Genomic DNA, 70,223 nt, shown 5'->3' on the forward strand with positions numbered 1-70,223 from the left:
TTGTCTCCTAACCACTAGCAATCCCTGCGAAGGCCACACCAATTGTCCACATGGGGGCGCTACAGCGACAGGATTTGCATTTCTGCTTATTTCTATTGAACTGTTAATGATAAAATTGAGATTTGTTACTTATCTAATGCACTGGCCCATGCCAAATTCAAATCCATGTAGAACTTCATCCTATCTCTTTCCGCTTTTGCGTATTTTATAGGAGTCTAAAAACATGACATTTCGTTAACCTCCTTGGATTTTCAACCAACCTATGTAAATCTGATATCATTCAAATCAGGAGACAGTCCTGGTATACAATTATTCAAAAAATCCTAAACTTTCTATAAGGTACGGCGACCAGCCACATCCAGACCATACAGGTGCCACGCCCACTTCAATCAGACAGCTGTATCTCAGGCCTGCCTCAGCCAATCACTACCAAACTTGAATATGTCATCAAGGACGGTAGTGGGTAAGGGCCCTCCAAATTTCTTGCCGATCGGTCAAACGGGGGCGCTACAGCAATGCAATATGTGTCTCTAAACCTGCAAAACCAGTGAAAGTGACATTTATCTCATTTCTGTTCAAGTCTCATATTACTGGTAAAAATCCTTTGTACTGCAAGTTCTGTGAGTCATGCCAAATCAAGATATATGTATTGCATAATAACAGTCATCTGCATTCCCTTGTGATATTTAAAAACTGAGTAAATGAAATATTCCTATAACTTTAACAATCTACACCCCATGTAAGTGATTCTGGTGTCAAGTCAATCAAGACACTGCCGTCAGGGATGATTATTAAAAAATACCTGACCTTTCTGTATAATATGGCCACCAGCCACACCCAACCTGCATCATTTATAAGCCGATTTCAATCAAACAGCTAAATCTCAGGCATGCTTCATCCAATCCTCACGAAATTTGAAGCACAAATGTACCACTTGCCCACAGACAGACCCTCCAACTTTGATGTCGATCGGTCAAACGGGGGCGCTACGGCGACTGTTCATATGTGTCTAAGAGCAAACTTGGCTGAGAAGGCCTAAAAGTATTGAATAAAATTTATGCATGGAGCGCAGGCTCCACCTGCTAGCCAAACCATTTCAATTCCTATTTTAATCAAACAGCTAAATCTCAGGCATTCTTCATCCGATTCTCACCAAATTTTACCCACTAATGTAGCACGGCCTCCCACAGAGACCCACCAACTTTGGTGCCGATCAGTCAAACAGGGGCGCTACAGCCACTGTTCATATGCCATCATCCCAAACCATATATTCAGTCAAGCTCAGGCACTTCACCAGACAGATCTACATTGGTGATATTTCTCCTAAGCAGATGCAATTACATTTTCCTCCTGTTTCTCATCCACCATTTTTCTTATCCTAACTAAACATTTCTACTGTAACATCAACATGTCAGATCTCATGCTATTGTAGTACTGTTTCCTACTTTCTGACTATTTAAATGCATTGGCCAGCAATTACAGTCTCTATTTCATGTCCTATTATTATTGAACTTTTCATTTTATGCCATTGAACTTTTCATTTTATGCTGTGTACTCCATGTCTACCCACTTATTCTGTCCATTAGCTTCTCATGCTATCGTAGTAGTATTTCCTACTTTCTGACTATTTAAATGCATTGCCCAGCAGTTACGGTCTCTATTTTATGTCCTATTATTATTGAACTTTTCATTTTATTCCATGTACTCCATTTCTACCCACTTATTCTTTCCATTAGCTTTGGAACCGCTTATCACTGCTTGCAGTTATATTTATTATTATTATTATTATTTTTCTGCCCTAAAACTGAATGTACAGCCTAAACCGTAAGTGCTAGAATTATGAAACTTGGTAGGATGATGTCAATTCCTCCCCGCTACTCAGATAATCCGACCCAACCATGTCGGCCAGATGGGGGCGCCGTGGCGCCCTCTAACGCGTTTTGATTGATATCTCCTGTCCTGTTAGTCCTATAATTGAAATTCATATTTCTACTGATAGAGACATCCTTGCCCTACCAACTTGCCATTTGGACTATGAAGCTCCGCCTACTTAGATTTTTTGCTAATTTGCATAATTTGCAAAACCTACTTTTGCTTGTAATTCCTACACCGTCTGACGGAATCAGACAAATGAGGTATAAAACCGATCAGGTCTCTGAGCTGATGAATAATAATTCAAATAACCCTGATATTGGTCTATCATTCGGCCACTAGCCACGCCCAAAGTCTACGTAAATTTAGCCAGTATTGGTCTGACTGTTATAACTTGGCCATACCTTAGCCTACCTTCAGCAAATTTGAAATCCTATCTCTGTACCAAATTCTGGGGACACTGTTGAAGGCGGGCCGCATTTCGTCATTAGGGGGCGCTACAACTAAAAACTGCCAATATCTCCTGACTTCCTTTACCGATCCAAATGAAATTTGGCATACATGTACTACTCTGAAGCCTGAGGTCAGGAATCTATCAGGGCAGTCATTAGTCATAAAACCCTAGCCACCATCAGCCAATCAAAATCAAGCAGCATTCTGACAGGCCTTTGACAGGCTTAACAACAGCTGATCTGAACAAAAATAGGCTTGTACATTTGTCTCCTAACCCCTAGCAATCCCTGCGAAGGCCACCCCAATTGTCCACATGGGGGCGCTACAGCGACAGGATTTGCATTTCTGCTTATTTCTATTGAACTGTTAATGATAAAATTGAGATTTGTTACTTATCTAATGCACTGGCCCATGCCAAATTCAAATCCATGTAGAACTTCATCCTATCTCTTTCCGCTTTTGCGTATTTTATAGGAGTCTAAAAACATGACATTTCGTTAACCTCCTTGGATTTTCATCCAACCTATGTATATCTAGTATTATTCAAATCAGGAGACAGTCCTGGTATACAATTATTAAAAAAATCCTAAACTTTCTATAAGGTACGGTGACCAGCCACATCCAGACCATACAGGTGCCACGCCCACTTCAATCAGACAGCTGTATCTCAGGCCTTCCTCAGCCAATCACTACCAAACTTGAATATGTCATCAAGGACGGTAGTGGGTAAGGGCCCTCCAAATTTCTTGCCGATCGGTCAAACGGGGGCGCTACAGCAATGCAATATGTGTCTCTAAACCTGCAAAACCAGTGAAAGTGACATTTATCTCATTTCTGTTCAAGTCTCATATTACTGGTAAAAATCCTTTGTACTGCAAGTTCTGTGAGTCATGCCAAATCAAGATATATGTATTGCATAATAACAGTCATCTGCATTCCCTTGTGATATTTAAAAACGGATTAAATGAAATATTCCTATAACTTTAACAATCTACACCCCATGTAAGTGATTCTGGTGTCAAGTCAATCAAGACACTGCCGTCAGGGATGATTATTAAAAAATACCTGACCTTTCTGTATAATATGGCCACCAGCCACACCCAACCTGCATCATTTATAAGCCGATTTCAATCAAACAGCTAAATCTCAGGCATGCTTCATCCAATCCTCACGAAATTTGATGCACAAATGTACCACTTGCTCACAGACAGACCCTCCAACTTTGATGCCGTATCGGTCAAATGGGGGTGCTACGGCGACTGTTCATATGTGTCTAAGAGCAAACTTGGCTGAGAAGGCCTAAAAGTATTGAATAGAAATTATCCATTGAGCGCAGGCTCCACCTGCTGGCCAAACCATTTCAATTCCTATTTCAATCAAACAGCTAAATCTCAGGCATTCTTCATCCGATTCTCACCAAATTTTACCCACTAATGTAGCACGGCCTCCCACAGAGACTCACCAACTTTGGTGCCGATCAGTCAAACAGGGGCGCTACAGCCACTGTTCATATGCCATCATCCCAAACCATATATTCAGTCAAGCTCAGGCACTTCACCAGACAGATCTACATTGGTGATATTTCTCCTAAGCAGATGCAATTACATTTTCCTCCTGTTTCTCATCCACCCTTTTTCTTATCCTAACTAAACGTTTCTACTGTAACATCAACATGTCAGATCTCATGCTATTGTAGTACTGTTTCCTACTTTCTGACTATTTAAATGCATTGGCCAGCAATTACAGTCTCTATTTCATGTCCTATTATTATTGAACTTTTCATTTTATGCCATTGAACTTTTCATTTTATGCTGTGTACTCCATGTCTACCCACTTATTCTGTCCATTAGCTTCTCATGCTATCGTAGTAGTATTTCCTACTTTCTGACTATTTAAATGCATTGCCCAGCAGTTACGGTCTCTATTTTATGTCCTATTATTATTGAACTTTTCATTTTATTCCATGTACTCCATTTCTACCCACTTATTCTTTCCATTAGCTTTGGAACCGCTTATCACTGCTTGCAGTTATATTTATTATTATTTTTCTGCCCTAAAACTGAATGTACAGCCTAAACCGTAAGTGCTAGAATTATGAAACTTGGTAGGATGATGTCAATTCCTCCCCGCTACTCCGATCATCCGACCCAACCATGTCGGCCAGATGGGGGCGCCGTGGCGCCGTGGCGCCCCCTAACGTGTTTTGATTGATATCTCCTGTCCTGTTAGTCCTATAATTGAAATTCATATTTCTACTGATAGAGACATCCTTGCCCTACCAACTTGCCATTTGGACTATTAAGCTCCGCCTATTTAGATTTTTTGCTAATTTGCATAATTTGCAAAACCTACTTTTGCTTGTAATTCCTACACCGTCTGACGGAATCAGACAAATGAGGTATAAAACTGATCAGGTCTCTGAGCTGATGAATACTAATTCAAATAACCCTGATATTGGTCTATCATACGGCCACTAGCCACGCCCAAAGTCTACGTAAATTTAGCCAGTATTGGTCTGACTGTTATAACTTGGCCATACCTTAGCCTACCTTCACCAAATTTGAAATCCTATCCCCGTACCCCATTCTGGGGACACTGTTGAAGGCGGGCCGCATTTCGTCAATAGGGGGCGCTACAACTAAAAACTGCCAATATCTCCTGACTGCCTTTACCGATCCAAATGAAATTTGGCATACATGTACTACTCTGAAGCCTGAGGTCAGGTATCTATCAGGGCAGTCATTAATCATAAAACCCTAGCCACCATCAGCCAATCAAAATCAAGCAACATTCTGACAGGCCTTTGACAGGCTTAACAACAGCTGATCTGAACAAAAATAGGCTTGTACATTTGTCTCCTAACCCCTAGCAACCCCTGCGAAGGCCACCCCAATTGTCCACATGGGGGCGCTACAGCGACAGGATTTGCATTTCTGCTTATTTCTATTGAACTGTTAATGATAAAATTGAGATTTGTTACTTATCTAATGCACTGGCCCATGCCAAATTCAAATCCATGTAGAACTTCATCCTATCTCTTTCCGCTTTTGCGTATTTTATAGGAGTCTAAAAACATGACATTTCGTTAACCTCCTTGGATTTTCAACCAACCTATGTATATCTAGTATTATTCAAATCACGAGACCGGCTTTCCGCCGAAAGACCGGAAAAATTGCTAAAGCAAAAACGGAGCGATGACAGCTCATTTCACTCAACTGTTAAGATCAACGGAGTATTTATAAATTGAAGTGCTTGAAGCACAAGAACTCTGGGACCTTCTAGTGGAAGTGCTGCTTCGGGATGCTTGACAACTCCGTCGACTTTTCCAATAAATGCCTCCAAAAAAGCTCGTTCCATCAGAAACTTGTAAACAACACCAGAAGGCAGCATGGTTTTACAGTGCGGGTTGGATTTTTCTTCAAGAACTACTACGCTCTTTGAGCAAATTGTGTATGTAGACGTACACTTTGCCAGTCCACTTGCTGCAGAATTGTCAGCTAAGAGAAATGCGTGTATCCTCCATTTCTTTTTCTCACCACGATGCAGGTGAATCTGGCACGACTGTGTTCTTATAATCACGTCGGACACTTTCATTTTCCTTACCTCTGATCTCCAAGCACTCCGACCACCGGGAGAAAGAGAAAGCGTGGCCCGTATGGGGATCGAACCCATGACCTTGGCGTTATTAACACCACGCTCTAACCAGCTGAGCTAACCGGCCAAGCGGCAGAAAAGGTCGGCTACACCACATGCAAAAAGTGCAAAAGAAACGTTTTTGGGCAAGAGTGCGCCTTGGGGCGCAAAACAGAGCCCATGACAGGTCCCACCGAGATTTGAACTCGGATCGCTGGATTCAGAGCCCAGAGAGCTAACCATTACACCATGGAACCAGCGGGTACATCGCAGCCCAAGGCGGAGACGAGCTCCAAGACTCACGTCACGTGCTGCCAGAACCCGGGATTGAACCAGGGACCTTTAGACCTTCAGTGTAACGCTCTCCTAACTGAGCTATTCCGGCACAACCGTGAGCTCCACTCTTGCCGTTTTTTGCCTCTTTCTTTGGAGCCCATCTCCCCACCTGAGCCACATGCAGTGAATGTCAACCTGGAGCAGCAGCAAGCTATGAGAAGTGTCCGATTTTAAGCCATAGTACGGTACACGAGTCAGGTGAGAGGCTCTTCTCAGGCTAACACGAGACTGTTGCTCAACAAAGACAATATGTCAGACAGTGGAATGTGTGAGAAAGTGCACAGATGCAAGGATGGGCAAGAAGGCGGTCAGAAGTGTGAAGCTGAGATGCCTCTGTGTAGTTTTTAGCTAGGGGAACTGTAATGAGCCAGCCTCAGGGCTCCGCTTGCCAGGGGTTGAGCGGAAATGTGGAGTACCTGTCTTGAGATAAGACTGAATTAGCTGGAGTTCAGCGCTGAGTGTACAGTTATTAAAAGAGCCGCTTTGCATTGGCCGGGAATCGAACCCGGGCCTCCCGCGTGGCAGGTGAGAATTCTATCACTGAACCACCCATGCAAACACACGAGACCGGCTTTCCGCCGAACGACCGGAAAAATTGCTAAAGCAAAAACGGAGCGATGACAGCTCATTTCACACAACTGTTAAGATCAACGGAGTATTTATAAATTGAAGTGCTTGAAGCACAAGAACTCTGGGACCTTCTAGTGGAAGTGCTGCTTCGGGATGCTTGACAACTCCGTCGACTTTTCCAATAAATGCCTCCAAAAAAGCTCGTTCCATCAGAAACTTGTAAACAACACCAGAAGGCAGCATGGTTTTACAGTGCGGGTTGGATTTTTCTTCAAGAACTACTACGCTCTTTGAGCAAATTGTGTATGTAGACGTACACTTTGCCAGTCCACTTGCTGCAGAATTGTCAGCTAAGAGAAATGCGTGTATCCTCCATTTCTTTTTCTCACCACGACGCAGGTGAATCTGGCACGACTGTGTTCTTATAATCACGTCAGACACTTTCATTTTCCTTACCTCTGATCTCCAAGCACTCCGACCACCGGGAGAAAGAGAAAGCGTGGCCCGTATGGGGATCGAACCCATGACCTTGGCGTTATTAGCACCACGCTCTAACCAGCTGAGCTAACCGGCCAAGCGGCAGAAAAGGTCGGCTACACCACATGCAAAAAGTGTAAAAGAAACGTTTTTGGGCAAGAGTGCGCCTTGGGGCGCAAAACAGAGCCCATGACAGGTCCCACCGAGATTTGAACTCGGATCGCTGGATTCAGAGCCCAGAGAGCTAACCATTACACCATGGAACCAGCGGGTACATCGCAGCCCAAGGCGGAGACGAGCTCCAAGACTCACGTCACGTGCTGCCAGAACCCGGGATTGAACCAGGAACCTTTAGATCTTCAATCTAACGCTCTCCCAACTGAGCTATTCCGGCACAACCGTGAGCTCCACTCTTGCCGTTTTCTGCCTCTTTCTTTGGAGCCCATCTCCCCACCTGAGCCACATGCAGTGAATGTCAACCTGGAGCAGCAGCAAGCTATGAGAAGTGTCCGATTTTAAGCCATTGTACGGTACACGAGTCAGGTGAGAGGCTCTTCTCAAGCTAACACGAGACTGTTGCTCAACAAAGACAATATGTCAGACAGTGGAATGTGTGAGAAAGTGCACAGATGCAAGGATGGGCAAGAAGGCGGTCAGAAGTGTGAAGCTGAGATGCCTCTGTGTAGTTTTTAGCTAGGGGAACTGTAATGAGCCAGCCTCAGGGCTCCGCTTGCCAGGGGTTGAGCGGAAATGTGGAGTACCTGTCTTGAGATAAGACTGAATTAGCTGGAGTTCAGCGCTGAGTGTACAGTTATTAAAAGAGCCGCTTTGCATTGGCCGGGAATCGAACCCGGGCCTCCCGCGTGGCAGGCGAGAATTCTACCACTGAACCACCCATGCAAACACACGAGACCGGCTTTCCGCCGAAAGACCGGAAAAATTGCTAAAGCAAAAACGGAGCGATGACAGCTCATTTCACACAACTGTTAAGATCAACGGAGTATTTATAAATTGAAGTGCTTGAAGCACAAGAACTCTGGGACCTTCTAGTGGAAGTGCTGCTTCGGGATGCTTGACAACTCCGTCGACTTTTCCAATAAATGCCTCCAAAAAAGCTCGTTCCATCAGAAACTTGTAAACAACACCAGAAGGCAGCATGGTTTTACAGTGCGGGTTGGATTTTTCTTCAAGAACTACTACGCTCTTTGAGCAAATTGTGTATGTAGACGTACACTTTGCCAGTCCACTTGCTGCAGAATTGTCAGCTAAGAGAAATGCGTGTATCCTCCATTTCTTTTTCTCACCACGACGCAGGTGAATCTGGCACGACTGTGTTCTTATAATCACGTCGGACACTTTCATTTTCCTTACCTCTGATCTCCAAGCACTCCGACCACTGGGAGAAAGAGAAAGCGTGGCCCGTATGGGGATCGAACCCATGACCTTGGCGTTATTAGCACCACGCTCTAACCAGCTGAGCTAACCGGCCAAGCGGCAGAAAAGGTCGGCTACACCACATGCAAAAAGTGCAAAAGAAACGTTTTTGGGAAAGAGTGCGCCTTGGGGCGCAAAACTGAGCCCATGACAGGTCCCACCGAGATTTGAACTCGGATCGCTGGATTCAGAGCCCAGAGTGCTAACCATTACACCATGGAACCAGCGGGTACATCGCAGCCCAAGGCGGAGACGAGCTCCAAGACTCACGTCACGTGCTGCCAGAACCCGGGATTGAACCAGGGACCTTTAGATCTTCAGTCTAACGCTCTCCCAACTGAGCTATTCCGGCACAACCGTGAGCTCCACTCTTGGCGTTTTCTGCCTCTTTCTTTGGAGCCCATCTCCCCACCTGAGCCACATGCAGTGAATGTCAACCTGGAGCAGCAGCAAGCTATGAGAAGTGTCCGATTTTAAGCCATAGTACGGTACACGAGTCAGGTGAGAGGCTCTTCTCAAGCTAACACGAGACTGTTGCTCAACAAAGACAATATGTCAGACAGTGGAATGTGTGAGAAAGTGCACAGATGCAAGGATGGGCAAGAAGGCGGTCAGAAGTGTGAAGCTGAGATGCCTCTGTGTAGTTTTTAGCTAGGGGAACTGTAATGAGCCAGCCTCAGGGCTCCGCTTGCCAGGGGTTGAGCGGAAATGTGGAGTACCTGTCTTGAGATAAGACTGAATTAGCTGGAGTTCAGCGCTGAGTGTACAGTTATTAAAAGAGCCGCTTTGCATTGGCCGGGAATCGAACCCGGGCCTCCCGCGTGGCAGGCGAGAATTCTACCACTGAACCACCCATGCAAACACAAGAAAACGGCTTTCGGCCGAAAGACCGGAAAAATTGCTAAAGCAAAAACGGAGTGATGACAGCTCATTTCACACAACTGTTAAGATCGACGGAGTATTTATAAATTGAAGTGCTTGAAGCACAAGAACTCTGGGACCTTCTAGTGGAAGTGCTGCTTCGGGATGCTTGACAACTCCGTCGACTTTTCCAATAAATGCCTCCAAAAAAGTTCGTTCCATCAGATACTTGTAAACAACACCAGAAGACAGCATGGTTTTACAGTGCGGGTTGGATTTTTCTTCAAGAACTACTACGCTCTTTGAGCAAATTGTGTATGTAGACGTACACTTTGCCAGTCCACTTGCTGCAGAATTGTCAGCTAAGAGAAATGCGTGTATCCTCCATTTCTTTTTCTCACCACGACGCAGGTGAATCTGGCACGACTGTGTTCTTATAATCACGTCGGACACTTTCATTTTCCTTACCTCTGATCTCCAAGCACTCCGACCACCGGGAGAAAGAGAAAGCATAGCCCGTATGGGGATCGAACCCATGACCTTGGCGTTATTAGCACCACGCTCTAACCAGCTGAGCTAACCGGCCAAGCGGCAGAAAAGGTCGGCTACACCACATGCAAAAAGTGCAAAAGAAACGTTTTTGGGCAAGAGTGCGCCTTGGGGCGCAAAACTGAGCCCATGACAGGTCCCACCGAGATTTGAACTCGGATCGCTGGATTCAGAGCCCAGAGTGCTAACCATTACACCATGGAACCAGCGGGTACATCGCAGCCCAAGGCGGAGACGAGCTCCAAGACTCACGTCACGTGCTGCCAGAACCCGTGATTGAACCAGGGACCTTTAGATCTTCAGTCTAACGCTCTCCCAACTGAGCTATTCCGGCACAACTGTGAGCTATGCTCTTGCCGTTTTCTGCCTCTTTCTTTGGAGCCCATCTCCCCACCTGAGCCACATGCAGTGAATGTCAACCTGGAGCAGCAGCAAGCTATGAGAAGTGTCCGATTTTAAGCCATAGTACGGTACACGAGTCAGGTGAGAGGCTCTTCTCAAGCTAACACGAGACTGTTGCTCAACAAAGACAATATGTCAGACAGTGGAATGTGTGAGAAAGTGCACAGATGCAAGGATGGGCAAGAAGGCGGTCAGAAGTGTGAAGCTGAGATGCCTCTGTGTAGTTTTTAGCTAGGGGAACTGTAATGAGCCAGCCTCAGGGCTCCGCTTGCCAGGGGTTGAGCGAAAATGTGGAGTACCTGTCTTGAGATAAGACTGAATTAGCTGGAGTTCAGCGCTGAGTGTACAGTTATTAAAAGAGCCGCTTTGCATTGGCCGGGAATCGAACCCGGGCCTCCCGCGTGGCAGGCGAGAATTCTACCACTGAACCACCCATGCAAACACAAGAGACCGGCTTTCCGCCGAAAGACCGGAAAAATTGCTAAAGCAAAAACGGAGTGATGACAGCTCATTTCACACAACTGTTAAGATCAACGGAGTATTTATAAATTGAAGTGCTTGAAGCACAAGAACTCTGGGACCTTCTAGTGGAAGTGCTGCTTCGGGATGCTTGACAACTCCGTCGACTTTTCCAATAAATGCCTCCAAAAAAGTTCGTTCCATCAGATACTTGTAAACAACACCAGAAGGCAGCATGGTTTTACAGTGCGGGTTGGATTTTTCTTCAAGTACTACTACGCTCTTTGAGCAAATTGTGTATGTAGACGTACACTTTGCCAGTCCACTTGCTGCAGAATTGTCAGCTAAGAGAAATGCGTGTATCCTCCATTTCTTTTTCTCACAACGACGCAGGTGAATCTGGCACGACTGTGTTCTTATAATCACGTCAGACACTTTCATTTTCCTTACCTCTGATCTCCAAGCACTCCGACCACCGGGAGAAAGACAAAGCGTGGCCCGTATGGGGATCGAACCCATGACCTTGGCGTTATTAGCACCACGCTCTAACCAGCTGAGCTAACCGGCCAAGCGGCAGAAAAGGTCGGCTACACCACATGCAAAAAGTGCAAAAGAAACGTTTTTGGGCAAGAGTGCGCCTTGGGGCGCAAAACTGAGCCCATGACAGGTCCCACCGAGATTTGAACTCGGATCGCTGGATTCAGAGCCCAGAGTGCTAACCATTACACCATGGAACCAGCGGGTACATCGCAGCCCAAGGCGGAGACGAGCTCCAAGACTCACGTCACGTGCTGCCAGAACCCGGGACTGAACCAGGGACCTTTAGATCTTCAGTCTAACGCTCTCCCAACTGAGCTATTCCGGCACAACCGTGAGCTCCACTCTTGCCGTTTTCTGCCTCTTTCTTTGGAGCCAATCTCCCCACCTGAGCCACATGCAGTGAATGTCAACCTGGAGCAGCAGCAAGCTATGAGAATTGTCCGATTTTAAGCCATAGTACGGTACACGAGTCAGGTGAGAGGCTCTTCTCAAGCTAACACGAGACTGTTGCTCAACAAAGACAATATGTCAGACAGTGGAATGTGTGAGAAAGTGCACAGATGCAAGGATGGGCAAGAAGGCGGTCAGAAGTGTGAAGCTGAGATGCCTCTGTGTAGTTTTTAGCTAGGGGAACTGTAATGAGCCAGCCTCAGGGCTCCGCTTGCCAGGGGTTGAGCGGAAATGTGGAGTACCTGTCTTGAGATAAGACTGAATTAGCTGGAGTTCAGCGCTGAGTGTACAGTTATTAAAAGAGCTGCTTTGCATTGGCCGGGAATGGAACCCGGGCCTCCCGCGTGGCAGGCGAGAATTCTACCACTGAACCACCCATGCAAACACAAGAGACCGGCTTTCCGCCGAAAGACCGGAAAAATTGCTAAAGCAAAAACGGAGTGATGACAGCTCATTTCACACAACTGTTAAGATCAACGGAGTATTTATAAATTGAAGTGCTTGAAGCACAAGAACTCTGGGACCTTCTAGTGGAAGTGCTGCTTCGGGATGCTTGACAACTCCGTCGACTTTTCCAATAAATGCCTCCAAAAAAGTTCGTTCCATCAGATACTTGTAAACAACACCAGAAGGCAGCATGGTTTTACAGTGCGGGTTGGATTTTTCTTCAAGTACTACTACGCTCTTTGAGCAAATTGTGTATGTAGACGTACATTTTGCCAGTCCACTTGCTGCAGAATTGTCAGCTAAGAGAAATGCGTGTATCCTCCATTTCTTTTTCTCACCACGACGCAGGTGAATCTGGCACGACTGTGTTCTTATAATCACGTCGGACACTTTCATTTTCCTTACCTCTGATCTCCAAGCACTCCGACCACCGGGAGAAAGACAAAGCGTGGCCCGTATGGGGATCGAACCCATGACCTTGGCGTTATTAGCACCACGCTCTAACCAGCTGAGCTAACCGGCCAAGCGGCAGAAAAGGTCGGCTACACCACATGCAAAAAGTGCAAAAGAAACGTTTTTGGGCAAGAGTGCGCCTTGGGGCGCAAAACTGAGCCCATGACAGGTCCCACCGAGATTTGAACTTGGATCGCTGGATTCAGAGCCCAGAGTGCTAACCATTACACCATTGAACCAGCGGGTACATCGCAGCCCAAGGCGGAGACGAGCTCCAAGACTCACGTCACGTGCTGCCAGAACCCGGGACTGAACCAGGGACCTTTAGATCTTCAGTCTAACGCTCTCCCAACTGAGCTATTCCGGCACAACCGTGAGCTCCACTCTTGCCGTTTTCTGCCTCTTTCTTTGGAGCCAATCTCCCCACCTGAGCCACATGCAGTGAATGTCAACCTGGAGCAGCAGCAAGCTATGAGAATTGTCCGATTTTAAGCCATAGTACGGTACACGAGTCAGGTGAGAGGCTCTTCTCAAGCTAACACGAGACTGTTGCTCAACAAAGACAATATGTCAGACAGTGGAATGTGTGAGAAAGTGCACAGATGCAAGGATGGGCAAGAAGGCGGTCAGAAGTGTGAAGCTGAGATGCCTCTGTGTAGTTTTTAGCTAGGGGAACTGTAATGAGCCAGCCTCAGGGCTCCGCTTGCCAGGGGTTGAGCGGAAATGTGGAGTACCTGTCTTGAGATAAGACTGAATTAGCTGGAGTTCAGCGCTGAGTGTACAGTTATTAAAAGAGCTGCTTTGCATTGGCCGGGAATGGAACCCGGGCCTCCCGCGTGGCAGGCGAGAATTCTACCACTGAACCACCCATGCAAACACAAGAGACCGGCTTTCCGCCGAAAGACCGGAAAAATTGCTAAAGCAAAAACGGAGTGATGACAGCTCATTTCACACAACTGTTAAGATCAACGGAGTATTTATAAATTGAAGTGCTTGAAGCACAAGAACTCTGGGACCTTCTAGTGGAAGTGCTGCTTCGGGATGCTTGACAACTCCGTCGACTTTTCCAATAAATGCCTCCAAAAAAGTTCGTTCCATCAGATACTTGTAAACAACACCAGAAGGCAGCATGGTTTTACAGTGCGGGTTGGATTTTTCTTCAAGTACTACTACGCTCTTTGAGCAAATTGTGTATGTAGACGTACACTTTGCCAGTCCACTTGCTGCAGAATTGTCAGCTAAGAGAAATGCGTGTATCCTCCATTTCTTTTTCTCACAACGACGCAGGTGAATCTGGCACGACTGTGTTCTTATAATCACGTCAGACACTTTCATTTTCCTTACCTCTGATCTCCAAGCACTCCGACCACCGGGAGAAAGACAAAGCGTGGCCCGTATGGGGATCGAACCCATGACCTTGGCGTTATTAGCACCACGCTCTAACCAGCTGAGCTAACCGGCCAAGCGGCAGAAAAGGTCGGCTACACCACATGCAAAAAGTGCAAAAGAAACGTTTTTGGGCAAGAGTGCGCCTTGGGGCGCAAAACTGAGCCCATGACAGGTCCCACCGAGATTTGAACTCGGATCGCTGGATTCAGAGCCCAGAGTGCTAACCATTACACCATGGAACCAGCGGGTACATCGCAGCCCAAGGCGGAGACGAGCTCCAAGACTCACGTCACGTGCTGCCAGAACCCGGGACTGAACCAGGGACCTTTAGATCTTCAGTCTAACGCTCTCCCAACTGAGCTATTCCGGCACAACCGTGAGCTCCACTCTTGCCGTTTTCTGCCTCTTTCTTTGGAGCCAATCTCCCCACCTGAGCCACATGCAGTGAATGTCAACCTGGAGCAGCAGCAAGCTATGAGAATTGTCCGATTTTAAGCCATAGTACGGTACACGAGTCAGGTGAGAGGCTCTTCTCAAGCTAACACGAGACTGTTGCTCAACAAAGACAATATGTCAGACAGTGGAATGTGTGAGAAAGTGCACAGATGCAAGGATGGGCAAGAAGGCGGTCAGAAGTGTGAAGCTGAGATGCCTCTGTGTAGTTTTTAGCTAGGGGAACTGTAATGAGCCAGCCTCAGGGCTCCGCTTGCCAGGGGTTGAGCGGAAATGTGGAGTACCTGTCTTGAGATAAGACTGAATTAGCTGGAGTTCAGCGCTGAGTGTACAGTTATTAAAAGAGCTGCTTTGCATTGGCCGGGAATGGAACCCGGGCCTCCCGCGTGGCAGGCGAGAATTCTACCACTGAACCACCCATGCAAACACAAGAGACCGGCTTTCCGCCGAAAGACCGGAAAAATTGCTAAAGCAAAAACGGAGTGATGACAGCTCATTTCACACAACTGTTAAGATCAACGGAGTATTTATAAATTGAAGTGCTTGAAGCACAAGAACTCTGGGACCTTCTAGTGGAAGTGCTGCTTCGGGATGCTTGACAACTCCGTCGACTTTTCCAATAAATGCCTCCAAAAAAGTTCGTTCCATCAGATACTTGTAAACAACACCAGAAGGCAGCATGGTTTTACAGTGCGGGTTGGATTTTTCTTCAAGTACTACTACGCTCTTTGAGCAAATTGTGTATGTAGACGTACATTTTGCCAGTCCACTTGCTGCAGAATTGTCAGCTAAGAGAAATGCGTGTATCCTCCATTTCTTTTTCTCACCACGACGCAGGTGAATCTGGCACGACTGTGTTCTTATAATCACGTCGGACACTTTCATTTTCCTTACCTCTGATCTCCAAGCACTCCGACCACCGGGAGAAAGACAAAGCGTGGCCCGTATGGGGATCGAACCCATGACCTTGGCGTTATTAGCACCACGCTCTAACCAGCTGAGCTAACCGGCCAAGCGGCAGAAAAGGTCGGCTACACCACATGCAAAAAGTGCAAAAGAAACGTTTTTGGGCAAGAGTGCGCCTTGGGGCGCAAAACTGAGCCCATGACAGGTCCCACCGAGATTTGAACTTGGATCGCTGGATTCAGAGCCCAGAGTGCTAACCATTACACCATTGAACCAGCGGGTACATCGCAGCCCAAGGCGGAGACGAGCTCCAAGACTCACGTCACGTGCTGCCAGAACCCGGGACTGAACCAGGGACCTTTAGATCTTCAGTCTAACGCTCTCCCAACTGAGCTATTCCGGCACAACCGTGAGCTCCACTCTTGCCGTTTTCTGCCTCTTTCTTTGGAGCCAATCTCCCCACCTGAGCCACATGCAGTGAATGTCAACCTGGAGCAGCAGCAAGCTATGAGAATTGTCCGATTTTAAGCCATAGTACGGTACACGAGTCAGGTGAGAGGCTCTTCTCAAGCTAACACGAGACTGTTGCTCAACAAAGACAATATGTCAGACAGTGGAATGTGTGAGAAAGTGCACAGATGCAAGGATGGGCAAGAAGGCGGTCAGAAGTGTGAAGCTGAGATGCCTCTGTGTAGTTTTTAGCTAGGGGAACTGTAATGAGCCAGCCTCAGGGCTCCGCTTGCCAGGGGTTGAGCGGAAATGTGGAGTACCTGTCTTGAGATAAGACTGAATTAGCTGGAGTTCAGCGCTGAGTGTACAGTTATTAAAAGAGCTGCTTTGCATTGGCCGGGAATGGAACCCGGGCCTCCCGCGTGGCAGGCGAGAATTCTACCACTGAACCACCCATGCAAACACAAGAGACCGGCTTTCCGCCGAAAGACCGGAAAAATTGCTAAAGCAAAAACGGAGTGATGACAGCTCATTTCACACAACTGTTAAGATCAACGGAGTATTTATAAATTGAAGTGCTTGAAGCACAAGAACTCTGGGACCTTCTAGTGGAAGTGCTGCTTCGGGATGCTTGACAACTCCGTCGACTTTTCCAATAAATGCCTCCAAAAAAGTTCGTTCCATCAGATACTTGTAAACAACACCAGAAGGCAGCATGGTTTTACAGTGCGGGTTGGATTTTTCTTCAAGTACTACTACGCTCTTTGAGCAAATTGTGTATGTAGACGTACATTTTGCCAGTCCACTTGCTGCAGAATTGTCAGCTAAGAGAAATGCGTGTATCCTCCATCTCTTTTTCTCACCACGACGCAGGTGAATCTGGCACGACTGTGTTCTTATAATCACGTCGGACACTTTCATTTTCCTTACCTCTGATCTCCAAGCACTCCGACCACCGGGAGAAAGACAAAGCGTGGCCCGTATGGGGATCGAACCCATGACCTTGGCGTTATTAGCACCACGCTCTAACCAGCTGAGCTAACCGGCCAAGCGGCAGAAAAGGTCGGCTACACCACATGCAAAAAGTGCAAAAGAAACGTTTTTGGGCAAGAGTGCGCCTTGGGGCGCAAAACTGAGCCCATGACAGGTCCCACTGAGATTTGAACTTGGATCGCTGGATTCAGAGCCCAGAGTGCTAACCATTACACCATGGAACCAGCGGGTACATCGCAGCCCAAGGCGGAGACGACCTTCAAGACTCACGTCATGTGCTGCCAGAACCCGGGATTGAACCAGGGACCTTTAGATCTTCAGTCTAACGCTCTCCCAACTGAGCTATTCCGGCACAACCGTGAGCTCCACTCTTGCCGTTTTCTGCCTCTTTCTTTGGAGCCCATCTCCCCACCTGAGCCACATGCAGTGAATGTCAACCTGGAGCAGCAGCAAGCTATGAGAAGTGTCCGATTTTAAGCCATAGTACGGTACACGAGTCAGGTGAGAGGCTCTTCTCAAGCTAACACGAGACTGTTGCTCAACAAAGACAATATGTCAGACAGTGGAATGTGTGAGAAAGTGCACAGATGCAAGGATGGGCAAGAAGGCGGTCAGAAGTGTGAAGCTGAGATGCCTCTGTGTAGTTTTTAGCTAGGGGAACTGTAATGAGCCAGCCTCAGGGCTCCGCTTGCCAGGGGTTGAGCGGAAATGTGGAGTACCTGTCTTGAGATAAGACTGAATTAGCTGGAGTTCAGCGCTGAGTGTACAGTTATTAAAAGAGCCGCTTTGCATTGGCCGGGAATCGAACCCGGGCCTCCCGCGTGGCAGGCGAGAATTCTACCACTGAACCACCCATGCAAACACAAGAGACCGGCTTTCTGCCGAAAGACCGGAAAAATTGCTAAAGCAAAAACGGAGTGATGACAGCTCATTTCACACAACTGTTAAGATCAACGGAGTATTTATAAATTGAAGTGCTTGAAGCACAAGAACTCTGGGACCTTCTAGTGGAAGTGCTGCTTCGGGATGCTTGACAACTCCGTCGACTTTTCCAATAAATGCCTCCAAAAGAGTTCGTTCCATCAGATACTTGTAAACAACACCAGAAGGCAGCATGGTTTTACAGTGCGGGTTGGATTTTTCTTCAAGTACTACTACGCTCTTTGAGCAAATTGTGTATGTAGACGTACACTTTGCCAGTCCACTTGCTGCAGAATTGTCAGCTAAGAGAAATGCGTCTATCCTCCATTTCTTTTTCTCACCACGACGCAGGTGAATCTAGCACGACTGTGTTCTTATAATCACGTCGGACACTTTCATTTTCCTTACCTCTGATCTCCGAGCACTCCGACCACCGGGAGAAAGAGAAAACGTGGCCCGTATGTGGATCGAACCCATGACCTTGGCGTTATTAGCACCACGCGCTAACCAGCTGAGCTAACCGGCCAAGCGGCAGAAAAGGTCGGCTACACCACATGCAAAAAGTGCAAAAGAAACGTTTTTGGGCAAGAGTGCGCCTTGGGGCGCAAAACTGAGCCCATGACAGGTCCCACCGAGATTTGAACTCGGATCGCTGGATTCAGAGCCCAGAGTGCTAACCATTACACCATGGAACCAGCGGGTACATCGCAGCCCAAGGCGGAGACGAGCTCCAAGACTCACGTCACGTGCTGCCAGAACCCGGGATTGAACCAGGGACCTTTAGATCTTCAGTCTAACGCTCTCCCAACTGAGCTATTCCGGCACAACCGTGAGCTCCACTCTTGCCGTTTTCTGCCTCTTTCTTTGGAGCCCATCTCCCCACCTGAGCCACATGCAGTGAATGTCAACCTGGAGCAGCAGCAAGCTATGAGAAGTGTCCGATTTTAAGCCATAGTACGGTACACGAGTCAGGTGAGAGGCTCTTCTCAAGCTAACACGAGACTGTTGCTCAACAAAGACAATATGTCAGACAGTGGAATGTGTGAGAAAGTGCACAGATGCAAGGATGGGCAAGAAGGCGGTCAGAAGTGTGAAGCTGAGATGCCTCTGTGTAGTTTTTAGCTAGGGGAACTGTAATGAGCCAGCCTCAGGGCTCCGCTTGCCAGGGGTTGAGCGGAAATGTGGAGTACCTGTCTTGAGATAAGACTGAATTAGCTGGAGTTCAGCGCTGAGTGTACAGTTATTAAAAGAGCCGCTTTGCATTGGCCGGGAATCGAACCCGGGCCTCCCGCGTGGCAGGCGAGAATTCTACCACTGAACCACCCATGCAAACACAAGAGACCGGCTTTCCGCCGAAAGACCGGAAAAATTGCTAAAGCAAAAACGGAGTGATGACAGCTCATTTCACACAACTGTTAAGATCAACGGAGTATTTATAAATTGAAGTGCTTGAAGCACAAGAACTCTGGGACCTTCTAGTGGAAGTGCTGCTTCGGGATGCTTGACAACTCCGTCGACTTTTCCAATAAATGCCTCCAAAAGAGTTCGTTCCATCAGATACTTGTAAACAACACCAGAAGGCAGCATGGTTTTACAGTGCGGGTTGGATTTTTCTTCAAGTACTACTACGCTCTTTGAGCAAATTGTGTATGTAGACGTACACTTTGCCAGTCCACTTGCTGCAGAATTGTCAGCTAAGAGAAATGCGTCTATCCTCCATTTCTTTTTCTCACCACGACGCAGGTGAATCTGGCACGACTGTGTTCTTATAATCACGTCGGACACTTTCATTTTCCTTACCTCTGATCTCCAAGCACTCCGACCACCGGGAGAAAGAGAAAGTGTGGCCCGTATGGGGATCGAACCCATGACCTTGGCGTTATTAGCACCACGCTCAAACCAGCTGAGCTAACCGGCCAAGCGGCAGAAAAGGTCGGCTACACCACATGCAAAAAGTGCAAAAGAAACGTTTTTGGGCAAGAGTGCGCCTTGGGGCGCAAAACTGAGCCCATGACAGGTCCCACCGAGATTTGAACTTGGATCGCTGGATTCAGAGCCCAGAGTGCTAACCATTACACCATGGAACCAGCGGGTACATCGCAGCCCAAGGCGGAGACGAGCTTCAAGACTCACGTCATGTGCTGCCAGAACCCGGGATTGAACCAGGGACCTTTAGATCTTCAGTCTAACGCTCTCCCAACTGAGCTATTCCGGCACAACCGTGAGCTCCACTCTTGCCGTTTTCTGCCTCTTTCTTTGGAGCCCATCTCCCCACCTGAGCCACATGCAGTGAATGTCAACCTGGAGCAGCAGCAAGCTATGAGAAGTGTCCGATTTTAAGCCATAGTACGGTACACGAGTCAGGTGAGAGGCTCTTCTCAAGCTAACACGAGACTGTTGCTCAACAAAGACAATATGTCAGACAGTGGAATGTGTGAGAAAGTGCACAGATGCAAGCATGGGCAAGAAGGCGGTCAGAAGTGTGAAGCTGAGATGCCTCTGTGTAGTTTTTAGCTAGGGGAACTGTAATGAGCCAGCCTCAGGGCTCCGCTTGCCAGGGGTTGAGCGGAAATGTGGAGTACCTGTCTTGAGATAAGACTGAATTAGCTGGAGTTCAGCGCTGAGTGTACAGTTATTAAAAGAGCTGCTTTGCATTGGCCGGGAATGGAACCCGGGCCTCCCGCGTGGCAGGCGAGAATTCTACCACTGAACCACCCATGCAAACACAAGAGACCGGCTTTCCGCCGAAAGACCGGAAAAATTGCTAAAGCAAAAACGGAGTGATGACAGCTCATTTCACACAACTGTTAAGATCAACGGAGTATTTATAAATTGAAGTGCTTGAAGCACAAGAACTCTGGGACCTTCTAGTGGAAGTGCTGCTTCGGGATGCTTGACAACTCCGTCGACTTTTCCAATAAATGCCTCCAAAAAAGTTCGTTCCATCAGATACTTGTAAACAACACCAGAAGGCAGCATGGTTTTACAGTGCGGGTTGGATTTTTCTTCAAGTACTACTACGCTCTTTGAGCAAATTGTGTATGTAGACGTACATTTTGCCAGTCCACTTGCTGCAGAATTGTCAGCTAAGAGAAATGCGTGTATCCTCCATTTCTTTTTCTCACCACGACGCAGGTGAATCTGGCACGACTGTGTTCTTATAATCACGTCGGACACTTTCATTTTCCTTACCTCTGATCTCCAAGCACTCCGACCACCGGGAGAAAGACAAAGCGTGGCCCGTATGGGGATCGAACCCATGACCTTGGCGTTATTAGCACCACGCTCTAACCAGCTGAGCTAACCGGCCAAGCGGCAGAAAAGGTCGGCTACACCACATGCAAAAAGTGCAAAAGAAACGTTTTTGGGCAAGAGTGCGCCTTGGGGCGCAAAACTGAGCCCATGACAGGTCCCACCGAGATTTGAACTTGGATCGCTGGATTCAGAGCCCAGAGAGCTAACCATTACACCATGGAACCAGCGGGTACATCGCAGCCCAAGGCGGAGACGAGCTCCAAGACTCACGTCACGTGCTGCCAGAACCCGGGACTGAACCAGGGACCTTTAGATCTTCAGTCTAACGCTCTCCCAACTGAGCTATTCCGGCACAACCGTGAGCTCCACTCTTGCCGTTTTCTGCCTCTTTCTTTGGAGCCAATCTCCCCACCTGAGCCACATGCAGTGAATGTCAACCTGGAGCAGCAGCAAGCTATGAGAATTGTCCGATTTTAAGCCATAGTACGGTACACGAGTCAGGTGAGAGGCTCTTCTCAAGCTAACACGAGACTGTTGCTCAACAAAGACAATATGTCAGACAGTGGAATGTGTGAGAAAGTGCACAGATGCAAGGATGGGCAAGAAGGCGGTCAGAAGTGTGAAGCTGAGATGCCTCTGTGTAGTTTTTAGCTAGGGGAACTGTAATGAGCCAGCCTCAGGGCTCCGCTTGCCAGGGGTTGAGCGGAAATGTGGAGTACCTGTCTTGAGATAAGACTGAATTAGCTGGAGTTCAGCGCTGAGTGTACAGTTATTAAAAGAGCTGCTTTGCATTGGCCGGGAATGGAACCCGGGCCTCCCGCGTGGCAGGCGAGAATTCTACCACTGAACCACCCATGCAAACACAAGAGACCGGCTTTCCGCCGAAAGACCGGAAAAATTGCTAAAGCAAAAACGGAGTGATGACAGCTCATTTCACACAACTGTTAAGATCAACGGAGTATTTATAAATTGAAGTGCTTGAAGCACAAGAACTCTGGGACCTTCTAGTGGAAGTGCTGCTTCGGGATGCTTGACAACTCCGTCGACTTTTCCAATAAATGCCTCCAAAAAAGTTCGTTCCATCAGATACTTGTAAACAACACCAGAAGGCAGCATGGTTTTACAGTGCGGGTTGGATTTTTCTTCAAGTACTACTACGCTCTTTGAGCAAATTGTGTATGTAGACGTACATTTTGCCAGTCCACTTGCTGCAGAATTGTCAGCTAAGAGAAATGCGTGTATCCTCCATCTCTTTTTCTCACCACGACGCAGGTGAATCTGGCACGACTGTGTTCTTATAATCACGTCGGACACTTTCATTTTCCTTACCTCTGATCTCCAAGCACTCCGACCACCGGGAGAAAGACAAAGCGTGGCCCGTATGGGGATCGAACCCATGACCTTGGCGTTATTAGCACCACGCTCTAACCAGCTGAGCTAACCGGCCAAGCGGCAGAAAAGGTCGGCTACACCACATGCAAAAAGTGCAAAAGAAACGTTTTTGGGCAAGAGTGCGCCTTGGGGCGCAAAACTGAGCCCATGACAGGTCCCACCGAGATTTGAACTTGGATCGCTGGATTCAGAGCCCAGAGTGCTAACCATTACACCATGGAACCAGCGGGTACATCGCAGCCCAAGGCGGAGACGACCTTCAAGACTCACGTCATGTGCTGCCAGAACCCGGGATTGAACCAGGGACCTTTAGATCTTCAGTCTAACGCTCTCCCAACTGAGCTATTCCGGCACAACCGTGAGCTCCACTCTTGCCGTTTTCTGCCTCTTTCTTTGGAGCCCATCTCCCCACCTGAGCCACATGCAGTGAATGTCAACCTGGAGCAGCAGCAAGCTATGAGAAGTGTCCGATTTTAAGCCATAGTACGGTACACGAGTCAGGTGAGAGGCTCTTCTCAAGCTAACACGAGACTGTTGCTCAACAAAGACAATATGTCAGACAGTGGAATGTGTGAGAAAGTGCACAGATGCAAGGATGGGCAAGAAGGCGGTCAGAAGTGTGAAGCTGAGATGCCTCTGTGTAGTTTTTAGCTAGGGGAACTGTAATGAGCCAGCCTCAGGGCTCCGCTTGCCAGGGGTTGAGCGGAAATGTGGAGTACCTGTCTTGAGATAAGACTGAATTAGCTGGAGTTCAGCGCTGAGTGTACAGTTATTAAAAGAGCCGCTTTGCATTGGCCGGGAATCGAACCCGGGCCTCCCGCGTGGCAGGCGAGAATTCTACCACTGAACCACCCATGCAAACACAAGAGACCGGCTTTCTGCCGAAAGACCGGAAAAATTGCTAAAGCAAAAACGGAGTGATGACAGCTCATTTCACACAACTGTTAAGATCAACGGAGTATTTATAAATTGAAGTGCTTGAAGCACAAGAACTCTGGGACCTTCTAGTGGAAGTGCTGCTTCGGGATGCTTGACAACTCCGTTGACTTTTCCAATAAATGCCTCCAAAAGAGTTCGTTCCATCAGATACTTGTAAACAACACCAGAAGGCAGCATGGTTTTACAGTGCGGGTTGGATTTTTCTTCAAGTACTACTACGCTCTTTGAGCAAATTGTGTATGTAGACGTACACTTTGCCAGTCCACTTGCTGCAGAATTGTCAGCTAAGAGAAATGCGTCTATCCTCCATTTCTTTTTCTCACCACGACGCAGGTGAATCTAGCACGACTGTGTTCTTATAATCACGTCGGACACTTTCATTTTCCTTACCTCTGATCTCCAAGCACTCCGACCACCGGGAGAAAGAGAAAGCGTGGCCCGTATGTGGATCGAACCCATGACCTTGGCGTTATTAGCACCACGCGCTAACCAGCTGAGCTAACCGGCCAAGCGGCAGAAAAGGTCGGCTACACCACATGCAAAAAGTGCAAAAGAAACGTTTTTGGGCAAGAGTGCGCCTTGGGGCGCAAAACTGAGCCCATGACAGGTCCCACCGAGATTTGAACTCGGATCGCTGGATTCAGAGCCCAGAGTGCTAACCATTACACCATGGAACCAGCGGGTACATCGCAGCCCAAGGCGGAGACGAGCTCCAAGACTCACGTCACGTGCTGCCAGAACCCGGGATTGAACCAGGGACCTTTAGATCTTCAGTCTAACGCTCTCCCAACTGAGCTATTCCGGCACAACCGTGAGCTCCACTCTTGCCGTTTTCTGCCTCTTTCTTTGGAGCCCATCTCCCCACCTGAGCCACATGCAGTGAATGTCAACCTGGAGCAGCAGCAAGCTATGAGAAGTGTCCGATTTTAAGCCATAGTACGGTACACGAGTCAGGTGAGAGGCTCTTCTCAAGCTAACACGAGACTGTTGCTCAACAAAGACAATATGTCAGACAGTGGAATGTGTGAGAAAGTGCACAGATGCAAGGATGGGCAAGAAGGCGGTCAGAAGTGTGAAGCTGAGATGCCTCTGTGTAGTTTTTAGCTAGGGGAACTGTAATGAGCCAGCCTCAGGGCTCCGCTTGCCAGGGGTTGAGCGGAAATGTGGAGTACCTGTCTTGAGATAAGACTGAATTAGCTGGAGTTCAGCGCTGAGTGTACAGTTATTAAAAGAGCCGCTTTGCATTGGCCGGGAATCGAACCCGGGCCTCCCGCGTGGCAGGCGAGAATTCTACCACTGAACCACCCATGCAAACACAAGAGACCGGCTTTCCGCCGAAAGACCGGAAAAATTGCTAAAGCAAAAACGGAGTGATGACAGCTCATTTCACACAACTGTTAAGATCAACGGAGTATTTATAAATTGAAGTGCTTGAAGCACAAGAACTCTGGGACCTTCTAGTGGAAGTGCTGCTTCGGGATGCTTGACAACTCCGTCGACTTTTCCAATAAATGCCTCCAAAAGAGTTCGTTCCATCAGATACTTGTAAACAACACCAGAAGGCAGCATGGTTTTACAGTGCGGGTTGGATTTTTCTTCAAGTACTACTACGCTCTTTGAGCAAATTGTGTATGTAGACGTACACTTTGCCAGTCCACTTGCTGCAGAATTGTCAGCTAAGAGAAATGCGTGTATCCTCCATTTCTTTTTCTCACCACGACGCAGGTGAATCTGGCACGACTGTGTTCTTATAATCACGTCGGACACTTTCATTTTCCTTACCTCTGATCTCCAAGCACTCCGACCACCGGGAGAAAGACAAAGCGTGGCCCGTATGTGGATCGAACCCATGACCTTGGCGTTATTAGCACCACGCGCTAACCAGCTGAGCTAACCGGCCAAGCGGCAGAAAAGGTCGGCTACACCACATGCAAAAAGTGCAAAAGAAACGTTTTTGGGCAAGAGTGCGCCTTGGGGCGCAAAACTGAGCCCATGACAGGTCCCACCGAGATTTGAACTCGGATCGCTGGATTCAGAGCCCAGAGTGCTAACCATTACACCATGGAACCAGCGGGTACATCGCAGCCCAAGGCGGAGACGAGCTCCAAGACTCATGTCACGTGCTGCCAGAACCCGGGATTGAACCAGGGACCTTTAGATCTTCAGTCTAACGCTCTCCCAACTGAGCTATTCCGGCACAACCGTGAGCTCCACTCTTGCCGTTTTCTGCCTCTTTCTTTGGAGCCCATCTCCCCACCTGAGCCACATGCAGTGAATGTCAACCTGGAGCAGCAGCAAGCTATGAGAAGTGTCCGATTTTAAGCCATAGTACGGTACACGAGTCAGGTGAGAGGCTCTTCTCAAGCTAACACGAGACTGTTGCTCAACAAAGACAATATGTCAGACAGTGGAATGTGTGAGAAAGTGCACAGATGCAAGGATGGGCAAGAAGGCGGTCAGAAGTGTGAAGCTGAGATGCCTCTGTGTAGTTTTTAGCTAGGGGAACTGTAATGAGCCAGCCTCAGGGCTCCGCTTGCCAGGGGTTGAGCGGAAATGTGGAGTACCTGTCTTGAGATAAGACTGAATTAGCTGGAGTTCAGCGCTGAGTGTACAGTTATTAAAAGAGCCGCTTTGCATTGGCCGGGAATCGAACCCGGGCCTCCCGCGTGGCAGGCGAGAATTCTACCACTGAACCACCCATGCAAACACAAGAGACCGGCTTTCTGCCGAAAGACCGGAAAAATTGCTAAAGCAAAAACGGAGTGATGACAGCTCATTTCACACAACTGTTAAGATCAACGGAGTATTTATAAATTGAAGTGCTTGAAGCACAAGAACTCTGGGACCTTCTAGTGGAAGTGCTGCTTCGGGATGCTTGACAACTCCGTTGACTTTTCCAATAAATGCCTCCAAAAGAGTTCGTTCCATCAGATACTTGTAAACAACACCAGAAGGCAGCATGGTTTTACAGTGCGGGTTGGATTTTTCTTCAAGTACTACTACGCTCTTTGAGCAAATTGTGTATGTAGACGTACACTTTGCCAGTCCACTTGCTGCAGAATTGTCAGCTAAGAGAAATGCGTCTATCCTCCATTTCTTTTTCTCACCACGACGCAGGTGAATCTAGCACGACTGTGTTCTTATAATCACGTCGGACACTTTCATTTTCCTTACCTCTGATCTCCAAGCACTCCGACCACCGGGAGAAAGAGAAAGCGTGGCCCGTATGTGGATCGAACCCATGACCTTGGCGTTATTAGCACCACGCGCTAACCAGCTGAGCTAACCGGCCAAGCGGCAGAAAAGGTCGGCTACACCACATGCAAAAAGTGCAAAAGAAACGTTTTTGGGCAAGAGTGCGCCTTGGGGCGCAAAACTGAGCCCATGACAGGTCCCACCGAGATTTGAACTCGGATCGCTGGATTCAGAGCCCAGAGTGCTAACCATTACACCATGGAACCAGCGGGTACATCGCAGCCCAAGGCGGAGACGAGCTCCAAGACTCACGTCACGTGCTGCCAGAACCCGGGATTGAACCAGGGACCTTTAGATCTTCAGTCTAACGCTCTCCCAACTGAGCTATTCCGGCACAACCGTGAGCTCCACTCTTGCCGTTTTCTGCCTCTTTCTTTGGAGCCCATCTCCCCACCTGAGCCACATGCAGTGAATGTCAACCTGGAGCAGCAGCAAGCTATGAGAAGTGTCCGATTTTAAGCCATAGTACGGTACACGAGTCAGGTGAGAGGCTCTTCTCAAGCTAACACGAGACTGTTGCTCAACAAAGACAATATGTCAGACAGTGGAATGTGTGAGAAAGTGCACAGATGCAAGGATGGGCAAGAAGGCGGTCAGAAGTGTGAAGCTGAGATGCCTCTGTGTAGTTTTTAGCTAGGGGAACTGTAATGAGCCAGCCTCAGGGCTCCGCTTGCCAGGGGTTGAGCGGAAATGTGGAGTACCTGTCTTGAGATAAGACTGAATTAGCTGGAGTTCAGCGCTGAGTGTACAGTTATTAAAAGAGCCGCTTTGCATTGGCCGGGAATCGAACCCGGGCCTCCCGCGTGGCAGGCGAGAATTCTACCACTGAACCACCCATGCAAACACAAGAGACCGGCTTTCCGCCGAAAGACCGGAAAAATTGCTAAAGCAAAAACGGAGTGATGACAGCTCATTTCACACAACTGTTAAGATCAACGGAGTATTTATAAATTGAAGTGCTTGAAGCACAAGAACTCTGGGACCTTCTAGTGGAAGTGCTGCTTCGGGATGCTTGACAACTCCGTCGACTTTTCCAATAAATGCCTCCAAAAGAGTTCGTTCCATCAGATACTTGTAAACAACACCAGAAGGCAGCATGGTTTTACAGTGCGGGTTGGATTTTTCTTCAAGTACTACTACGCTCTTTGAGCAAATTGTGTATGTAGACGTACACTTTGCCAGTCCACTTGCTGCAGAATTGTCAGCTAAGAGAAATGCGTCTATCCTCCATTTCTTTTTCTCACCACGACGCAGGTGAATCTGGCACGACTGTGTTCTTATAATCACGTCGGACACTTTCATTTTCCTTACCTCTGATCTCCAAGCACTCCGACCACCGGGAGAAAGAGAAAGTGTGGCCCGTATGGGGATCGAACCCATGACCTTGGCGTTATTAGCACCACGCTCAAACCAGCTGAGCTAACCGGCCAAGCGGCAGAAAAGGTCGGCTACACCACATGCAAAAAGTGCAAAAGAAACGTTTTTGGGCAAGAGTGCGCCTTGGGGCGCAAAACTGAGCCCATGACAGGTCCCACCGAGATTTGAACTTGGATCGCTGGATTCAGAGCCCAGAGTGCTAACCATTACACCATGGAACCAGCGGGTACATCGCAGCCCAAGGCGGAGACGAGCTTCAAGACTCACGTCATGTGCTGCCAGAACCCGGGATTGAACCAGGGACCTTTAGATCTTCAGTCTAACGCTCTCCCAACTGAGCTATTCCGGCACAACCGTGAGCTCCACTCTTGCCGTTTTCTGCCTCTTTCTTTGGAGCCCATCTCCCCACCTGAGCCACATGCAGTGAATGTCAACCTGGAGCAGCAGCAAGCTATGAGAAGTGTCCGATTTTAAGCCATAGTACGGTACACGAGTCAGGTGAGAGGCTCTTCTCAAGCTAACACGAGACTGTTGCTCAACAAAGACAATATGTCAGACAGTGGAATGTGTGAGAAAGTGCACAGATGCAAGGATGGGCAAGAAGGCGGTCAGAAGTGTGAAGCTGAGATGCCTCTGTGTAGTTTTTAGCTAGGGGAACTGTAATGAGCCAGCCTCAGGGCTCCGCTTGCCAGGGGTTGAGCGGAAATGTGGAGTACCTGTCTTGAGATAAGACTGAATTAGCTGGAGTTCAGCGCTGAGTGTACTGTTATTAAAAGAGCCGCTTTGCATTGGCCGGGAATCGAACCCGGGCCTCCCGCGTGGCAGGCGAGAATTCTACCACTGAACCACCCATGCAAACACAAGAGACCGGCTTTCCGCCGAAAGACCGGAAAAATTGCTAAAGCAAAAACGGAGTGATGACAGCTCATTTCACACAACTGTTAAGATCAACGGAGTATTTATAAATTGAAGTGCTTGAAGCACAAGAACTCTGGGACCTTCTAGTGGAAGTGCTGCTTCGGGATGCTTGACAACTCCGTCGACTTTTCCAATAAATGCCTCCAAAAGAGTTCGTTCCATCAGATACTTGTAAACAACACCAGAAGGCAGCATGGTTTTACAGTGCGGGTTGGATTTTTCTTCAAGTACTACTACGCTCTTTGAGCAAATTGTGTATGTAGACGTACACTTTGCCAGTCCACTTGCTGCAGAATTGTCAGCTAAGAGAAATGCGTGTATCCTCCATTTCTTTTTCTCACCACGACGCAGGTGAATCTGGCACGACTGTGTTCTTATAATCACGTCGGACACTTTCATTTTCCTTACCTCTGATCTCCAAGCACTCCGACCACCGGGAGAAAGAGAAAGCGTGGCCCGTATGTGGATCGAACCCATGACCTTGGCGTTATTAGCACCACGCGCTAACCAGCTGAGCTAACCGGCCAAGCGGCAGAAAAGGTCGGCTACACCACATGCAAAAAGTGCAAAAGAAACGTTTTTGGGCAAGAGTGCGCCTTGGGGCGCAAAACTGAGCCCATGACAGGTCCCACCGAGATTTGAACTCGGATCGCTGGATTCAGAGCCCAGAGTGCTAACCATTACACCATGGAACCAGCAGGTACATCGCAGCCCAAGGCGGAGACGAGCTCCAAGACTCACGTCACGTGCTGCCAGAACCCGGGATTGAACCAGGGACCTTTAGATCTTCAGTCTAACGCTCTCCCAACTGAGCTATTCCGGCACAACCGTGAGCTCCACTCTTGCCGTTTTCTGCCTCTTTCTTTGGAGCCCATCTCCCCACCTGAGCCACATGCAGTGAATGTCAACCTGGAGCAGCAGCAAGCTATGAGAAGTGTCCGATTTTAAGCCATAGTACGGTACACGAGTCAGGTGAGAGGCTCTTCTCAAGCTAACACGAGACTGTTGCTCAACAAAGACAATATGTCAGACAGTGGAATGTGTGAGAAAGTGCACAGATGCAAGGATGGGCAAGAAGGCGGTCAGAAGTGTGAAGCTGAGATGCCTCTGTGTAGTTTTTAGCTAGGGGAACTGTAATGAGCCAGCCTCAGGGCTCCGCTTGCCAGGGGTTGAGCGGAAATGTGGAGTACCTGTCTTGAGATAAGACTGAATTAGCTGGAGTTCAGCGCTGAGTGTACAGTTATTAAAAGAGCCGCTTTGCATTGGCCGGGAATCGAACCCGGGCCTCCCGCGTGGCAGGCGAGAATTCTACCACTGAACCACCCATGCAAACACAAGAGACCGGCTTTCCGCCGAAAGACCGGAAAAATTGCTAAAGCAAAAACGGAGTGATGACAGCTCATTTCACACAACTGTTAAGATCAACGGAGTATTTATAAATTGAAGTGCTTGAAGCACAAGAACTCTGGGACCTTCTAGTGGAAGTGCTGCTTCGGGATGCTTGACAACTCCGTCGACTTTTCCAATAAATGCCTCCAAAAGAGTTCGTTCCATCAGATACTTGTAAACAACACCAGAAGGCAGCATGGTTTTACAGTGCGGGTTGGATTTTTCTTCAAGTACTACTACGCTCTTTGAGCAAATTGTGTATGTAGACGTACACTTTGCCAGTCCACTTGCTGCAGAATTGTCAGCTAAGAGAAATGCGTGTATCCTCCATTTCTTTTTCTCACCACGACGCAGGTGAATCTGGCACGACTGTGTTCTTATAATCACGTCGGACACTTTCATTTTCCTTACCTCTGATCTCCAAGCACTCCGACCACCGGGAGAAAGACAAAGCGTGGCCCGTATGTGGATCGAACCCATGACCTTGGCGTTATTAGCACCACGCGCTAACCAGCTGAGCTAACCGGCCAAGCGGCAGAAAAGGTCGGCTACACCACATGCAAAAAGTGCAAAAGAAACGTTTTTGGGCAAGAGTGCGCCTTGGGGCGCAAAACTGAGCCCATGACAGGTCCCACCGAGATTTGAACTCGGATCGCTGGATTCAGAGCCCAGAGTGCTAACCATTACACCATGGAACCAGCGGGTACATCGCAGCCCAAGGCGGAGACGAGCTCCAAGACTCATGTCACGTGCTGCCAGAACCCGGGATTGAACCAGGGACCTTTAGATCTTCAGTCTAACGCTCTCCCAACTGAGCTATTCCGGCACAACCGTGAGCTCCACTCTTGCCGTTTTCTGCCTCTTTCTTTGGAGCCCATCTCCCCACCTGAGCCACATGCAGTGAATGTCAACCTGGAGCAGCAGCAAGCTATGAGAAGTGTCCGATTTTAAGCCATAGTACGGTACACGAGTCAGGTGAGAGGCTCTTCTCAAGCTAACACGAGACTGTTGCTCAACAAAGACAATATGTCAGACAGTGGAATGTGTGAGAAAGTGCACAGATGCAAGGATGGGCAAGAAGGCGGTCAGAAGTGTGAAGCTGAGATGCCTCTGTGTAGTTTTTAGCTAGGGGAACTGTAATGAGCCAGCCTCAGGGCTCCGCTTGCCAGGGGTTGAGCGGAAATGTGGAGTACCTGTCTTGAGATAAGACTGAATTAGCTGGAGTTCAGCGCTGAGTGTACAGTTATTAAAAGAGCCGCTTTGCATTGGCCGGGAATGGAACCCGGGCCTCCCGCGTGGCAGGCGAGAATTCTACCACTGAACCACCCATGCAAACACAAGAGACCGGCTTTCCGCCGAAAGACCGGAAAAATTGCTAAAGCAAAAACGGAGTGATGACAGCTCATTTCACACAACTGTTAAGATCAACGGAGTATTTATAAATTGAAGTGCTTGAAGCACAAGAACTCTGGGACCTTCTAGTGGAAGTGCTGCTTCGGGATGCTTGACAACTCCGTCGACTTTTCCAATAAATGCCTCCAAAAGAGTTCGTTCCATCAGATACTTGTAAACAACACCAGAAGGCAGCATGGTTTTACAGTGCGGGTTGGATTTTTCTTCAAGTACTACTACGCTCTTTGAGCAAATTGTGTATGTAGACGTGCACTTTGCCAGTCCACTTGCTGCAGAATTGTCAGCTAAGAGAAATGCGTCTATCCTCCATTTCTTTTTCTCACCACGACGCAGGTGAATCTGGCACGACTGTGTTCTTATAATCACGTCGGACACTTTCATTTTCCTTACCTCTGATCTCCAAGCACTCCGACCACCGGGAGAAAGAGAAAGTGTGGCCCGTATGGGGATCGAACCCATGACCTTGGCGTTATTAGCACCACGCTCAAACCAGCTGAGCTAACCGGCCAAGCGGCAGAAAAGGTCGGCTACACCACATGCAAAAAGTGCAAAAGAAACGTTTTTGGGCAAGAGTGCGCCTTGGGGCGCAAAACTGAGCCCATGACAGGTCCCACCGAGATTTGAACTTGGATCGCTGGATTCAGAGCCCAGAGTGCTAACCATTACACCATGGAACCAGCGGGTACATCGCAGCCCAAGGCGGAGACGAGCTTCAAGACTCACGTCATGTGCTGCCAGAACCCGGGATTGAACCAGGGACCTTTAGATCTTCAGTCTAACGCTCTCCCAACTGAGCTATTCCGGCACAACCGTGAGCTCCACTCTTGCCGTTTTCTGCCTCTTTCTTTGGAGCCCATCTCCCCACCTGAGCCACATGCAGTGAATGTCAACCTGGAGCAGCAGCAAGCTATGAGAAGTGTCCGATTTTAAGCCATAGTACGGTACACGAGTCAGGTGAGAGGCTCTTCTCAAGCTAACACGAGACTGTTGCTCAACAAAGACAATATGTCAGACAGTGGAATGTGTGAGAAAGTGCACAGATGCAAGGATGGGCAAGAAGGCGGTCAGAAGTGTGAAGCTGAGATGCCTCTGTGTAGTTTTTAGCTAGGGGAACTGTAATGAGCCAGCCTCAGGGCTCCGCTTGCCAGGGGTTGAGCGGAAATGTGGAGTACCTGTCTTGAGATAAGACTGAATTAGCTGGAGTTCAGCGCTGAGTGTACAGTTATTAAAAGAGCCGCTTTGCATTGGCCGGGAATGGAACCCGGGCCTCCCGCGTGGCAGGCGAGAATTCTACCACTGAACCACCCATGCAAACACAAGAGACCGGCTTTCCGCCGAAAGACCGGAAAAATTGCTAAAGCAAAAACGGAGTGATGACAGCTCATTTCACACAACTGTTAAGATCAACGGAGTATTTATAAATTGAAGTGCTTGAAGCACAAGAACTCTGGGACCTTCTAGTGGAAGTGCTGCTTCGGGATGCTTGACAACTCCGTCGACTTTTCCAATAAATGCCTCCAAAAGAGTTCGTTCCATCAGATACTTGTAAACAACACCAGAAGGCAGCATGGTTTTACAGTGCGGGTTGGATTTTTCTTCAAGTACTACTACGCTCTTTGAGCAAATTGTGTATGTAGACGTACACTTTGCCAGTCCACTTGCTGCAGAATTGTCAGCTAAGAGAAATGCGTCTATCCTCCATTTCTTTTTCTCACCACGACGCAGGTGAATCTGGCACGACTGTGTTCTTATAATCACGTCGGACACTTTCATTTTCCTTACCTCTGATCTCCAAGCACTCCGACCACCGGGAGAAAGAGAAAGCGTGGCCCGTATGGGGATCGAACCCATGACCTTGGCGTTATTAGCACCACGCGCTAACCAGCTGAGCTAACCGGCCAAGCGGTAGAAAAGGTCGGCTACACCACATGCAAAAAGTGCAAAAGAAACGTTTTTGGGCAAGAGTGCGCCTTGGGGCGCAAAACTGAGCCCATGACAGGTCCCACCGAGATTTGAACTCGGCTCGCTGGATTCAGAGCCCAGAGTGCTAACCATTACACCATGGAACCAGCGGGTACATCGCAGCCCAAGGCGGAGACGAGCTCCAAGACTCACGTCACGTGCTGCCAGAACCCGGGATTGAACCAGGGACCTTTAGTCTAACGCTCTCCCAACTGAGCTATTCCGGCACAACCGTGAGCTCCACTCTTGCCGTTTTCTGCCTCTTTCTTTGGAGCCCATCTCCCCACCTGAGCCACATGCAGTGAATGTCAACCTGGAGCAGCAGCAAGCTATGAGAAGTGTCCGATTTTAAGCCATTGTACGGTACACGAGTCAGGTGAGAGGCTCTTCTCAAGCTAACACGAGACTGTTGCTCAACAAAGACAATATGTCAGACAGTGCAATGTGTGAGAAAGTGCACAGATGCAAGGATGGGCAAGAAGGCGGTCAGAAGTGTGAAGCTGAGATGCCTCTGTGTAGTTTTTAGCTAGGGGAACTGTAATGAGCCAGCCTTGGGGCTCCGCTTGCCAGGGGTTGAGCGGAAATGTGGAGTACCTGTCTTGAAATAAGACTGAATTAGCTGGAGTTCAGCGCTGAGCGTACAGTTATTAAAAGAGCCGCTTTGCATTGGCCGGGAATCGAACCCGGGCCTCCAGCGTGGCAGGCGAGAATTCTACCACTGAACCACCCATGCAAACACACGAGACCGGCTTTCCGCGGAAAGACCGGAAAAATTGCTAAAGCAAAAACGGAGTGATGACAGCTCATTTCACACAACTGTTAAGATCAACAGAGTATTTATAAATTGAAGTGCTTGAAGCACAGGAACTCTGGGACCTTCTAGTGGAAGTGCCGCTTCGGGATGCATGACAACTCCGTCGACTTTTCCAATAAATGCCTCCAAAAAAGCTCGTTCCATCAGAAACTTGTAAACAACATCAGAAGGCAGCATGGTTTTACAGTGCGGGTTGGATTTTTCTTCAAGAACTACTACGCTCTTTGAGCAAATTGTGTATGTAGACGTACACTTTGCCAGTCCACTTGCTGCAGAATTGTCAGCTAAGAGAAATGCGTGTATCCTCCATTTCTTTTTCTCACCACGACGCAGGTGAATCTGGCACGACTGTGTTCTTATAATCACGTCGGACACTTTCATTTTCCTTACCTCTGATCTCCAAGCACTCCGACCACCGGGAGAAAGAGAAAGCGTGGCCCGTATGGGGATCGAACCCATGACCTTGGCATTATTAGCACCGCGCTCTAACCAGCTGAGCTAACCGGCCAAGCGGCAGAAAAGGTCGGCTACACCACATGCAAAAAGTGCAAAAGAAACGTTTTTGGGCAAGAGTGCGCCTTGGGGCGCAAAACAGAGCCCATGACAGGTCCCACCGAGATTTGAACTCGGATCGCTGGATTCAGAGCCCAGAGAGCTAACCATTACACCATGGAACCAGCGGGTACATCGCAGCCCAAGGCGGAGACGAGCTCCAAGACTCACGTCACGTGCTGCCAGAACCCGGGATTGAACCAGGGACCTTTAGACCTTCAGTGTAACACTCTCCTAACTGAGCTATTCCGGCACAACCGTGAGCTCCACTCTTGCCGTTTTTTGCCTCTTTCTTTGGAGCCCATCTCCCCACCTGAGCCACATGCAGTGAATGTCAACCTGGAGCAGCAGCAAGCTATGAGAAGTGTCCGATTTTAAGCCATAGTACGGTACACGAGTCAGGTGAGAGGCTCTTCTCAAGCTAACACGAGACTGTTGCTCAACAAAGACAATATGTCAGACAGTGGAATGTGTGAGAAAGTGCACAGATGCAAGGATGGGCAAGAAGGCGGTCAGAAGTGTGAAGCTGAGATGCCTCTGTGTAGTTTTTAGCTAGGGGAACTGTAATGAGCCAGCCTCAGGGCTCCGCTTGCCAGGGGTTGAGCGGAAATGTGGAGTACCTGTCTTGAGATAAGACTGAATTAGCTGGAGTTCAGCGCTGAGTGTACAGTTATTAAAAGAGCCGCTTTGCATTGGCCGGGAATCGAACCCGAGCCTCCCGCGTGGCAGGCGAGAATTCTACCACTGAACCACCCATGCAAACACACGAGACCTGCTTTCCGCCGAAAGACCGGAAAAATTGCTAAAGCAAAAACGGAGCGATGACAGCTCATTTCACACAACTGTTAAGATCAACGGAGTATTTATAAATTGAAGTGCTTGAAGCACAAGAACTCTGGGACCTTCTAGTGGAAGTGCTGCTTCGGGATGCTTGACAACTCCGTCGACTTTTCCAATAAATGCCTCCAAAAAAGCTCGTTCCATCAGAAACTTGTAAACAACACCAGAAGGCAGCATGGTTTTACAGTGCGGGTTGGATTTTTCTTCAAGAACTACTACGCTCTTTGAGCAAATTGTGTATGTAGACGTACACTTTGCCAGTCCACTTGCTGCAGAATTGTCAGCTAAGAGAAATGCGTGTATCCTCCATTTCTTTTTCTCACCACGACGCAGGTGAATCTGGCACGACTGTGTTCTTATAATCACGTCGGACACTTTCATTTTCCTTACCTCTGATCTCCAAGCACTCCGACCACTGGGAGAAAGAGAAAGCGTGGCCCGTATGGGGATCGAACCCATGACCTTGGCGTTATTAGCACCACGCTCTAACCAGCTGAGCTAACCGGCCAAGCGGCAGAAAAGGTCGGCTACACCACATGCAAAAAGTGCAAAAGAAACGTTTTTGGGCAAGAGTGCGCCTTGGGGCGCAAAACAGAGCCCATGACAGGACCACTGAGATTTGAACTCGGATCGCTGGATTCAGAGCCCAGAGAGCTAACCATTACACCATGGAACCAGCGGGTACATCGCAGCCCAAGGCGGAGACGAGCTCCAAGACTCACGTCACGTGCTGCCAGAACCCGGGATTGAACCAGGGACCATTAGATCTTCAGTCTAACGCTCTCCCAACTGAGCTATTCCGGCACAACCGTGAGCTCCACTCTTGCCGTTTTCTGCCTCTTTCTTTGGAGCCCATCTCCCCACCTGAGCCACATGCAGTGAATGTCAACCTGGAGCAGCAGCAAGCTATGAGAAGTGTCCGATTTTAAGCCATAGTACGGTACACGAGTCAGGTGAGAGGCTCTTCTCAAGCTAACACGAGACTGTTGCTCAACAAAGACAATATGTCAGACAGTGGAATGTGTGAGAAAGTGCACAGATGCAAGGATGGGCAAGAAGGCGGTCAGAAGTGTGAAGCTGAGATGCCTCTGTGTAGTTTTTAGCTAGGGGAACTGTAATGAGCCAGCCTCAGGGCTCCGCTTGCCAGGGGTTGAGCGGAAATGTGGAGTACCTGTCTTGAGATAAGACTGAATTAGCTGGAGTTCAGCGCTGAGTGTACAGTTATTGAAAGAGCCGCTTTGCATTGGCCGGGAATCGAACCCGGGCCTCCCGCGTGGCAGGCGAGAATTCTACCACTGAACCACCCATGCAAACACACGAGACCGGCTTTCCGCGGAAAGACCGGAAAAATTGCTAAAGCAAAAACGGAGTGATGACAGCTCATTTCACACAACTGTTAAGATCAACAGAGTATTTATAAATTGAAGTGCTTGAAGCACAGGAACTCTGGGACCTTCTAGTGGAAGTGCTGCTTCGGGATGCATGACAACTCCGTCGACTTTTCCAATAAATGCCTCCAAAAAAGCTCGTTCCATCAGAAACTTGTAAACAACATCAGAAGGCAGCATGGTTTTACAGTGCGGGTTGGATTTTTCTTCAAGAACTACTACGCTCTTTGAGCAAATTGTGTATGTAGACGTACACTTTGCCAGTCCACTTGCTGCAGAATTGTCAGCTAAGAGAAATGCGTGTATCCTCCATTTCTTTTTCTCACCACGACGCAGGTGAATCTGGCACGACTGTGTTCTTATAATCACGTCGGACACTTTCATTTTCCTTACCTCTGATCTCCAAGCACTCCGACCACCGGGAGAAAGAGAAAGCGTGGCCCGTATGGGGATCGAACCCATGACCTTGGCATTATTAGCACCGCGCTCTAACCAGCTGAGCTAACCGGCCAAGCGGCAGAAAAGGTCGGCTACACCACATGCAAAAAGTGCAAAAGAAACGTTTTTGGGCAAGAGTGCGCCTTGGGGCGCAAAACAGAGCCCATGACAGGTCCCACCGAGATTTGAACTCGGATCGCTGGATTCAGAGCCCAGAGAGCTAACCATTACACCATGGAACCAGCGGGTACATCGCAGCCCAAGGCGGAGACGAGCTCCAAGACTCACGTCACGTGCTGCCAGAACCCGGGATTGAACCAGGGACCTTTAGACCTTCAGTGTAACACTCTCCTAACTGAGCTATTCCGGCACAACCGTGAGCTCCACTCTTGCCGTTTTTTGCCTCTTTCTTTGGAGCCCATCTCCCCACCTGAGCCACATGCAGTGAATGTCAACCTGGAGCAGCAGCAAGCTATGAGAAGTGTCCGATTTTAAGCCATAGTACGGTACACGAGTCAGGTGAGAGGCTCTTCTCAAGCTAACACGAGACTGTTGCTCAACAAAGACAATATGTCAGACAGTGGAATGTGTGAGAAAGTGCACAGATGCAAGGATGGGCAAGAAGGCGGTCAGAAGTGTGAAGCTGAGATGCCTCTGTGTAGTTTTTAGCTAGGGGAACTGTAATGAGCCAGCCTCAGGGCTCCGCTTGCCAGGGGTTGAGCGGAAATGTGGAGTACCTGTCTTGAGATAAGACTGAATTAGCTGGAGTTCAGCGCTGAGTGTACAGTTATTAAAAGAGCCGCTTTGCATTGGCCGGGAATCGAACCCGAGCCTCCCGCGTGGCAGGCGAGAATTCTACCACTGAACCACCCATGCAAACACACGAGACCTGCTTTCCGCCGAAAGACCGGAAAAATTGCTAAAGCAAAAACGGAGCGATGACAGCTCATTTCACACAACTGTTAAGATCAACGGAGTATTTATAAATTGAAGTGCTTGAAGCACAAGAACTCTGGGACCTTCTAGTGGAAGTGCTGCTTCGGGATGCTTGACAACTCCGTCGACTTTTCCAATAAATGCCTCCAAAAAAGCTCGTTCCATCAGAAACTTGTAAACAACACCAGAAGGCAGCATGGTTTTACAGTGCGGGTTGGATTTTTCTTCAAGAACTACTACGCTCTTTGAGCAAATTGTGTATGTAGACGTACACTTTGCCAGTCCACTTGCTGCAGAATTGTCAGCTAAGAGAAATGCGTGTATCCTCCATTTCTTTTTCTCACCACGACGCAGGTGAATCTGGCACGACTGTGTTCTTATAATCACGTCGGACACTTTCATTTTCCTTACCTCTGATCTCCAAGCACTCCGACCACTGGGAGAAAGAGAAAGCGTGGCCCGTATGGGGATCGAACCCATGACCTTGGCGTTATTAGCACCACGCTCTAACCAGCTGAGCTAACCGGCCAAGCGGCAGAAAAGGTCGGCTACACCACATGCAAAAAGTGCAAAAGAAACGTTTTTGGGCAAGAGTGCGCCTTGGGGCGCAAAACAGAGCCCATGACAGGACCACTGAGATTTGAACTCGGATCGCTGGATTCAGAGCCCAGAGAGCTAACCATTACACCATGGAACCAGCGGGTACATCGCAGCCCAAGGCGGAGACGAGCTCCAAGACTCACGTCACGTGCTGCCAGAACCCGGGATTGAACCAGGGACCATTAGATCTTCAGTCTAACGCTCTCCCAACTGAGCTATTCCGGCACAACCGTGAGCTCCACTCTTGCCGTTTTCTGCCTCTTTCTTTGGAGCCCATCTCCCCACCTGAGCCACATGCAGTGAATGTCAACCTGGAGCAGCAGCAAGCTATGAGAAGTGTCCGATTTTAAGCCATAGTACGGTACACGAGTCAGTTGAGAGGCTCTTCTCAAGCTAACACGAGACTGTTGCTCAACAAAGACAATATGTCAGACAGTGGAATGTGTGAGAAAGTGCACAGATGCAAGGATGGGCAAGAAGGCGGTCAGAAGTGTGAAGCTGAGATGCCTCTGTGTAGTTTTTAGCTAGGGGAACTGTAATGAGCCAGCCTCAGGGCTCTGCTTGCCAGGGGTTGAGCGGAAATGTAGAGTACCTGTCTTGAGATAAGACTGAATTAGCTGGAGTTCAGTGCTGAGTGTACAGTTATTAAAAGAGCCGCTTTGCATTGGCCGGGAATCGAACCCGGGCCTCCCGCGCGGGCGGCGAGAATAGTTTAGCTTAACTTCCCTTAACTTTTCCCATTCATTTTCAATGGTAGTGCTTAACAGTACGGATGTAATATTCTTTCGGCCGCTGGTTGATGTTTTGTCGCTGTTTCGACGCCTCCAATGACGTTTTACCCTTATCACTACCGACAGTCGACACAACTGGATTTTGGAAAAGAGCAGCAGAGAGTGAGTAGTATTTCAGTAAATTTGGTGATTCACCTAAAAGAAAAACCGCCCGGTCGAACGGAAAGGACGACTTTCCAAGGTAAACTGAACAGCAATCTTATATTTTCTTAAATATTCCGATGTATTTCACATTCCAAAATCGAACTGGATGCTGTACGTTTTACGGAGCCCCTCGCGAAGCTCTCTGTGTAATGCTGAAGTAGTTATTCACTCGCTCCATAGGTAGCATTGCTTTTGAAATATTTAATAATTAATATTCAATTTTTAATGCACAATTTAAATAAAAACATGTTTGACTTTGGAAATTAAGGCGGGTACCGTTTATAAGAATTCCACTCATCGTGAGGAATCCAAAAGTATCTTTTATTAGTGGCCCGGTAAAGCAGTACATTTATTAAGCTAGACAGTGTCCATTTATGGAAAACGAGTAATTTGCAGTAAAACGAGCATACACTGGTCAAGTAGAATGAGTCTAGGCAGATGAGACAGAATAAACTGGATTACCGTTTATAAACTAACCTTATATATATAGTGTATTATACATATACTAATTCTGCACGTTCCTATATGCAAGGTACTGTGACGGTAACTTTCCTGTAAGTCATTGATATTTAACTACAACTTTTTTATGCATATTGTTTGCTGGCATTGCCGTTAACTTAGATATTAAAGAATTCCTCACATAATCGTTAAGTATTAAACCTACTAAAGTTGTTCAAACAAACCTTGTTTTAGGTTAAAGCAAGTCAGTTAGAAGCTATTACACTTACTTTGCTACCAAATGGCAAAGGTGTCAGATCACAGAATTCTTGTTTATAATTCCATGCCCTTCTGTGTTTCTTTACGCCTGTCAACTACCACCTGTCAAAAGTGAGGATGAGAATTTGGTTGGGTTTGGAGTCCGTGCTGGCAAGACCTGGAAGGATATTTGGGACAGTAGGGATGATGGGTATGAGGCTGTTATCCTCAAACAACAATGCGTACCAGGCAGCAAAATGTACCGACTACAGCAGTACCTGAGGCTGAAGCACAGCAATCTTCAGATGACACTGGAGGCTTCTGCTCCCTCAAGACCAGCACTTCCAGACACTTCTACTAATCCTCCAGGTTGGCTGACAGTTTCATATATGTGGTTCTCTGCATTGATTATGTCTTTTATTCATATCTATTTTGTTTTATAGAAATAGAGGAAGATGAGGAATTGGAGAGGATGATGCTTTGTTGGTCCCCTTCCAAAACCGAAGGCCCGATGAGTGAGAATCTCATATGCATGCACACACACAAACAGTCACTCTTCAGGATTCAGTATAAATTAAGGAATCAATATTATTTGTGGTTCATTTGTGGTTTTTTCACTTTGCTTTCAGGTTTGCAAGTTGTTGGAGTCCATGATGCTAAAGGTTCTTTCCCTTCAATTATGGAGGATAATTCTGGATGTCATGATCAGAATTTTTCATCCAAGTTCTTTATTATTCATCTTGTTTTGGCCACGTTCAGGCCCGTTTTGATGCCTGTGTTCTGTTTGTTCCATTGTTCAAGACTATGCAGCCAGAGATGACCTGGAGGGAGTTTCAAAAATCTCCTTTTTATGAGGCTGAAAAGCAGCGTTGGTCAGCGGAGAGAAAAAAGTAACACACTACCTGCTACTTCAAGAGCAGCGTTATTTGTAAAAATTGTAAATGTTTTCCATATACACTCTGTCCACTTTATTAAGAACAGCTATTTTGTGTCTGGGCTCATTTTTCACTGACAAATAATGCATGGCAACAGGTGGGTTACAATCAGATTGTAAAAATTGCCGCTGTTAGGTAGGTTTTCTTAAAGAAGTGGCAAGCATAGTTTTTTTTTAAAACAAAAAAAGTAAAGATTGTTTTATATTCTTTATAGTTCAGTATTGTTTGAATATACACTTGCAGCATTTTAACATATGGTTAATATGTTCCTTGTTTGTTCCTGATTCTCTAAGGTCATAAATTATCCCTGAGCATCTCTCAAAGTGTGGGGCAGTTACCCCAATGGCTAAATTCCCCATCGTGACCCTTTCAGATCTGTCCTATTAATCATTCCCTATCCACTGGCTAAATCTCTCTTGTCTCATCACCACCTCAACCAGTGTGGTGAGTCTAAGAAAGTGTTACGGCGTCAGTCAGGAGTTTTGGGCACACCTACCTATAGAATTGTTTCTTTGTACTATTCTTTACATTTTATAATATTTATAAAGACATCATAACTATAAAGTAATACACATGGAATTATGCACTACTCAGAAAAGTTATTTAAAAAAAATAATTTGTTGGGGGGGACAATTCTGTTGGAACTCAGAAGGTTGCCGGTTCAAATCCCAGGGCTGGCCGAGTGATCCCACCATTGGGCCCTTGAGCAAGGCCCTTAACCCCAGCTGCTCCAGGGACTGACTGATCCTGCTTTCTACTTTATACTAGTTTAATGAGGTGGCCTCCTGGAATGCTTTTCCAGCTCTCCTGAAGGAGCCGTCTCATATATGCTGAGCACTCAGCCGATTTTCTTTAACTCTCTGGTCAGACTCCTTGAAAAACATTTCTACTGGGTTTAGCTCAAGTATCCAGGTAATATGACCCAGTCCCTTTGTAGGCAGAGTGGTGTGTCCAAATTACTGACTGGTACTGTATGTCTAACTATCTGACAGTTGTTAAAATGCTGCAGCATCACTGTTAGTATTGTCATAACAATGCTATTTTTAATTATGCTTTTTGTTTTGATTCAGGATTCAATGAGTCATTTGTTAACATGCTACAAAATGCATGCATTAACACTGCTGTTTAAGAAAATTAATCATTTCATCTATTTAATATTTGACATACACTACCGTTCAATTATATACCCTGTGACAAGACTTGATTGGGGTCAGTTTTATCCTACAAAAGGATAATGACCCAAACCAAACCTCCAAAATGTGTTAGCAATATTTAAAGAATAAGCAGTCAGACATACCAGGAGATTGATGCAGAGGACTGCCAGTTGCTGATAATAGGCCTCTATATGTAGATGTGGATAAAATTTTGTGAATTGCATGAAAATGTGTTTTTCTTTGGAAAACAAAGAAATTTGCATGTGATCCCAAACTTTTGAGCGGTAATGTATATCTTGGGGGTGGCATGGTGGTGCAGTGGTTAGCACTGTTGCCTCACACCTCTGGGACCCAGGTTTGAGTCGCCGCCTGTGTCACATGTGTGTGGAGTTTGCATGTTCTCCCCATGTCGTCGTGGGGGGTACTCCGGTTTCCCCCCACAGTCCAAAAACATGCTGAGGCTAATTGGAGTTGCTAAATTGCCCATAGGTGTGCATGTGAGAGTGAATGGTGTGTGAGTGTGCCCTGCGATGGGCTGGCCCCCCATCCTGGGTTGTTCCCTGCCTCGTGCCCATTGCTTCCGGGATAGGCTCCGGACCCCCGTGACCCAGTAGAATAAGCGGTTTGGAAAATGGATGGATGGATGGATGTATATCTTATCATACCCCTGAGTATGAGAACCTGAGTACTTGTCTCTTTCTGTGTAAATAGACTCAATAAACAATACATTTTATTCATAACTGTCTATGTCTGTTTAATTACCACAGCGACATAAATAAATAAATAAATAAAATTGTAACCATAGTTTTAAGCTGTTTATTAAATACATCAATATCAAGAAAACGAAGAATAATGGATGAATGTGATTACAAGAAATGGAGAAATTTGTTCATGCTTTTTTGAAAACATGCCTCAAAATGATTAGCATTTCAATCTAACTTGAAATGTATCAGAAAAAAAATCATTAACGGAGATTTTGCAGCGCCGGGGAGGGTCTCTTCGCTTCGCAAAAAAAATCCTTCAATTTCATTGGCTGCCACTGTGTTATGGCTATACGCGACCGGCCCCCGCGTGACAGGCGGGGATACTCACCAATATACTAACGAGGAAATATACGCGCACTGCTTTTACATATTCAAGATAAACAGCGGATGACTATTAACATTTGCGAGTAATCAATGATTGTACAAAATTTTCTTTCTTACACAAAGAAAATGTTGAGGGCAGAATGAAAAATGATTGTCTGTCTATCTGAACCGATCAGATTGTCTGTCTATCTGAACCAATCAGATTGTCTGTCTATCTGAACCAATCAGATTGTCTGTCTATCTGAACCAATCAGATTGTCTGTCTATCTGAACCAATCAGATTGTCTGTCTATCTGAACCAATCAGATTGTCTGTCTATCTGAACCAATCAGATTGTCTGTCTATCTGAACCAATCAGATTGTCTGTCTATCTGAACCAATCAGATTGTCTGTCTATCTGAACCAATCAGATTGTCTGTCTATCTGTACCAGATTGTTTTTCTTACACAAAAAATTATTCCGTTTTCAAAACACTTTTGTGCAAGAAATGCTCCCATGAGCCTGTGTTTAGTGCCTACAGAGGTCTTCTTTTTGCCACTGGTACAGGAGAGTACGGGTCCCACCTTGCCACAGCCAGGCACCTCCACGCCATCGACGGGCCGCGGAATCTCGATGGAGCGCACGTTGCCGTACTTGCAACACTCCTCCCGGATGTCCTCCAGGATCTCCTCGTAGTCCTCGTCGTCCACCAGCTCCTCGGGCATGACCATGTTGAGGAGGCACAGCACCTCCGTGGGCATGCCGGAGCTCTGCAGCCGCTGCAGCCCTGGAACCTGCAGCGTCACCGGCGTCTCGATGATGGCCGTCTGTCCCGGGGGGCGACAAGAGTGTCAGATACCCCCTGATCGTCCAATCGTCTCGAGTAACAGCGAGAAATTTACATGGACCCAAATAAACCCAAGAAATAGGGGCATTAAGCTTCCTGGGAGGCACCCAGGAACCAAGTTGGGTTTAGGACATCAGAAAGGCGGCAGCCGAGGGCAAATACTCACAGCGTTGGCATTCTTAGCCCCCACGCTTGCCCGCTGGACGATGAGCTTCTTGTCTCCGAGCTGCATGCCATTGAGTCCAGCCACGGCCTGCGGGATGCATCCCACACAAGCGTCAGCAATTCCATCCGGAAGCCCCGAGTCACCCCAGACCTTCCAGCTGCTGCCCCACCTCACGCACCTGGTCAGTGGCACTGATGTCCACGTATTCACAGAAAGCGTAACCCTTAGACAGTGACGTGGCACTGTCCTTCACAAGGTTGAAGGCCTTAAGAGGTCCGAACGACGTCAAGAGTTCCTTCACCTGGGCAAGAGGAGGAGACGCGGGGGGGCGATTAGCCCGACAGTCCAGGCACGGCGCCTCGCTAGAAATGCTAATCTTAACTGTGGGAGAAGCAGCATGTTAAACTTTGCAAATCGACATGAGGAAACAGTGAAGACATCAGGAAAATGGCTTTATGACAAGTGGCTCGACATTACGGTGCAACACTAGAGCTCAAAGCCCCCTGTGCCCTTTCTGCATGACTTACTTACTGGGAGCGTACAAAAGTAACTATTTTGATTCTTGTCAATGAATGATAACACAGATTTCCCCCCCCATCCTACAGCATATACAACACAACTGAATTCCTAATCAAGTTCTCTGATAATTCCAACTACGAATTTTGAAATATGGACCGAGTTGCATCTGATTTTAAGGGCCACAATAATTAAGCTAGATGGTATATAAAAAAAAAACTAAATAAAAACAGCTAATTATATGTTAAGTGTTCCATGTATACAATGTGGAGGGGGGGGGGGGCGACTCGGCAGAACACAAACCCAGCCGAATCACTGACTTCCTGTTCTTAAAACCAAGAACCACATTGGTGCAGTTAATTAGAGGGACAAAGCCTACAGGAGATAAACTCACAGGTAAAGCTAAGAGCCGCCACAGGGTCCTGCTAAAGGGGCCACGGCTTGAAGCCAAACAGGACGAAATAGCTCTGCTAACATCATTCCTCACTTATTCTACAGGAATCTACTGTAAAGCCGCATTAACCACTGACTTCAGAAAGGAGTCACCTGGGACACTGGCAGCCACAAGAGGGCGCTACCTCCTACCTTCTCTTAGGGGCAAAAAAAAAAAAAAAATCAAATTTATACCCTGTGATCAGCATAATAAGTCTCTCCCCAGCCTTCAACCCCCAAAAAAAGGACCCCATATGCTTAAGAGCACTCCAGGACAGAGCCCCCCCACAGGGGCAGGCCGTCGACAGGGAGGATATCCGTGCGAGGGACGGAATGTCTTACTTGCCTTGTGTTACATGTTGGCATGGCAGCAGTAGGTCAGTACTACTGAACAAATTATGAGCGAAGACTTAACGATCTTACAGGCCCCTAGCTGGGGACAAAGTGGGGAACAAAAATGAAAGAGCTGTAAGTATCAAAGCGGTAGCAGGGACTGCAAAAAAAATGTAAACACCAGGATACAAGCAGCGGTTTCCATTTCACCTGTCTATGGCACATTTACTGGCTTTGACGTGAAATACATTAACAGTTCTGCTGGATTCAAACTCTCTCCCCCCAGTGCTGCTTTGGTACAGCCTTCCTCTTGACTTGGATTACATGTGACTCACACTGGATAAGAAAGATTACGATGACAATCCGAAAAGGAGGAAAAAAATCAAAGAAAAACAAACTGACTGCACTTCTCACTTACCTTTCACTGAAACCGCGATCACTATCTTGTGGGCTGAGTCTTGCCATTTTTAACAGTTTAGGCTAAAGTGAGTGGGACACCGGAGCTCAAAATGTTACAATGCAGGGGTGGACGCAAAACGTTTTGCGATTAACTTTTGCAAAATAAATAGGTAAACTATTAAATGCCTGTATGGATTATGTCTATAATGGGCCGATTTCAGTGGGGTGGCGATATAGGAAGAAAAAAAAAAAAATCATAAAAGATGCTAATGAGAAGTAGAAAATGTCTAAAATGTGACCCTTTCAACACTTTCAGAGTAAGACGACCTCATCTGTGCATGTTGTTATGGTAATATTATCCATCACTGACGTCATAACAGAATAGGGCATGGGGCACGATGTGAAAACTCCAGTGAAGCTGATAATCGTTCACCGGGAAAAAGGTCCGAAGTATTTTCTGCCTTTCGAGCGACACAGCAATGTAGGGAACGATTCTTCCGCAGCTCCCCATCGCTGTTAACGGGATGTGAAGTCATCGTTCTCAGTGTGCGGACATGGACGTGAGACACGGCACGTCTGCGAATACTGAAGCGTTTGGGGACTTGGTCGATCTCCCCCACATTTCAAGCACAGTCTATGGTAGTGTTTCCCAGCCCAGTCCTCGGGGGTACCCCCCCGGTCAGTCCACGTTTTTGCTTCCTCTCAGCGCACCTGTACCAGGTATTCGGTGTTCCTGATTGGCTGGGAGCTAGGAGGGAGCGAAAATGTGGACAGTCGGCGGTTCCCCGAGGACTGGGATTGGGCAAACACAGGTGTACGGCAATGTGGAGGTATTCGTCAGTTAGGTGACGCGCAGATGACTCGATTTTAAATTTTCATGCAGCAAAACGACGCGGCTGATTCATCCGACTAACACTCAGCAATTAACCCGATATACAAATATTCCAGGGTACCCAGCAACAGGCAGCACAGGGACTGGCTACGTGACTGGTTTGGCAAGCCGCCAGCTGTAAGGCACGTTTCCCAAAGCCTTTGTTGCTAATAAGGTTATTTGCTAACAACATTAGCAACTTACAACTGAATGGTTCCAACTATGCAAGTCGATAACATGAGGTTTTGGGAAACGTACCTTTTACATTAGCGGGGTCTCAATATCTTCATAATTTACAGCTGGATAAACAATGAGCGTAATGTAACTGTCAACTCATTACCTACATGTCTAATAAATGTTTAATAAATCCCATGAATATCTTTAAAAAAAAAAAAAAAAACCTCAAATGTGCGGCTATTTTCAGCAGCTAGCTTTAAACATGATGCTGACATTTGACCCCCCAGTATCTTGTAATGAATTTTAAGCGGTGAGGTAACTTTGACAGGCTTTCTTTTCCTACTAATCAGTTACACAGAGACGAGTGTTTATTTTATGTATGTATGTATGTGCGTGCGCGTGCGTGCGTGCGTGCGTGCGTGTGTGTGCATGCCTGCTTGAGTTCCACGTGCAGCAGTGGGACAGAAACACAGGAGGGTTGTGGGTCGGCTCCCCGGCGACAGAGACTGAGGGCGGGGTACCTGATCGTCACTGAGATAGTTGGGCAGGCCTCCGACAAAGAGCTTGTGTGGCGAGTCTGGAACCACGGTGGAGACGACCCCTGCAGACAGAGCGGCACGGCGCCCAAAGCCGGCCGATCACAGCAAACCGTCAACATGCCGGATAATGACCACGAGCAAACGGCGCGAGTGAAATAAGCCAACTTCAAATCAGTATGACGTCGTTATCTTCTATATAATATCAGATAAATGTAACTCCAGCAAAAAAATACCTAAATACTGGGGCAGTTTGACGACTGTTTTTTGTCTCTCCCATCTTGCTCTCCATGGGAGATGCTGACACATGCAGCACCAGTCAAAAGTATGGACACACCTGCTCTTAATGCATTTGTCTCTATTTTAGCTGTTATTCACCTTATAGTAAAAGGCCTTTGGGCATGGAAGTTATGCATATGAAGTACTGCAAAGACAAAATTTTTGTCTCTTCAAAATAGGAGCCATTGGCTTTGATGACAGCATTGCGGATTCAACCAGCTAACATATGTACCCACCTGGACCGTTTCTCCAACAGTCCTCGAGTTTCCACAAGTTCTGCGCGCAAGCTGGCTACCTTACTCTTACTCTCATCCAACTGATCCCAAACCAGCTCTATAGAGTTTAGGTTGGGGGGCTGTGGGGACCATCTCTTTCCTAGTTCACAAGGTAATAAGCTACTTGCATAACCTTCAAGGTGGGCTTTGGGTCATTATCTTGCTGAAAAACAAGTCATTTTCAGTAGGTGTGTCCAGAATTTTTGACTAGAATAGGAGCCAGCAACCCTAGAACAATTTGGGGGTTAGGGTCCTTGCTCAAGGGCCCAGTGGTGAAATCACTCTGCCAACCCTGGTATTTGAACCAGCAACCTTCTTTTCATGGGCAAACATCACAGAGCCACACAGCCTATGTTAACAGTAAGAAGTGAGTGACTGAGCTGTGTGTGTGTGTGTGTGGCTCAGCTGGTTAGGATGCCAGCGTTATCATCAGAAGATCACTGGTTCACATCACTGGTGATCACACCACTGGGCCGGCGAGTTTGCTCTAGGGACAGGCTGACCCTGATTTCTCAAAAAAAAAAAAAAAAAAAAAAAAAAACATTCTTCACTTTGGATAAAACTGTCTGCTAAATATTTACAACATTAAGTAAATAAAAGTGAAAGTCTCCCTCTTTATATGACAAGACATCCGCAGCTTGCGAAGGACAGTCAGTCCGTAACGAGTACAAAAAACTGGCCTTGCCGATCGGCTCTTCAAAGGTAAATAAAGATTAAGGTTATGACGGCGACAAGCAAAACGGACCTGGTACGTGGAAGGCGGGCTGCTCTGAGATGCCAGGCAGGGGGCGATAGTCGTGGGGCCGCCTGATTTTTAACGACTGACCCTGGAAAATGATGCCGTCGAAGGCCATTGCCTGCGTGGTCTCATCCACGGACCGAAACTAGGGCAGAACGAAGAACGTCGTTAATCAGGGAAGGCTGCGGTCTCCGCCTGGACACAGCAGCCATTAGGCAGGAAAGACTCTTACTTCAAGGAAGGCAAAGTTCTTGTCCTGGTTTATCTGAACAGCGAGGACGGGATTGGTGGGACCTTGACATAAGCCAGCCAATCGCATCTGGGTATTGAATAAATCCGCCATGGCCTCCTAAAAAGACAGGCAGACACACTGAATGAAGACAGGCAGACGTCTGAAGACATCAAAACAGGCAAACGAGAAAAAAAATGACTGACAAGTCTAGTACATTTATCTATTTATTTTGCGGACACTTTCATCCAAAGCAACATACATTTCATTGAAGAAGCAGGACCAGACAGTTCCTAGAGCAAATAGTGCTTAAGGGCTGCGCTCGGGGGCCCAATGGTGAAATCACTCTGCTGCCCAAGGGATTTGAACCAACAACCTTCTTGTGACCGGCTCAGTGTCCTAACTCACTGAGCTACACATGACACCAGTATGCATGACAGAAGGCAACGCGGGACTTTGCCTGGACTCACCTCCGTCAGGCCGAAGGGGATGTTGCCGACATAAAGCCGCCTGGCCTGCCGGGTCATCTGGCTGCCGACCATCGGCACCTGGGTGGGCGTCACTGCCACGCCGCTGGTGGTGGATGTTGCCAGTAAAGCTATCGTGGGGATCTGCCCTGCAGCTGTGGGGAGGAGAAAGGGCTTCAAGACCCCAACCAGGGACGGCCAGAACATCCGGATCGTCGCCTTCATTTGCTTCTAACCCCTAGGTTTAAGCTCTCTTCACACTGTCTGAAATCATCCCAAGTGTTATTCCCTCTTTGACCAGCAGGGGGGGAGGAGGGCACTCCAGAATAAATGCTTTCATTGCAACCAATATACCATAACCTTGCAATACTGAACTAGCACACATGGAAGCGTCGCATCCATACCTTGCATTGCCTTGTACTGCATGGGGGTGATGTGCTCGAATCCCGGAGGGGGAACATCCCAGTACTTGTATGTCCTTTTCTTACGGCTTCTCCGAGAAGAGTAGCTGCCCAAACACAAAACAGAAGGTTGTTTTCCCCAAACAATACAGTGTAAACACTCAGAATCTGGCAAAAACAAACAGATGGCAGAATGTTTACATTTAACTTTGGATCGCAGGCAGTTTAAGGTCATGAGGGTGTGACCATGCGCCACTTTTTAGGCTGGCTTTGAGGTCCCATCGCTATGGCGGGGGCTACTTATAAACGCCAGTTAAAATTTAATATGGGTACAGTCCCCCTTCCCACCACGAAGAAACCAATTGGTTGATTGTGAAAGAAACTTGTTAAGAGGCCTCAAACCAAGCTAGATATCAGCTTCAGTGCCTGTAACCGGGACCGTGAGGGGGGGTACCTGTGCTTCTTGTGCTCGTGTGAGCTGCTCCGTCGGTCACGACCCTTGCGGTCGCGGCTGCTGCTGCGCTTCTCGTGACTCCGCCCCCTGGAGTCCTTGCTCCAGCGCCGGTGCTTCTCGCCACGGCTCAGAGACCGGCTGCGGCTACGCTTCTTGTGTCGCTCCTTCTCCCGCTCTGGGGGACGACACCGTGGTACCAGTGAGACGGTGGGCGGAGCGACATGACTGCCCCCCTACCATCCATTTCGATAAATCCAAGATGTGTAACTCAGAGGGATTATGAATGTGTGTCCGGATGGTTGTGGGTTTGAAGCCCATGAGTCACAGAGTAATCATATTACCAACTTCCCTGGGGTGCTGGATGCTGACTGACCCAGCGCTATGCCTTAAAAGTCACTTACGGAGACCAAGATGTGGTACGGGGTCTAACTCCCCAGTTTCCTCACCAGAATGAAGCACCTCCATTCAATTCACATATTCAATCACACCCTCCTGAAACAAACACACCCATCTCTCAATGGCTAATAATTTCAAGGGCACAAGGACATCCCCTTGAATGTCAGTCTGTTGTGAAACAATAAAAACATAACCAGACTAATTAATGATATAGGAGCACAGTGGTGAGTACAGTTGCCTCACGCCTCCGAGTCTGGAGGCCTGAATTTTGCCTCTGCTCTCTGTATGGGGAATTTGCCTGGAATAGGCTCCAGGGGAGCCTGACTAAGATAACTGGTTGGACGATGGATGGGTAATTAATATCGTTTCAATCTGACAGACAGCACTTTATTAAACTAGCAATAAAATATCACCTTTCTATCCCAGCAGGTCCTTCATATAGAAGCTTAAATAAATCCCTGAAGGTGCAGTTTTCAGTGAAGCATTTAAACGCAGGTGCTGCTCGAGGAATCAGCTTCATGCATCAGTTATAACAGCGTTACGGTAATGCACCGCTGCAAAAGTACAGACACGGAGCGGCCAATGCATCTTACGTAAATCGGTAATAACCAATTACCGCAATCGCAGGCATAGTCAGAGCGCAGATATGAATGACTGGAACTGCTAGTTTATCAAACACGGCGGCACTTAGTGCTCGTCTAGCCGAATCAGGTCGTTTCGAATGACATTTTAGTGATTTAGTGATAAGGAGCTGATATGACAAGATTGCCATTTGATAGGTACATAAATCAATCCTACTTTCGACTCCGTTGTAACGCATGTTGTATATTTCAGTTGCGTTAGTATGGCTTAAGTTTATTCAGTTTACTGGATTCTCTGCACTTTAATGAAGTTATATGTGTATTGTTATATAACTGTACATCATTGTTAGTTACTGCTATCCGCTGTAAAGGTAGATACAGGTGCAAGACTTTGCAATAACGACCTAAAAGCAGTTGTTATGATTCCAGGGAACGCGGCTGATTTTTAGAGTCTATACATCATGAAGAAACGGCGATCGTGTGAGAAAGACTTATTCTGTACGGATGACAGGGCCAGCATTTCGGACCCAAGGGAAAGGCTATTGTGCATCGGAAAGAGACAAAATCATATCATTATATAGAAAACTCGTCGTAGTATTTAAAAACCAAGTAACTAACACTGTTATTAAGTGCGGACTTTAAATCAAGTGGTCGCGGTCGTTTTTATTTGCATAAAACTTTAAACGTGATCTTGAAAATATAACGCTTGCAACAAACATCCATGCATAGTGTGTTACTGCGAATGAAAATACGCGGGTCGCAATTTATGATCCAAGTGTATAATGGTAAATAATTAAATAAATAAAACCGCAGGCTTTCACATCGAGTGCACCCCAATAACGTTTCATTGAAATGTCCATGTTATGTACGCCGGGCACTGATGGATGCAGGCCTAGCGATCTCTATAACAATGCCAAGCAAAGAATGTCACTGATTTACCAAAGCGGTCAGTTTTCGGGGATCCTGCGGCAGCTGGGAGAAGAAGAATCGGGCAGGTTTCAGAATCGGCGAGCGCTCGGATAAAAGGCACCGATTTCCCAGCCGCGCTTTTCTTTTCGGAACCAGCAGAAGTGCCCTCCGCACCATCCTCGGCGCTAGGACACGCCGGCCACTTTATTACCCTAAAACAGGGAGCATACACCGATCTTCAAAGCCAAACTTACCTTGCCGATTTTCGCTTAACTGCTTCTCAAACTCATCGAAATCGGACATTTTTCAGTCCGTACTAAAGACGTATTGCAAAATAAGCAGAGGTCCAACAGTAGGCCTTTGAATGGGCTACAGGCTGCATTGGGTTCTGCTGCTTTTTCTTCCGAGTCGCCTGCCCCTCCTCCCCCGAAGTCATCGGCTCTTCCTCGGTTGTATCACACACAGGTTCGGAAACATTCGATGCGCATTACCGTCCCCTCCTGCACTGGAGGGTTAAGGACAACGTGATTATATCGAACCAAAATTGAAATGTGCAAGTTGACTTTCCTAGTTATACGTCTTCATTTTTATTCTGGGTTTAACAACCATGAGTTTATGACGTATTTTACATGATTAGTTGGCGACTGGACCTTATTGTTTATATCTCTTATTAAGGATCCATCCATCCATACATCAATTATCAAAACCACACACTTACAATCCGAGTCTAGTTTCATATGCTGCGCTGCTGAGCGACCCGCAGAATATTATGCATGAGTACAAGTCACAAGCCCCGTTTCCACTAACACGGGGCCGGTTCTAGCTTGGTGCCTTTTGAGACCGAGGCAAAAAGATGCAGAAATGTGTTTTTCTTTGGAAAACAAAGAAATTTGCATGTGATCCCAAACTTTTGAGCGGTAATGTATATCTTGGGGGTGGCATGGTGGTGCAGTGGTTAGCACTGTTGCCTCACACCTCTGGGACCCAGGTTTGAGTCGCCGCCTGTGTCACATGTGTGTGGAGTTTGCATGTTCTCCCCATGTCGTCGTGGGGGGTACTCCGGTTTCCCCCCACAGTCCAAAAACATGCTGAGGCTAATTGGAGTTGCTAAATTGCCCATAGGTGTGCATGTGAGAGTGAATGGTGTGTGAGTGTGCCCTGCGATGGGCTGGCCCCCCATCCTGGGTTGTTCCCTGCCTCGTGCCCATTGCTTCCGGGATAGGCTCCGGACCCCCGTGACCCAGTAGAATAAGCGGTTTGGAAAATGGATGGATGGATGGATGTATATCTTATCATACCCCTGAGTATGAGAACCTGAGTACTTGTCTCTTTCTGTGTAAATAGACTCAATAAACAATAAATTTTATTCATAACTGTCTATGTCTGTTTAATTACCACAGCGACATAAATAAATAAATAAATAAAATTGTAACCATAGTTTTAAGCTGTTTATTAAATACATCAATATCAAGAAAACGAAGAATAATGGATGAATGTGATTACAAGAAATGGAGAAATTTGTTCATGCTTTTTTGAAAACATGCCTCAAAATGATTAGCATTTCAATCTAACTTGAAATGTATCAGAAAAAAAATCATTAACGGAGATTTTGCAGCGCCGGGGAGGGTCTCTTCGCTTCGCAAAAAAAATCCTTCAATTTCATTGGCTGCCACTGTGTTATGGCTATACGCGACCGGCCCCCGCGTGACAGGCGGGGATACTCACCACTATACTAACGAGGAGATGTACGCGCACTACTTTTACATCTTCAAGATAAACAGCGGATGACTACTAACATTTGCGAGTAATCAATGACTGAGCTTCATGTCATGACCATGGTGCTCAAGAGAAGAAAAAATACATAATGCACGTCCACTGATACCAGAACAACCATATAGCTTTATACTAAGACGATGATTAAACGGAAAATTCCTTTACAAAACACTGCCACAAAATCATAGTTTCGCAATATTACATCGTGCAACGGGACACAGTGTAAGTACGTGAAGTCGGTAATTAAATCAAGAAAAAAAAGTGAGAGGAAAAGAATACTTTTCTATTATCATATTTTTCTAACTGGCCAAACTGAGTCATATTTTGATTATACACACTAACAGAAAAACAGTGCAAATCTCCGGTAGTCCGTTTCACTTGCGCTCCGCTATGGGGCAGTAACAAGCAGAGCTTAAGTGTGGAAGGAAAAAAAAAACACAGGACAGCATCAATCCCAACTTCACAAACGCCGGAGATCGAGATGCTGTAAGCATGACAATTAACATCTTTATCCAAGGGAACAGCTGCAAGACACAGATGCCGCGCCTAACAAAGGTAGGATCGATTCCGAAGTTCAGGCATTTACAGACGCGGACTCTTCTGGAGTTGATTTTTTTCGGGAGATACGCATCAACTTCAAAAGTATGAACCGCATTATATCTATATCTGTTATGACGTTGTAGCTATTGATACTGATGCATCACAAAAATAATTTAAATGTTTTTTCATTCTGACATATGTTCGTTCGGACGAGGATTTTATTATATGAGATAAGTTTTAAATGAAAACTTTTTTTAATCTATATGATTAATTCTCGAATCTAAGCCAGACTTCACATAAATCATTCATTCATAAATATAATGGAACATACAACATCCAGGTATCCATGAAATTTATGATCAGGCTATACGTTTGTGATAACAACAAAACAACACAACATGTATATTTACAATATATGGGCCTATTGTTTAATATTGCCTCCAAATTATAGCCAGACAATAACGCAATAGGCCGACATCAAACTATTTTCATGTAAAACAAAAGTGCTGGCAGTTTGCTTGTGCTTACAGACCCCGCCTTGAGCCCATCCAGAAAGATCCCAAAAATAACCGACAAGCAAAGGTTGTAACAATCTGAGCATGTTTAGTTTAATGTAATCAGGAGCCGAATTAATAACGCGAATAAATGATCAAACCGAAAGTCTGTAGTCGGGAATATCCGATAACGTCTTTGACGTGCAGTTAAGATAGTCAGAGGAAAAACCTTGTAGTTTACTTATATATATGCCTAAATATATGAGTGTGTCTCTCCGGTGATTTAATGATGAATATAACGATTACATATCAAATCACACATTAAGCAATTATTATATTACTAGGTTGAACGTTTTCACTATGTCTGTCGTCACCTTGATTTCACGATTTTGACTATTCTTCTTATCCCAGATTGAACAAGTCATTGTGGCGATGCAAGATCCCGACATGGGGATAAAGATGAAGAATCAAAGACTGTTAATCACAGTGATTCCACATGCGATGACAGGTGCACGATACATATTTTACTTTTTAAAAATAATTTTTCGTGCCGCCCGGGTTGTCTTACACCCGGCCGTGCAGTGTCCCGGGGGCCGGGTCCTAATGGTCATTTAAGCCCTTCACAGGAAAGCCCATACATCGGCGGTCTTCGGGAATCCTGTGCATTAAGACTGTCATCGATCTCCTTGCGCTCATATTTATTTATGTAATTTATTTATCGAGTTCAGCGTTTTTGATTTATGACGGCTTAATGCATTTCTCGACTCTAACTAGATGCCTTCCTCGCTATGCCTTCCCAGGAAATGATATCGTGGAGTGGCTAATTCAGAAGTACTCCATCATGGAAGAAGGTAGGGCCGAGAAGTCTGTAGGGTAGCGTTACCTGGTGCTCTTATGTGAGGTTAATTGATTGTTTTTTTCCCTTCGTGACGACGATGGCGCCCCAGCTGGCGAAAGACGTCATCAGGTTTTTTTTTTTTTGTAATAAAATAACAGAAATAAACGAGTCTTTTGAATAATAAATACAAATGAAGTAATAGAATTTGTCATCCATACAACAGATTAGCCTAGCTGCATTTATGTGTAAGCATATGCAATTCACGTGTCTGACAGAAGCATGTTCTGTTCCATTGATATTGCTGAGCCTGTGAATTAATAAATGTCAGAATTGAGCTTGTCCATAACATAGACACCCCATTCGCCTGAAGCTTTTGGGATTTTCTTCCCCTGGCGTCAATTTATCTGCTGAATTATTTATCTTTCTGCTGAGAGGCTATTAGTACAAATAATCTGTAGGCCAGTCCCGAGTCGCGCCGCTACGCATGCTGAGCTGTACGGTTTGATAGTCCCGATGCAAACTTCGCTGATAGCCAGAGGCAGTCAGTCATGCCTGGAGAAATATCGCTATCCGTCTCCCTCATTATGCACTTCTGCAAGACGCTGTTGTCCTGAATTCCCGGGCGATGCAGATGAGGTTTTAAATAGCAAGGGAGCAGATTTCCCTGATTTACAGCCCAGATTGGAAAAGAAGTCGGAATGGAAAGGAGGGGACTTTTAGGCAGTAGATGGCAGATGCATTAACAGACTTGAATGGGCAAAAAACCTGTTGCCCCGGTAAGCAGTTACCCCTCCCTGTAAACACTAGGCTTCCCCCTAGCAGCGCTGTTGCTGCGCCGGTCTGAAACCCCCGGGAGCGCCTGACTGCCAATGGCCGCGGAGGCAGCCGGAAAGTGGAAAGTCCCAATTACTCGTAATTAATTATAGTTCCGATGAGGAATGCACCATCCCCGCGGCTTATTCTGTGCACCATGTCAACGTTTTTTCCAGTTACTTGCTATACCGTAAAATAAAATATAATATGCCTACTCAGTTTCTAGTTATCGTGTGTTCTACTGTATTCCACTGACAAAAATTTAGAGAATTACTATGCCTAAATCTGGGCTACGAGTAGTGGATTTGTTTGAGCTTTGAGTAGTTTACGTGGAAATGAGTGACCACTTTGTGTGTTTTCAGAGGCACTTCATGTGGGGAATCTGATCGTGAAGCACGGCTACATTTACCCCCTAAAGGACCCCAGGACGCTCGTCCTGCGGCCCGACGAGACGCCGTATCGCTTCCAGGTAACCTAAAACCACGGTTTCTTCAGATGGAGGGCAGCGCGAGAGGGTGGTGGCCATGTGGGGGGGCACGCATATCGAAACTATTCGTTGGAGAGACTGCGGAATTACCGTGTAGGACAGTATTTCTCAATCTGGTCCGGGCTCCAGAGCTGAGAGGGTGCAAAAACGTAGACTGTCTGGTAGGGAGCTGGGAGGGAGCAAAAACGTGGATCATCTGTGTGTCGCCGAGGACCGGATTGGGAAACACTGATGTATGAGAACCAATGCCAGTTAAAGTAGCAAAATGCCTTCCACCCGCCTTGTCCCTGACATGTTAAATCACAAAGCACCTTTGTCACGCTGCTTCTGAATAGTTTCAAATGACAGCATCTCCTTTTTGCTAGACTCCGTACTTCTGGAGCTCTCAGCAGTGGCCAGCCTCCGAGCTAGATTACGGTGATTACCAATTATTAATCATGTGCTCGCCTATTACATCATTACTTCCCTTTACTAGAATAATAGAAAAACACAGTTTCTTGCCATGTCTTTCTTTTGCTCTTCTAAAGCGATTTATTTGACTAAGAAGAATATCAGAAAGCAAGGGCAGCTGATAGACTATGAAAAGGTAAGAGAAAATTTTTATTTATGTACATTTCAATGCTATTCTTATTCGCTGGTCTGAAGCATTGCTTGATGAGATCATGTGATAGCTGAATGCTCATGGGAGTTTTACTTACACAAAATATTATGAGGGTAGAAGGAAAAATGATTGGTTCAGAGAGATAACCAATTAGATTGTACATGAGGTGGATCCGAGCAACTAGAGGAGGCAGGAGCAACCAATCAGATGTCTTGGTCCTGCCTCCTCTGCAATCTGATTGGTTATCTATCCGAACCAATCATTTTCCTTCTGCCCTCAGAACATTTTTGTGTAAGAAAACCTCCCACCAATTATGCACATAGTAGGATCGCACATAGACATCCACCAACTTGCCGCCATGTTGCGTCAGGGTCAACGCATTTTAGGTTCTCATCAGTAAGAGGGTTTGTGAATCCGACACTGCCAGCTGATATCCTGGGAGGGGTTCGGCCTGTGAGTCATAACGTGAACCCATGCAGCAACGCAGCCAGCCGTGCGACCTGGCAATGTCGCATTTAAACATCGTCTCCGCAGGACAGCTACAACATGTTGCACAAACGGATCAACCACACCTGGGACTTCGTGGTGATGCAGGCGAAGGAGCAGCTCAGGTAAACCCCACCCCAGCCCGGGAATACTGTCGCATCGAGCTATGAAATCAATTTCATAAATGCACACAAGGGGACAGATGAGAATGGATGAATAAATCTCGTATTAAGAGGATGATGATGTTACCTAAATTAAAAAGTAACATGGTGTGTGGTCATAATTTCCCTCCTATCTGTTAAATCAGACCTCAGCCTAAACACTAGAGTCGGAAATCCATTTCTAAGTGAAAAAGGAAACAGAAAAATGAAAACCCTACCTTGCAGTTCAGTGATTACCGCTATATGCTAATTACCCAGTATGCTTTCTGACTCTCCATCGACTGCTCTGCTCCTACCAGGGCAGCCAAACAGAGGCGCAAGGCGGACCGCATCGTGCTGGAATGTCAGGAACAGGCCTACTGGCTCGTCAACAGACCGCCAGTAAGCACCTCCCCCGAAACCCCTGACTCCCTACATCTGCCCCGGCGAAAACCCAGTATGCTGTGATTAGAGTAAAGCACACACTGGGTAAACCTGAACTCAATGCACCTTGGCAGCTCGAATATCGCCTCAGGCTGGGGGCGATTCTAGGATTTTTTTGAGGTTGTGGGGCAGAGTGGTGGCTCTGGGCCTAGGGATCTGTGCAAGCAAGTGGAAGGTTGTTGGTTCAAATCCTGTGAATGCCCAGAGTGATTCTACTCCGTTGGGCCTTTCAGCAAGGGCCTTAACCTGCAATTGCTTTGTCCTGGGTATGACATTAATCTACATGCAGGCCTGTTAGGAGATCCTTCAACTTACAGGGGAAACTTGGCAGGATTGGCAGGAAGGCATAGGCAGGGTCCCATTCCCCCACAGAGAGCTGGGGGGTTGTGCAGTTCTCTCCCACGACAACGGGTTTGTTCAATGAAGGAAGGCAAAGGAAACATCTGTAAGGACATATGGAACATTTCCGGTATAATTTTCGATCTCCGTCATCTCCAGAGCATTGAGCTCAGCAAAATTCACGGGGGGGGGGGAGTTTTATCTTCGTTAAGTAAGACACACAGAGTGTCTCCATGCATACTTTGTGGGGGAGGAATATATCACTTCAGGCCTGATAACCCACTACTGCTTCAGTGTGATCATGAAATATTTACTTAGCTGGGAAGAAGCCTATGTTCTGTGGGACGAGAGCTTTCAGAAGACAGACAGGACAGCAGGCTGCGGGAATGAGCAACTGCACCCTCGCTGAGTGTAATTTGGAGTTCATGAATAACACAGGAGAGTGGAGAATGAAAGTGTGGGACAGGAGCAGAGTGTGGTGTGTATCTGGCTTAATCCCGGCCGTCACTAGGGCCCCTTTCTGCTGGGTGCGCAGCATCTCTCAGGGCTAATAAGCATCAGCGTTTATGTGGGCCATTATCCCCATCCGGGGCGGCATCAGGAGGTGGGAATGGCAGCCACGCAGCTGCGGATCACATCCTAAATTCAGCTTATTTTGCAGATGTACCTTTTATTGAGACTAGAGCAGTTGGGGGTTTAGGGACTTCTCTCAGGGGTCCAGTGATGATGTCACTCTGCTGACTGTGGGATTTAAACCGGCAACCTTCCAGTCATAGGCGGCGACTGCCAACCCGCTCAGCCACACACCACCCTCATTGATGAAACCCACCGTTTTGACGCCAATTAGACGGAAACACAGTTGAGCCAAAAACCACGCAGCGTAGGGCCCCCCAGTCAGGTGCTGCTCGTGTTTAAAAGGCAGGGACGCTCTGCACTCTGGTACGGCCAGGTGGACGGGGGAAGCTGGGGGGGGGGGGGGGGGATTAAAACCAGCAAATGACAAAATGGCCGCTTCCTGCCTCCTTTCTCTTTGCCCGAGAAACACGAGACGCATCGCTAAGACTGGTGATGCTTGGATCTGGGAGAGAGGAGTGCGAAGGGACTGGGAGACGGCCTGAAGCTAAAATGCAGACATGCTGTGTTTGCGTCTCCCCCCCCACCACCCCCCCACTTGTTGGGCCTTTTAAACGAGCTGGAAGAGGATCCCACCTCCGGAATACCGGATCCATTATCTGACCTCTATTCCTGCGGCTCAGGCTTAATGCTGCATGTTAGCGGAGAGATAATGGATGTAATTGCAAATAGCAGCGTAATAATTTGCCAAATAGTCTCTCTGCTGTTAAGTCCTGAGCTGATCTGAAGCACTTTAATTGGGATTTAAGGAAACCATGTTAAATCAGATTGCATTCAGTATCGACATTTGGTTAGTTTATTCTGTAAAGCAGGGTACCCCAGTCCTGATCATGGATACTGTGTCACCGACTGGCCCTCCAGGACCGAATGGTCCTTTTGGAAAGCTGTCACACTGTCCCCTACTGGGCAGTGTCGCCATGGGCTGTACCCAGTGGCATCATGGGAAATGTGACCAGTAGTGCTAAGGGGTATTAATGCAGCGTTAGACCGGCGTCAGTCTGCTTGAGAGAAACGAGCTCACTCTTCATCTGAAGTTCAGCTAAGGATTTCTCACCCTCTGATTTTCTGCAGCCGGGAACATTCAGCGTTCAAGAACAAGGCCCTGAGCGAAGGAACCGGCACAACTCCCGAGTCCAGCTGGTCTGAGCTTTTTATTAAGCATATACATTTTTTCCGTAATGCCAGTACCTGCTGTTTATCGCCTCTGTCAGTCACAGGACCGGATCCGGGCAAACAAGAGAGCCGCTCGGGGCCTAGATAAGATCAAAGTCATGAAGAAAAAATATGTATATTAATATCTATATATATATGGCAGCTATAGGCAGAATAGGCTGTTGCCTTGGGCCCCCAAATTACCCAAGGAAGTGAAGTGATAATCAGTGTTTTTGGTGGGAGGGCATCCGAGGGAAGCTCGTGTGTGAGTGTGACAGCACTTCGTTGTGCTCATCTTTCTGTCTCACTTCTTCCTCACTTCCTGCTCTCGTTTTCCATGCTAACGTAAGTACGTCAGCAGTCCCACAATACATACTCGTAATAGTGCTATATTATTCATGGTTTCTAGACTGGATGTCTGCTTAGTAAAGCCAGGAGCTGAGTGTGAGCAGAATTCCTACTGTCTGATTCCTTGCATGTGATTCGCTCGTGGGAGTTTTACCCTCACAAAAATGTTCTGAGGGCAGAAGGAAAAATGATTGGTTCAGAGAGATAACCAATTAGATTGTAGAGGAGGTGGGTCTAAGGAACTAGAGGAGGCAGGAACAAGACATCTGATTGGTTGACCCCCCCCCTCCTCTAGTTGCCTGTATCCACCACTTCTACAGTCTGATTGGTTATCTCTCTGAACCAATGAACCTTGTGCCCTCAGAACATTTTTGCGCAAGTAAAACTCCCATAAACATGTGGCTTATATCATGTTTAGAGACGGTTTTGTTTCTTCCTTCTTTACAGAACAGAACGCGGACTACTACAAAAGAGAGGTAAGCCTGAAAGAATTTAGAGTGAACCTATTTCAGCTGATGGGATGGTTGCCAAGAACAACCAAAGAGGGTGATTAAGTGGGCTCTTAAGAATGCTGTCATAAGAAAATTGCTTCGGAAGGATCTACATCTGTGTTGTCGTTTTCTTTTGTTGGCTCTCAGATATTGACAAATTCTGTTTAAAGGTACAACAGCATGGCTCTTATCAGGGCTTGGATGTGTACCATGCTGTGCCTTTTTTCTGACTCTTATATTCCCCGTGTGATTTTTCATGGCTCCCGACACCAGATTGAACACATCAGGAAATCCCTGGGCCGCTCGAGGGTCAAGTCCTCCATCTGCCTGGAAAGGTTGGATAACAGCCTCCCCCACCTACCCCCCCCCAACACCTGTGATTCAGCCTCAGTCCCAGCATAGCTGGGGGACCACTGGTTCGACACCAGTCCACATTAGTCCCTAACTGGGGGATATCTCTGGGTATTCTGTATACTGTGCCTCTGATTGGTGGGGGGGGGATCTATTTCATGTTAATTCTGACAAAAATGCTGGGGACTGCTCTTTGTGAAAATCTAACCTCGTTATTTCGTTCTTTCGTCCATCTGCCCATCCATCTTTCACCATAAATCTCAGAGTCACACATATCCTGGATTAATGATGCCTAACTAATATTGAAACCGGTTGACTATTAAACTGAATTGAACTGTATTTAACTGCAAATAATTACTTAATATTGATCAGAAGGTCGCCGGTTCAAGCCTGGCTTCAGCACACTTGTGGGTCCTTGAACAAGGCCCTTAACCCCCAGGTTCCTGGGAGCCTCTACGGGCAGCTGCCCTTTGCTACCAAGCTTTCTCTCACCTATGGAGAGCAAGATGGAGGAGATGAAAAGAGAATTTCCTTATAGGGTTCAATGACGTATAATCATTTCGTCACCATTTCGAGCTCCAGTTTGCTGGAATATGCCAGCATTGAACCTGAATATTTGATGACTTGCAAGGATTATAGAAAGTAGGACTAAAACTGGGAATGGCTGGTCTTCTGTGTTCAGCTTCCTTAAGTTCAGCGAGCAGTACCTGAACCATGACCCCATGATGCAAGGCTGCCCCCCCAGCAACCCCTGGATAACAGATGACACGGCACTCTGGACGCTGAATGCCGACATGTGAGTGTGCGTTACCGCGCCCCATCCTGCCTCTTCAGGGCCACACCCCCAGAGGTGACTGTCGTCTCTTCACTTCCACGCCTCCTGGTGCAGGGTGGAGACACCCACCAAGCTGCGGGTGGAACGATGGGGGTTCGGCTTCACGGAGCTCCTTAGGGACCCTCTGGGACGGTGCAAGTTCAGGGAGTACCTGGAGAAGGAGTTCAGTGGTGAGCAGCATGTAGACCCCCCCGCCCAAGTAGATCAGCTTCATGGAGGCATCGTCAGCAAGTAAGAATCATATTCATTATTTGATCACTGCGGGCCTATTTGGGCAGTGTGTGACTCAGCAGATTGGGATTCATTGCAGGAGGTCATCAGCTCAAATCCCAGAGTCAGCTGAGTGACCTCACTATTGGGCCGTCGATCAGTTACTCCAGGGACTGACTGACCCTGCCCTCTCAAAAAAAAAAAAAAATAGGATCTAGCATCTGCTAAATTAATAATCATGATCCCTCTATGAAAGGCAATTCTCCTCCATATTGGCATCGTGATGAGCGCCTCCTGCAGGTAGCTGATGCATGCGCTGTTTCATTCACAGTGGAGAACCTCTGTTTCTGGGAGGCCTGTGAGGACATCCGGCACGGCGAGAGCGCTACGATCCCGCAGAAGGTGGAAGAGGTCTACAAGTGAGTGCGACCTTGTGGCCCAGTGGGACAGTTTGCATCCCAGTTGAATTTAGAGCAGGCCCTGATGTGGCACTTGCTTACTCCCAGTGGGACTGCAAAGCTCAGGCTCATCACTTCCTTCCCCCCAGGCAGTTCCTGGCCCCGGGAGCCAGCAAGTGGGTAAACGTGGACAGCAAGACCATGGAGAAGACCCTGCAGGGCATGAAAAGCCCACATCGTTTTGTCCTGGATGACGCCCAGATGCACATCTATTTCCTGATGAAGAAGGTAGGAGCATTAACTGTGCACAGCCATGAAAGTGGATGACAGCTTCATTAAAACGGGCTCTCGGCCTCTCCTCTCACCCTCAGGACTCCTACGCCCGCTATTTAAAGTCCGATCTCTACAAAAACATGCTGGCTAGAGCCATAGAACCACAAGAGACCAAAAAAAGGTAAAACTATTATCTTCTATAAAAGGGGTCTTTCTGTAATATATTCCATGTATTTTATATAAGGGGATAAGACTCATATTGGTGTGGGATACACACAGGTTCTGTTTCTGGGGTTGTTAACGATTAATTCCAGGGATTAGTGTGAACTGCTGGCTTCAGCTTAGCTTCGTCACTAAGACTACACAGAGTTCTGTAATGTTAATTGCTTTTGCGTCCCCTGTGATGCTCTCCAGTTTCTGTTTGTAATTCCACGGTAGTCAAGGATTTTCCAACATGGCTGACTTAGAAAAGGCAGTGCCACAAGTGTTAGCGGAACGCTAACATGTTCTCCTTCCCATCATGCCCCAGTGTCTTTCCCTTTGTGAGACGCCAGCGGCACTCCAGCCGTAACCCTGCCCTTTTCGCCCAGGCCTTAGAGGACAACGGCAAGACCAAGTCCCTGGGGTCACCAGCAAGTCCCACAGCAGCCTGCTCTTCCTAACACTGCCTCCTGGGGGGGGGATGCACTCTGAGCTCACTGCTGCCCCACAGAGGCTGTTTGGGGGCGGTGCTCTGCTGCTCTATTTGACGCAGTCTTCCAGGATTTTTAACTTCGGATGTATTTTTATTATAGTGTCATGTTAAATAAGAACAGACTAAATTATGGTTTAGATCAGAAGTGAGAAAAGTCCTGTGTCTCTATATATAGGAAAAGTTTATTTCATTAGTAACAGACAAACCATAGTTGAGCCAAATATTGCCTTATTACTAAGTAATAAACATCTGCATACAACTTTCACTGAAACAATGGTTGTAATAGATAAATAGCCATTTAAAACTTGGCATTTAGCTCAGTGCTTATAATGTGGATTGTGTCCCATATTCCAGATCAAAACTGTGCAGTTTCGAACCTGCATCATGTCTGCTTCAGATTCCAGCAGCTTCTCTCATCCTTTGTTCATTTACTTCTTCAGCATTTCTCAATAAATTAAGCAAGTTTTTAATTCACCTTTAGTGGAATTCTGTCACTTAAATACCAAAATAGAATAACACAGGTGTCGTACTTTTCAACCATTTTTCTTTTGGCTTATAAACGGCATGTGCTACTCTGAGATCACTGACCTGCTGGAGATGTGGTTCGGAACCGCAGGTGACCTCGAGTTCTTTTTTTTTTCCTCCGTGGAGGGAATCAAACAACAAAAGAGATTAGCCAGAGATCCACCCTGCACGGACTTGCTGGTATGATGGGAACGGGACCTAGATTTACTGGAAGCACAAAGAGAGCAAACTAAATTCTGCCCAACAGACAGGCGGAACAAATCGCTACAAAAGGTTTCAGTCACCTGTCTCCCCTGCCAGGACAGCACCTCCCTCCCACAGCGCACCAACAATACATTATACTATTATACCGTGTCTTGGAAAAGTATTGGAATCCTACTTAGTGTTTTAAAAAGCAGCACATTTCTAAATTATCTATATCCCAGTCCCTGAAAGCTATAACTAAAGATTACTGAGGGTAAGATGAATCTCTGCTGCATCTCATAAGTTCATTAAAAATCGAAACTTCCTTTCTTTCAGAACTGAATTTTCTGCCATGTTGGTCTTTAAAATTGTCCATTCGGCTCCAACAAGCTTTCGAACTCCAGTTTGAATGAAATATTGGGCTGCGAATGTGAAGTAGACAGGGTCATGGTGAGGAATGCGTCAGGAATATGGGGCGTGTCTGGAAGTCTGTGTCCATCACCAAAGCCTGTGATATTCATTATTGGCGGTTTGTTTATTGGCTGCTAAGGCTCACAATGGAAGCTCAATACTAAGTGTTTTGAATTACTGAAGTTTGCATGTTGACGGAGCCGGGATGGATGGATGGATGGATAGATAAATGTTTAATAATACATGCAGTACAAGTGTCAAACTAACTTTACCAGACAAGCCCATTAAAACGAGGCTCTCAGTTTCTCTTGAAATTCTTATGTAAAAAAAAAAAAAATAATAATAATAAACTACTTTGCATGTTACTTTTTAATAGATTTCCTTTTTAAAAAATTAAATCTGACTACGCAAATCCTTCAACTCCTACACTACCCATCAAGGCAATCCTCAGGATTCCAGCAGCACAGAGTTAACTGATGTTCTGCGCGGTTCTTAAAAATGCATGAAACTCGCGAGATAAAAATAAAACAACCGCAACAGAGAATACTGAAATTCCGTCTTCATATTACTGAAACATACAGGATTAAGAGACAACATGAAGTTGGGAAAGGGATTGGTGGGGGGTGGGGGGTGGGATTAAAGGCACTGTCAGCATAACATCATAAAGACGGCACCGATGTCCATTTGCCATGGATTATGTTGTATTCTGCGACTAAAAAGGACCCATAATCTGATTAAGTTCACATCAGACTAATGAGTGAATCTTCTCTGACAGCATTACTGACGCATAGCCCGCCATCCAGAGCTGCATTAGTGCGTTATGGGTTTCTAAGGCCCACCTTAACACAGCAGGGAAACACGTGCTGCTTAGTACGCTATTTCTCGGATCTGTAACATCGTAAGGTCACAGTACAACGTCGTGTCTTTCTGCAACTTTATAGCAGGGCTGAACAGCCAGGTGGCATTTTGGGCATTTTCAAGGTGAGCCGATGGGTAGGCGAGCCGGCAAAAATCTTGGGGAACCCCCCCCCCCTTTCCCAGTCAGCAAAATTTATTGCACAGCAAAAGTTATGGAGACCCCAGCTCTGTAAAATTTACTGTGGGAGTCCAAGGAAACTTTAAAAACACAATATCTCAATCTCCGGAGTCCTTTAAACCTAAAAAATATACAAAGAAATCTATGCTGTGATTCTGCTAGAGAATTTGGGCCCCATGAATGCATATCATATTGGGCCACAAACCCACACCAATGCAGTTATGTTCCAAGTTTTTTACTGTCCTAATCTCCCCCCCTTAACTGCGCCCCAGACTTGATGTTCCACGTTACAATTTCAACCAAATGTTGTGTGTTAAAAAAAAAATTAAATTGTGCACCAAAATTTTTTAACATGAAAGCAAGCATTAATAAAACTTAATCAAATGTTGATTTTTTTTTTTTTATATATAGAATTTCTCATTGTTTTGCTGATATCTGGGAAAACTGGGTTCATGGATCGGGATGGAAAGGCATGTTCAACGCACATTTTTTTTTAAATATTGATTTCCAGCAACTAATAAGCAAATCGAGGGAAATCTGCAAGGTACAAATCTGCAAGGTACAACAGAACCGTTCATCTCATTTCTACCCCGTCAAATCGCGTCCCAGGCTTTCTGGACCTCCCACTGAAATGCATTCAGCGACATCCACCTAAACAATTGCATTACCCCGGCAACGGGACTGCAGTAATCTCATTTAGTCTGAGAATTTGTGTGTCAGAAGGTAGAAAATTAGGATACGGACACGTTGCTCAAAGAGTGCCACGGAGTCACCAGCAGTATCATCAAACACGCCATTTAATACAATAATTTTTTTATCATTGTTTGTATAAATACAAATGATTCTTATTAAACAGCATGACTGACTCGTGCAATACAAATAGGCATATGCATCAAAACCTTTATTAGATTTCAGAAATCACAGAAGAAAATCAAGCTTGGCAAAATAAAAATCATGCAAAATTATCCAGTATATTTCAGCCGTTTCTATAAATGTACGCTAAGGTGGTACTTGCCAACGCCGAAACAATTCTCTCATCCAGTTACAGTGCTCTTTAAAATGGAGATACTTTAATTTATTTAAGGTTGAGTTAAAACACGACATTTAATATTCAGAATAAAATCAAAATCTGATAAGGGATTCACATCGTTTACCGTTTAACTGGTATGTCCATTTTCGATAGGCTTGTTGGGTGGGTAAAAACCCTATTTAACTGATCAGGGTCACTTAGGCAAGTTCACCTTAATTAAAAACAAAATAACTAAACAGCACATAACTAGTCAAAGTGTAAACTCTGCTGTTGGCAAAAACTGTACGGCTGGACCCCCAAGGGCACCAGCGACTGTAGGGCCTTGCTTGGCCAGTAGGGGGCCCCCTTGCACGTGACATTGCAAGGATTTGTAAGTTGTAGGGCGCAGATGGGAAACGAGGTGGGGTAAGAAGCATTTAAAGTGCGGAGCCACATACAGCCATGGGGGTGGGTTTGGGTTTCTAGCACAGCCTGCAAAGACCAGAATAAGTTCCTTTCCTCAACACACTAGCGCCCCCTTGGCCAAACACGACCCATGGTCACCTTGCAAATCATTAAGCTGCCCTGAACCCCACTCTGCTTTCAGTAAGTGCCATTTAAAAACAATGATATACACACATTTTCAGGAGAGCACCTGTGAAGTCACCCCCCCACACACACACACACACACTACTGGCATTGTTTGGCACCCGACCCATGTAAACCTGACCCCGATTTGCATAATTTATTCAGGTATATATCAGAAACCAGGGTTTCTGCCACCTAGAGGCTGTACGGCGCAACAAGAGACAAATCGCCATCAAAAACACAGGACCTGGAGAATCACCCGGGGTGGGGGGGATACATACTGTCACGTACTGGCGTGGGTGGGGGAGGACGCAGGCAGTGTGGCAGTCAGCCAATGGGCGAATTCACGAGAAAAAACACTGTATGTTAAAAACCGCTAGCATCCAGCATGAGAGAAAAAGGTCAAAGCGAGTCAGGGTTTTTCCGGGGGGGGGGGGGGGGGCAGGGTTGGTCTTACCTACACTGGCATGGGAGGGGTGGGAGGCATTGGTTAATGGTACAATGTGCAAGACAATTATCTGGGAGAGGAAAATTAACTTCCCCTAAAGTAAAACTAAAGTCACAAGAAAACTGTGGTACCCTCTGTCAATAGACCACACTCAAAAAACTCTGAGTAAAAGAGGAACGTTATTGGCCTGGCTAATCTCTCTCTCTCTCTCTCTCTCTCTCTCTCTCTCTCTCACACACACACAGCTTGAAATGCTTTTTACACATTTACACTAATGTATATCACAATGCTACCAAAGCTTTGCAAATGACCACAGAGCGGGACTGACACCCAAGTGTGTGTAGAACCACACACACACACACACACACACACA

At 46.9% G+C, this 70,223-nt stretch overlaps 22 non-coding genes across 22 annotated transcripts; all 22 read right to left on the minus strand.

Moving 5' to 3' along the window:
* Positions 1-8,927: 8,927 nt before the first annotated feature.
* Positions 8,928-8,999, minus strand: trnaq-cug (transfer RNA glutamine (anticodon CUG)). Its single transcript has one exon. It is a non-coding gene; the product is annotated as a tRNA-Gln (tRNA).
* Positions 9,000-9,054: 55 nt separating this feature from the next.
* On the minus strand, positions 9,055-9,127 carry trnaf-gaa (transfer RNA phenylalanine (anticodon GAA)). The gene has a single exon. It is a non-coding gene; the product is annotated as a tRNA-Phe (tRNA).
* A 1,192-nt stretch (positions 9,128-10,319) lies between these two features.
* On the minus strand, positions 10,320-10,391 carry trnaq-cug (transfer RNA glutamine (anticodon CUG)). Its single transcript has one exon. It is a non-coding gene; the product is annotated as a tRNA-Gln (tRNA).
* Positions 10,392-11,711: 1,320 nt separating this feature from the next.
* On the minus strand, positions 11,712-11,783 carry trnaq-cug (transfer RNA glutamine (anticodon CUG)). Its single transcript has one exon. It is a non-coding gene; the product is annotated as a tRNA-Gln (tRNA).
* Positions 11,784-14,495: 2,712 nt separating this feature from the next.
* Positions 14,496-14,567, minus strand: trnaq-cug (transfer RNA glutamine (anticodon CUG)). The gene has a single exon. It is a non-coding gene; the product is annotated as a tRNA-Gln (tRNA).
* A 2,839-nt stretch (positions 14,568-17,406) lies between these two features.
* Positions 17,407-17,479, minus strand: trnaf-gaa (transfer RNA phenylalanine (anticodon GAA)). Its single transcript has one exon. It is a non-coding gene; the product is annotated as a tRNA-Phe (tRNA).
* Positions 17,480-18,671: 1,192 nt separating this feature from the next.
* Positions 18,672-18,743, minus strand: trnaq-cug (transfer RNA glutamine (anticodon CUG)). Its single transcript has one exon. It is a non-coding gene; the product is annotated as a tRNA-Gln (tRNA).
* A 55-nt stretch (positions 18,744-18,798) lies between these two features.
* On the minus strand, positions 18,799-18,871 carry trnaf-gaa (transfer RNA phenylalanine (anticodon GAA)). Its single transcript has one exon. It is a non-coding gene; the product is annotated as a tRNA-Phe (tRNA).
* Positions 18,872-20,190: 1,319 nt separating this feature from the next.
* Positions 20,191-20,263, minus strand: trnaf-gaa (transfer RNA phenylalanine (anticodon GAA)). Its single transcript has one exon. It is a non-coding gene; the product is annotated as a tRNA-Phe (tRNA).
* A 2,711-nt stretch (positions 20,264-22,974) lies between these two features.
* On the minus strand, positions 22,975-23,047 carry trnaf-gaa (transfer RNA phenylalanine (anticodon GAA)). The gene has a single exon. It is a non-coding gene; the product is annotated as a tRNA-Phe (tRNA).
* Positions 23,048-24,239: 1,192 nt separating this feature from the next.
* trnaq-cug (transfer RNA glutamine (anticodon CUG)) lies at positions 24,240-24,311 on the minus strand. The gene has a single exon. It is a non-coding gene; the product is annotated as a tRNA-Gln (tRNA).
* A 55-nt stretch (positions 24,312-24,366) lies between these two features.
* Positions 24,367-24,439, minus strand: trnaf-gaa (transfer RNA phenylalanine (anticodon GAA)). Its single transcript has one exon. It is a non-coding gene; the product is annotated as a tRNA-Phe (tRNA).
* A 1,192-nt stretch (positions 24,440-25,631) lies between these two features.
* trnaq-cug (transfer RNA glutamine (anticodon CUG)) lies at positions 25,632-25,703 on the minus strand. The gene has a single exon. It is a non-coding gene; the product is annotated as a tRNA-Gln (tRNA).
* Positions 25,704-25,758: 55 nt separating this feature from the next.
* trnaf-gaa (transfer RNA phenylalanine (anticodon GAA)) lies at positions 25,759-25,831 on the minus strand. Its single transcript has one exon. It is a non-coding gene; the product is annotated as a tRNA-Phe (tRNA).
* A 1,192-nt stretch (positions 25,832-27,023) lies between these two features.
* Positions 27,024-27,095, minus strand: trnaq-cug (transfer RNA glutamine (anticodon CUG)). The gene has a single exon. It is a non-coding gene; the product is annotated as a tRNA-Gln (tRNA).
* Positions 27,096-27,150: 55 nt separating this feature from the next.
* trnaf-gaa (transfer RNA phenylalanine (anticodon GAA)) lies at positions 27,151-27,223 on the minus strand. The gene has a single exon. It is a non-coding gene; the product is annotated as a tRNA-Phe (tRNA).
* Positions 27,224-28,542: 1,319 nt separating this feature from the next.
* trnaf-gaa (transfer RNA phenylalanine (anticodon GAA)) lies at positions 28,543-28,615 on the minus strand. Its single transcript has one exon. It is a non-coding gene; the product is annotated as a tRNA-Phe (tRNA).
* Positions 28,616-29,807: 1,192 nt separating this feature from the next.
* trnaq-cug (transfer RNA glutamine (anticodon CUG)) lies at positions 29,808-29,879 on the minus strand. The gene has a single exon. It is a non-coding gene; the product is annotated as a tRNA-Gln (tRNA).
* Positions 29,880-29,934: 55 nt separating this feature from the next.
* trnaf-gaa (transfer RNA phenylalanine (anticodon GAA)) lies at positions 29,935-30,007 on the minus strand. Its single transcript has one exon. It is a non-coding gene; the product is annotated as a tRNA-Phe (tRNA).
* Positions 30,008-31,199: 1,192 nt separating this feature from the next.
* Positions 31,200-31,271, minus strand: trnaq-cug (transfer RNA glutamine (anticodon CUG)). Its single transcript has one exon. It is a non-coding gene; the product is annotated as a tRNA-Gln (tRNA).
* Positions 31,272-31,326: 55 nt separating this feature from the next.
* On the minus strand, positions 31,327-31,399 carry trnaf-gaa (transfer RNA phenylalanine (anticodon GAA)). The gene has a single exon. It is a non-coding gene; the product is annotated as a tRNA-Phe (tRNA).
* A 1,319-nt stretch (positions 31,400-32,718) lies between these two features.
* Positions 32,719-32,791, minus strand: trnaf-gaa (transfer RNA phenylalanine (anticodon GAA)). The gene has a single exon. It is a non-coding gene; the product is annotated as a tRNA-Phe (tRNA).
* Positions 32,792-70,223: the final 37,432 nt, after the last annotated feature.

Source organism: Brienomyrus brachyistius, chromosome 11, assembly GCF_023856365.1.
Source record: "Brienomyrus brachyistius isolate T26 chromosome 11, BBRACH_0.4, whole genome shotgun sequence".
In the NCBI taxonomy this organism is placed as follows: Eukaryota; Metazoa; Chordata; class Actinopteri; order Osteoglossiformes; family Mormyridae; genus Brienomyrus; species Brienomyrus brachyistius.